The sequence below is a fragment of the Macaca mulatta genome, chromosome 15, assembly GCF_049350105.2.
Source record: "Macaca mulatta isolate MMU2019108-1 chromosome 15, T2T-MMU8v2.0, whole genome shotgun sequence".
Lineage (NCBI taxonomy): Eukaryota > Metazoa > Chordata > Mammalia > Primates > Cercopithecidae > Macaca > Macaca mulatta.
In genome coordinates, this window is record NC_133420.1 from 103,456,446 (window position 1) to 103,528,534 (window position 72,089).

Consider the following 72,089-nt stretch of genomic DNA (forward strand, 5'->3'; position numbering starts at 1 on the left):
TCCTTTGCCTCTTGAGTAGTTTGTGGATTACGAACAATGCACTGATTAGATCTTATGGAGTACTGGTTCTATTTCTAAACATTCTGGCTTTTCTTTTGCTTTCTATTGAAGAACAGGAAATAGTTGAGATCTAGACATAATGTAGGTTCTAATCTTCCAAACTCTCTATTTTCCTTGGCTTCTTTCTTGACCCTGAAGTTAAATGGAAGTTTCAAGATCTCACTATTCATCTCATTAAATTATTTTGTAAACAATAAAATCAAGTTTAGGAGGTTGGTCTATATTTGTCTGCCTAACATTCAAACAGCCCCATGGTGCCAGCATTTTTTCTTATAGAAATCTCTATAATGCCAAGGGGCCTTGGTCATCCTAGCAAAATGTCATTCGTTGCTTTGTAGAAGACAACCTGAGCCTGTGCTTTGGTGGTTGTTCTGGGCTTGGATTCCTGACATTGAAAAGGTTTAACACATACCATCGGTGGCAGTCAATTGGAAAACAGACAGACACAAAGCCATTCTCAAGGATTCTTCCTTTATTTCTGAAATACCTTGTGACCACTGGAAAGGGGGTTGATCCTTTCCTTTTGTTTCTTTTAGTATGTTCACAGTGATGTAGAAAAGGAAAGAGAGACCATTGCCTTCAGAGGGTTTTTTCTTTTCTTTTTCTTTTCTTCCACATGAAAGACTTCATTGTTCTACCTCAAGTTTACTGCAAGCCCTGGGGAAAGTAGCAAAAGATCAAGAAAGAGAGAATGATTACTGATGCACTTGCAGAGTGGCAGGCTCTTGCTACACAGAAATACAACGACCTGTGAAAGTGGATCCCTGTTATATTTTAACAGTCTAATGGGGCTTGCTTTATCATTAGTGCCATTAGGACTGCTTGTACTGATTTAATCAGGAATGGAGCCTTTAAGCTGACTTTATATACCCACAATGCAACAGTTAGTTGGCAGCTGTGATTAGATTTAATTAGTGTAAGTGGAAAATGCAGCACTTTTTTCACCTCTTTTCCTACCCGATCTCCTACCTACAGTTTTATTTCTGGAACTTTTTCTCAGAGAAGTGTTTTTGCTCCCCACTCCCCTTCCTCATTTCTTAGTTCTGGGAAATAAAGATGCAAATAAACACGTGAAGTCAAATGAGACTATGCACTTGGATACTCAGTATTGGTTCTTGCATGTTTTTCTTGTTTTGATTTTCTTTTTTCTTGGTTTTTGTTTTTGTATTCCTAAAGCACATGTAATCTGTGGTGCCTTTGTGGAGTTGTATGTTGACAATATTTCCCAAATTAGGAATTTCAACATGTGAGATTGTGACTATAAATCTGCAAAGAGGCTTAGGAGAAAAAACAAGGTATAATAGAGCCAGGGCTGGTGGTGGTGGTGGTGGTGGTGGTTGTGTAGCGACCAGGAAAAGCTATTAATTAATTTGTTAGTGTGCTATTATGAAGAACAGTGAATTATTAATTTAAGTAAGACTGCACTGTCTTTTTCTTTTTGCCAGAGTCTTGCTCTGTAGCCCAGGCTGAAGTGCAATGGCACGATCTCGACTCACTGCGACGTCTGCCTCCTGGGTTCAAACGATTCTCCTGCCTCAGCCTCCTGAGTAGCTGGGATTACAGGCAACTGCCACCACGCCTGGCTAAATTTTCTATTTTTAGCAGAGACGGGGTTTCACTATGTTGGCCAGGCTGGTCTCGAACTCCTGACCTCAGGTGATCCACACGCCTTGGCCTCCCAAAGTGCTGGGATTACAAGTGTGAGCTACCGCGCGTGGCTGCATTGTCTTAAGACTCTGTAATTACACACTTGATAAAAATCCAAAGTGAATGGTAAAAATCTGGAGCTGTTTTGTGGGAATTTGACATGACTCTCATTTACTGGTGAGAGGCTGTGCTGGATTCATAGATTTGGGAACCCCTAGCAAGTGATAGCAAAAATTCCGAGAGGGAATGAAGTCATGTAGAATAGGTGATGAGGAAGAACAATGGGTCAGGTCTGGAACTCTGTGGGATCCCAATATTTAATGATAAAATGAAGGAAAAATATATGTGAGGGAACAAAATCAAAAAGGGTTGAAAATAAACCAATGGAATATATGGAAATTTTGGAGTAAATATTTACAAGTTCATGTAGATCAATTACCCAAGTGACCCCCAAGGCAGTACCAGTCTGATCCTTCTAGGGTGGGGTGAGGATTTCCAGCAAGAAGGGAGCAGTGATGCTCCTCCTCAGGGGATGTTAGGCACCCACCACTCCTCTTTGGTGGAAGTAATTTTGAAATGTAGGGCTTAAAAGTAGTTCATTATTGGCCAGGAGAGTTGGCTCACGCCTGTAATCCCAGCACTTTAGGAGGCCAAAGTGGGTAATTATGAGGTCAATAGATCGAGACCATCCTGGCCAACATAGTGAAACCCTGTCTCTACTAAAAATACAAAAATTTGCTGGGTGTGGTGGTACATGCCTGTAGTTCCAGCCACTTGGGAGGCTGAGACAGGATAATCGCCTGAACCTGGGAGGTGGAGGTTGCAGTGAGCCGTGATCACACTACTGCACTCCAGTTTGGCGACAGAGCTAGACTGCCTGTCAAAAAAAAAAGTATTTCATTATTGTCAGAAGGCTGAGGCCCAAGTTGAAAGTGGAGTTAATACTTGTACACATTACTGATGCCAAATTAATTTTTTAGTAGATATGTTTCCAGTAGAAAGAAAATAGATAAGAAAAATAAACCAATAGGAGAATATGGAATCTGGTTCTAATTCTCCAGTTCCATTTTTAGACTTTTATTGCATTATATTTTGACCCATTTTTATAAATATACATGAGTACACGCACACAAGCCTTGTACTTTTTGCAAAGTAAATATTACAATTTCTGATCTATTTCTATGGTAGATATTTTTGTTGGTGTTACATGAGAATAGAGTGGTTACCAATGACCTTAGTCATCTTGGCAAAATATCCGGAAAAGTCAGCTGCAAGTTTGGTTTCTTGTTTATTTTTTCGGTCTTTATAGTATTTCAGTCATTTTTTTTCTCTCAAGCTATTTTCTAGTTTCTGACCAATGCCCAAATGTGAGTCCCTATGAATTTAATGGGCCATGTATATAGAAAAAAATTAGTTCTGAGTTTTCATTTTTTGGAAGAGACTTATATAAAGCTAACATTGAAATGAAAAACAAACTAGTCTTTTTTTTTTTTTGCATAAAAACTTCAAAGTAAAACATTTCTAATTTTTTATTTAGGTAATAAAAATGTTAGTCTCAGATGAGAGAAATTCTTCTTTGCACTGCACTTGAAAACAGTCAAGGGAAAAGAGAAAATTAGGTACTTCAAGTCACTTTATCCAGTAGTGGCAGAATGGAATTCGCCAGTGTAGGAAGGAACATTGAACAGAGAGCATGAAATCTGTTCCTTTCCTTACTAATGAAGTAATCTTGGGAAGGTATTCTAACTCTTGGGGTCTACATTTTCTCATTTGTTAAATGATTGGGTTATACTAGCTATTTTTGTTATTGTTCCTTCCAGTTCCTGTGTCGTGCAATTCCAAATAAGATTCATTACTTGGCATCCAATAATCTATACCATAAATGCTCAGTTAATCAACATCCATTTAACCAATCCACTCGGGTAACCCATGCTCTCCATTCTCTCTGTAAAACTTTGACAATGCTTTTTGCAGAAAGCTAGCAGCCAGATGATTATTCTAGTACATTCATCCATTCCTTCCCCTATTGGTTGAGTTTTATGTCTACCAAGAGTCAGCTGAGTTTGTTCCCAAATCTGTTTATCTCAGTTATATTTATTATTGAAATTACATAATTTGTTAAATAGTGTAAAAGCCAAAGTAATATAAGTGTGAGAAAAAAAAAAGAGCTGTTTCTATGAGAAACTAATGCTTTGGATGAGTCTATAAGCATGTAATATAATCAGGTGTGAAGAAGACATCATAAAAAGCTAGAAAATACTGATAAATATCTAGAGAAGTCTATTTTTATATTTCTTCACAGTTGACCTTATTTTCTTATTCCACTTTAAAGAAACTGAAACTGGAGATCAAAGATGATGCTTTTATGCGAGAAAGCAATAGAACTCCAATCAAACTGTAAGAAAGTGTTCTACAACAAAAGATTGATGAACGAATGCAGATAGAAATAATTGATGCCAAAATATATTATTCAGCTATACATGTAAAATTTCCTTACTTTTCTCACGTAAACTTTTTTTGGATTAACCAACTAACTGCCAATCCTGATTGTATTTGATTACAGGGAGTTTAATTTGTCATATTGAAATCAGGGCCAGGCTGACATTTCCTTTGTTCTCTTAATATAGTTTTAACAGGATATAATATACTAATGAATAGTGTGCAAAACAGTTTTTTTAAAACCAGGCATTTAAGGTATAAATATTTCAAAGCTGATTGTATATTATAGGGTAGTAGTATCATTTTCGGGGTCTGAATCTTGCCTTCTGTTCTTACAAATTACTTTGTATCTTCAAGATATGGTTTCTAGCATTGAGACATTACCATAATAATACTAACTCTCGGAGTTAAGAGGATTAACTGTTAATATACATAAAGTGCAGCATCTGGCATATTGTAGAAACTAAAAATATGATATGATACTTATTCTTATCTCTTAAAGAAGGTTTCAAGTGCTTCTACTTTCCAATTGATTTTTAATACAGTGATGGGCTCTGGAATTTGCTGGATAAAAAAGAGTGAACTTTGTGCACCTTTTGAGGGTAGCTTATGCAAACTTGAGAGAACAACAGGACGGCTGAGACCACGTAATTAGATTTCACGGTGGCCAGAGGTCAAAACTGAGCAGCAAGCAGAACCTTCAGTTAAGGGTCAGCGATCAAGCACAGGCAGAGATCAGTATTCAGAGTGGAGCTCCCAAGTGCCCCTATGTGTAAAGCACTGTTGCTGAGGTCAATAAGCTATGCAGCCTGATTACTGCAGGCGTGATCTACACTTGTTCTTCTATAGCTTACTCTCCACTCTCCACACAGCAGCAAGATTGAGCTAATTGGAGACTAAAGTAGCCATGTCACTCCTGTACTCAAAACCATACAAAGTCTTCTCATTTCGCTCAGAGTAAAAACCAAAGTTCTTGCAGTGAATGGCCTGCAAGGCTCTACAATGATCTGGGGCTCTGAGTTACTTCTCTGCTGTCATTTCTTATTATTCACTCTCCTCCAGCCGCACTAGTCTCCTTAATACTTTTTTTTTTTTTTTTTTTTGAGACGGAGTCTTGCTCTGTTGCCCAGGCTGGAGTGCAGTGGCACCCTCTTGGCTCACTGCAACCTCCGTCTCCTGGGTTCAAGTGATTCTCCTGCCTCAGCCTCCCATGTAGCTGGGATTACAGGTGCCTGCCACCATGCTCGGCTAATTTTTTGTATTTTCAGTAGAGATGGGGTTTTACCATGTTGGCCAGGCTGGTCTCTAACTCCTGACCTCGCCCACCTCAGCCTCCCAAAGTGCTGGGATTATAGGTGTGAGCCACTGTGCCTGGCCTTCTTAATATTCTTTAAAAATAAGTCCTGGCTCACGCCTGTAATCTCAGCACTCTGGGAGCCTGAGGCAGGCAAATCACCTGAGGTCAGCAGTTCGAGACCAGCCTGACCAACACAGTGAAACCCCATCTCTACTAAAAATACAAAAATTAGCCGAGCATGGTGGCATACACCTGTAATCCCAGCTACTTGGGAGGCTGAGACAGGAGAATCGCTTGAACCCAGGAGGCAGAGGTGCAGTGAGCCTAGATTGTACCACTGCACTCCAGCCTGGATGACAGTGAGACTGTATATAGCTCTCTTTATGTAAAAATAATAAGAATAAGAATAAATATAAGTCCTGCACTCTCTGGTCCTGTGACCTTGGTTGTTCTTTTTGCCGGAAGTCTCTGTTGCCCACAGCTGCTTGTCTGGCTTCTGTTCCCTCACCCTTTCAGGTCTTTGCTAAAATCTCACTTTCCCTTGACCACAACTTACACCCCCACATTCTCCTGTACTCTGCTCCTTTTCTTTTTATATTATATAGTTTATTTATTAATTATGTTTATTTTTTTCTTATCTGCCTTTCTTTGTAATTTCTATGATGGCAGGGATCTTTATCTGTTTTGTTCACTTATGCATCCCAAGTGCTTAGAACAGTTCTTGGCACGTCATTAAATATTGATTGAATGAAGGAATGAACAAGTGAATGCATTTCAGGCATCGCCTGAAAACAATTCAAGACATTCCTTGCCAGGGGCTTAGCAAATGGCAAAACCATCAATCTCTGGGGATTTATTGAGAAGAAAATGATCTTGTTAGACTGAAATGGCTCTCTGATTTCAATCACAGTTCGAAAATCTCCCTTTTCCCTAAGTCCCATTACTTTCTCAATTTTATAGCCTCAGATTCAGAGGTTTACTCAGGCAAAGAGAATCAGAGAACTGTGAATAAGGCCCAGATGATCCAGATAATAAACATATCTTTGCCTCAATTTTGTGACGTGTGGGCAAATAGCTATTAAAGAGTTTTCCCCCTTTCCTTCATTACTTGTCTCTAGTTTGGTTTAATGATTACCTAATGATTCAGCAGTTTATGACCTTTCATTTTAACTCTTGCAGTTTCTGACCCTCTCATGGTGCATTTATTTTTGGTATTGAAGATTTATTAACTCCCTCCCTTCTCCTTTTTACCTAATTGCAATTTAAATGATTCCAGTTTTCATAGGATGCAATATATAGTTCTCTTTATATATAACATAATAATTATACAATAATATTAGTTATAAAATCATTTAGATCTAATGAGCATGTTACTATCTGCCAAGTTCTGATTTAGGAGCTTCAGACATATTTTCATTAATCTTCAGTCCTGCCTTACAGCGGAGATTTTGAACTCAGAAAATTTACTTTGTTCTTTTCAGTAAGTATGTGGTCTTTTGGCTGGCCCCATCAGAATCCCCGGAAGTGTTTGGTGACAGATCCCTGAATCCCAATCCCAGGAAACCTACAGACAATCAACATTTTAACTTACTTCCAAAGTAAAGCCTGTAAGCACTCAAGTTTGAGAACCACTGGATAAGTATTGAGGTAGACTATATCTTAGAACACACTGACAAGGGAACAATACAGTGTGCCAGTAGCACACTGTAGTCATTACTAGGTAGATTTTTACCTATTACAGGTGAAGTTAACTCTCTTTCTGAAAGCCATATTCTGCTTCTCCTGCACCTGTAGTGTTTGACATATATGTTATCACCTACAAAAACAAACAAGATTCATCTTGAAGTTTCCAGCCAGAAGATATTGGTCAAGGAGACTTTTGTTCTTTCACAGGCCGAATTATGTCTTTAAGTCATTCCTTTGACTCTATGTCAAATTAATTTTGTAAGGAATAAAGGACTAGGCTGGGGGCAGAGGCTCATTCCTGTAATCCCAGCACTTTGGGAGGCCAAGGCAGGTGGATCATCTGAGGTCAGGAGCTCGAGACCAGCCTGATCAACATGGAGAAACCCCATTTCTACTAAAAATACAAAATTAACCGGTCATGGTGGTGCATGCCTGTAATCACAGTTACTCAGGAGACTGAGGGAGGAGAATTGCTTGAACTCGGGAGGCAGAGGTTGTGGTGAGCCGAGAACGTGCCATTGCACTCTAGCCTGGGAAACAAGAGTGAAACTGTCTCAAAAAAGAAAAAGGGCCTGGAGCGGTGGCTCACGCCTGTAATCCCAGCACTTTAGGAGGCCGAGGCGGGCGGATTACAAGGTCAGGAGATTGAGACCATCCTGGCTAACACGGTAAAACCCCGTCTCTACTAAAGAATACAAAAAATTAGCCGGGCGTAGTGGTGGGCGCCTATAGTCCCAGCTACTTGGGAGGCTGAGGCAGGAGAATGGCGTGAACCTGTGAGGCGTAGCTTACAGTGAGCCGAGATTGTGCCACTGCACTCCAGCCTGGGTGACAGAGCGACACTCCGTCTCAAAAAAAAAAAAAAAAAAAGAAAGAAAAAGAAAAAGAAATAAGGGATTGACTCATTTGGTCAATGCATCTGGGGACAGAAAGTAAAGCAAGTGTCTGAAAAAATAAAGTATGAAAATATGCATCAATAAACGGACTAGCTTTTCCAAATTTTCTTACTTATTCAAATAGAAGAAAACAGTATGACTCAAAAGTCAGATAAGTAAAATTTCATAGGCCCATATCACCATAGTCAAATCAGATAGGGGAAGTAAACCAATTGTCTAGATGAGGAATCGGCAAACTCTGGCTCACAAGTCAAATCCTTCTGACTACCTATTTTCATAAATAAAGTTTTATTGAAACACAGCCATGCACATTATCTATGGAATGAATGAATGATGATATTTCTTAGTTGGACTCTCCACAAAGGAAATTAATTCAGAATCCAAAGTCATGGGAAATGTTAAGTAATTGTTAACCTGTAACCCCACTCCCAGAACTACTCCATGGGCCGTAAAACACGCATTCACCTACTCTGCAGGGAGACAGAAGACAGGCTTTTTATGGAGAGACATTCATTTCAAGTGGAGGACATGCTCACCAGGGTGTGAAGAAGACCATTCATTGATGTGTGGAGAAAAGTATTATAATTTATGGCTTTACATTAATATGTAGAGAGAAGAAATTAAGCTTTACTAATATTTAATACACAGATTGGCAGTAGTCTGTGAACCCAACCCCAAAGAATTGGCTATAGAGTTCTCTCTTGCTTGATTTCGTTGTGTTAACACATACTGAAGTTTGCATGTACCTAGTTAAGTGGATTTAGGGATTTCATTACTGACTTCACAGAATAGACAAATGGATATAAAAGATTCCTGCAAAAGTGTCTAACATTGAAGATAATAGTAAATGCACTGCTTGATAATGAAAAAAAGTGGCAGAGTTGAAAGTTCCCTTAATCCTATGGAACTAGTTCTTCAGCAGCCAAAGAGGTAAAAGATGAATGTATACATTCTAATGAAATTTGAAATGATCAAGAGAATTATGAAATATGGATTTATTTCCTCTATCATTGTAGACCTCACCCTACTTGAATACTGTGTCGACTTTAAACAAAAACTTTTGCATAATTGGAGGATTACATTAAAAAATAAGTACCATGATTTCGTAGGCAAGATAATGAGGTCCTTTTTTTTTTTTAAATCACATCCTTGTATCATTAGGAATTAATTTTTTGTTATGACAATCATTAACATTAAGTCCAGAAATAATAAACATAATGCCAGAGTGAATCACAAAGATTTTAAAACATAATTAAGTAATTAAATTATACTGTTTACACATTTTAGCAGTCTTCATGATTTTTAAAAGTGAAAAAAGAAAGATGTCTTTGTAAATTAATAAGATAGAAGTAAAACAAACCACTAGGTGATCTTGACTTCCTCCTTTAAAAATGTCTATTTTGGAACAGAAAACCAAACGCTGCATGTTCTCACTTATAAATGGGAGCTAAGTGATAAAAACTCATGAACACAAAGAAGGAAACAACAGACACTGGGGTCTACTTGAGAGGGAGGGTGGGAGGAAGGAGAGGAGCAGAAAAGACAACTGCTGGGTACTGGACTTAATATCTGGGCGATGAAATAATGTGTACAACAAACCCCCATGGCACGTGTTTATATATGTAACAAGCCTTTATATGTATCCTCAAACCTGAAATAAAAACTTAAAAATTGTCTATTTGTATATTTTTATCTATATTATATGCCAGTCTAATAGTACATGCATATACTATCATATACTAGGACACACATGTATATACTATGTATAGTACGTGTGTGTGTATATATATGTGTGTGTATATTGAAAGTGTACGATTAAATTTTGTTTTACTTATAGGTGGATAGGTCAAAAAATTTAGAAGCCACTGATTTAGACAATGATATATGGATTCAACCTTCCTACTGGGCTATCTTGGATTTATTGCTGCCTGACCTTTCCTTTGACTGAACTCCCCTTGACCCGCTGAAGTCCTGGGCAGAGTGACACAAATCACCATTACTCCTCTACATGCACCTCTGTAGCCGTGCGTATTGCATACTGGCACAAACTTGCTTGTATATTTACATTTTCCACATTCATATTGTTTATCCTTATTTCTGGCTATTTAAATACTAAAGCTATTATTGACTAAATTTGCTTTGTGCGGTATCTTCCATAGCCATCTAGCTAACTAACACTCTTGCTACTGTCTATTTGCTTTTGTTCTGGGGGAAATCATTGTATGCTTACAGATCTCACTGATTGTTATTGATTCTTACACATATAATGGGTGCACTTTGCAGATGCTCGGTATGTTTGGAGAGGGCACAGTTTTCCTGGTGTCGAAGGAGGATTGATGTTAATGATATTGACTTTGTTTACTTTATGTCAGAGCAAGAAGTGAATTCTTTTAAGAAAAAATTCTATTCTGCCCCAACAATGTAAATGTATTTGGTATTTGTCGAGATGCAAAGAGCCTGCTTTCATACTATAAGTTGTGCTAAATGAGACACCTCCTCTATGTCTTTTCTGGCCAAAAGAGATACATAATTTCATGTCTCAAAGGTCACATCCTTTCAAGATTTTTCCTGTCTGGGAACAACCATAGTGTCTAACAGTACCGCTGGCATTGGCCAAAGCTCTCTTCAATTCTTCTTCATTACGTCATAGAATTTCTTCATTAGATCAAGTTCATATCTGATTCTAGTAGTTCTCCTTTTTCTCCGTCAATTTTAGCATACTGCAGACGTTATGCCTTTTGTATTTGTCCATTGAGAAAACCTCAGAGGTTGATGTCTGCTACTAGACTGGCCAGAAAGTCTGGTCTCTCACTAGTTTCCTCCTGCATTCAGGAAGCCAATCTCAAGTGCAAACCTCACAGCTTCTCCGGAGTTCGGCAGATGTCAAAATGCCTCCATTCCCTCCCAGTCCAACCCTTATCCCCAGCAGCAATCTGGTGCCAGTTTTAATTAAAATTCATGAAAACAGACTGGCACTTCAGACATGGATGGAAACAATTTGTAGGGGAGGTAAAAAATAGCAGGGGTATACTTCTCATGTTTACTCTCTACTGTCCTGTAAGGATTTCATTTTTGAGTGAAACCAGTTTGAATTGGACATATGCTCAGTTTGAATAATTTAGGGAGGAATTCACAATAACTGCCTCTGATGTGGACTGAGCTCTGTTCTCATGACTAAAGAAGTTTATTTCTTCTTTAAGAAAAAGTTTAATTACGGCAGTTTCATATTGAAAATGAATAGCTTGGGGGAATTTAGAATGAAAAACTAGAGGAAAATTAACTTTTTGAGATGTACAAGACAGAACAGTTTTATAAATGAGAAATCATTAACTGGTATTGTAGTAAAGTGTTTTTGCATAAGGATGAAGAAGACGTGAGTCTTAAATGTGCGTAACTAGTATAACGTGTGTATGACACTCATACTAGCCAGTAAATCCCAGATAGGAAAAAGTAGCTACACACCCACATTTTCTATTTATATTTCCTTTACCTAAAGGAGTCATTTGTTTATACTTACAACGTGCCAGGCATGTATTGGGCCTTTTATGCGAATCATCTTAGCAGTTCTTAATCTATTTTTTTCACTGTTAGAAGTATGCTACATTCTCATTAGAAGTAGCAGCTCCTAAAGAGTAGTGTAGTGACCCATTCTTTTTGGTTTGGAGGAAGCAGGTTGGCGGGAAACGCGAGAGTCTCTGGGTTGGATAATCTAGAATTTAAACCTAAACCTGGCTTCAGAGCCTATGTTCTAAGCCACTATACTCTAATAGCTCCCAGCTTTCTCATCTTTCACTGCCCAAAGTATCTACCAGGAATATTAAATAAACATGGGTTGAATAAAATTGTGACTGTTTAGCAGTCATAATAAAAAAAGGGTAAAATGAATGGGTTCCAGGAATGTGATAGACCCACAAGTATTTCCTATCAGATCCTTTTCTCTACCTACAAATGTTTGATTCTTCTGTTTTGCTCAAGAGGCCTAGCACTGCAGATCTGGCTGGTTAATTCTGTGGGAGGTACATGAAATTGGGAAGAGATAGAAGAACTAAAGGCAATGAATGGGTTGCTGCCTTGAGTAAGAAATTCCAGTCCCAGCTGAAACTCTTACCTTAATGTGGCACTTGAAATAAATGGGGTCAAAAGTGTTTTGAAGAGCTAGGAAAGATGAGATCGAGATGGTGCCTGTCTAAGGGAAGGGGAATTCACAGATATGCTTCTGGTAGAGATTTGCATTGGCTGGTGGTGTCTTCACTGAAAGACTGGATATGAAAGAAAGAGCAAACTCTTTCCCATGCAGCAAGGTTCAAGTCAAATGTCACCTCTTTAGGAAGCTCCTGCCTGGGTTAGGCCTTCACTATGCTGTGCTGCCACAGCTCACTGTTAATGTCTCACATGCAGAATTTAACTGACTTCATTATGTTAAGTACCTACTCCAGGGTAGGTGGGCCCCAGTAGTTTGTCTGTTTCTCTTTATTAGATACTGACTGAATTAATAATTGATGAAAAAATGCCAATATATTTGTGAAACCCCAATTATGAACATTATGGTTTATATAATAAGTATGAATGCTTAGTATGTTAGAAGCCAAAAAACAAAAAAAAAAAAAAAAGGAAAAAAACCCAGCAACAACTATATAACAAGTAGGAAGTGTTTTGCACTCTGTGATGAACAGCAGGGCATATTTCTTACTTTCAGATTAAAATGGAAATGACTCTAAGCTTTACTTGCAGAATTAAAGAAATTCCATGATCACACTCCTGACCTCCCAACCCCTTCTCCTGGGTTATTTGGACTCCTAGGGACTTGTGCACCCCAACATAGTGTGCCAGGTTCCACTCTCAAGTGACTCGGGGTCCTGGTGAATCCCTGTTCACTGCTGCTTTCACTGTCTGGGCTCTGCTGGATTCATACATTTTCTATTGTACCTCTGGCCCTGTGGCATCAAGGATTAACAACACGTCAACTTATACAGTTTGCTGCTGAGTAGCATGGACTTTGAAGGAGAGTGGCATAAAAGGATAATACAACTTGCTCTCTGACAGTTCAGAACCCTCTGCACAGCCATGCCCCTCTATTGTCATTCACCAAACCAAAGCACGTCCAGGCATCTCCCTTTCTCAGAAAGGACAATCACTATTCTTTTTTTGAATTCTAGAATTCCCTCAAGGTCTGGATTGCTTTCCTTCTTCATCCTTCTAAAATAGAAATGGTACCCTCTGTTCTTTCTTCCCATAGTGAAACTTAAAGGACCATTAAGAAGGGCTTGGGCTTTAGAAACACAAGACTTGGTCCACTGCCCTTTCTTGGGGTTGGCGGTAGAACAGCTTTTATTCCTTCTTCACAAGTTATCCACTCCATGGATAGGAGACTTTTTACTATACAGTAAAAATTCCAATACGAGTTACATTATCACCTGCAGATCACTCCGCTACATCAAAGATGCATAGAATAAGAATTCATGCTATTGTTAATTGCTCTTTTGCAAAGCGTAGAATTTCCTTTCTAGTTATAACCTAAACATAAAGAAAACCTATGTCATAATGTTTAACCTTTATAATTTTTTTTTAGCTCTTCTTTAAAAAAATGTCCTGGTAGACAGTCCAGAGTGGAAACATTGCCAAGTTTGCTGCCAAGGGCCTCACAGAGAGAAAACTGAAGAAGCCAGACTCACAGGGCTTTACAGCCTCCTGATATCCTGTCACTGCAATCGTTTGGCAGTAATTCCTCAGGACCAGTGTGGAGGGGAGGGAGGTAGAGAAATCTCCCCATAGGGTTATACTTGGCTATGATTGCTCCTATCATTTTATCCTGGAACTCAATAAGATTGCTTGTCATATTAACAGGCATAGCTCCTCATCAAAGCATATCCATAGTGCCGGAGAACCTAGGCCAGTTTATCTCAGTTATACTCTGTGTCCAGAACTCTCCTGGGAATTATTTATGTAATGATGGTGAGACAAGACTACTGACTCATTGACCCCATCTCTTACGATGGGTTGGTTCCTCCTTTGGAAGCATATCCTTGGGGCCCTTCCCTGTCCACTGATCTCAGTCAAGACCATTTAAAATGGTGAAACTCATTCGAGTTGGGGTTTGAGCATTTTATTTTCCTAGAGACTCCTTGGTTTCTAGACAAATGTGTTCATTCCCTACTTAGCATCCTTTGAGTTGAAGACACAGAGATAATAGGGGTGTGGGGTACATTGTCAAGCCACAAACATAACCTGCACTGTAATAATACCCTTTTACATTGTTATCTTGCTTTGGCATGGTATGATTCAAGTCTTACTCTTAACCCTAAAATTAAGTGGTTTCACTCTATTAAAGGCATCATCCGCAATTGAAACTCACTAAAGCATATACATGTCATGTGGACTAGCCAAACACAAAACTCTTAATCTGAAGTTGACCTATTTAGTAAACCTATAGCTCAGAATTTGATCTCATCACCTCAGAAAATCAGGGATAAAATCTGTCTCTATATTGTTTCAGGTACTTGGGTAGACATTATTTGTTTATCAAGACCAAACAAAACACTGCTATTTTTTAAATCTTCTCTATGTGTGTGTATGTGTGTGTGTGTTTTACCTTTCACATTGTTCTTTTTTAAACCTTGCTTTGGAAGGAACCCAGTGTGAAACCATGGGTGTGGGCCTCCACATGCCAAAGCCTTAAGGAATTCGCTTACAGTGTATTCAAGGCTCAATTGAGGCCTCTGAATTCCACTCAGTGCAGGTGGTAGTGTGTGCAGAGTACATGTGATCGGCACTGAACAGTAAGAGGTTCAGTCTTGGGTTAGGGAGGGAGGAACAGAGAATATAAACAACCTGGAAACCTGTTTAGATCATGACAGGTGGCTGTTGATTAGGACAGGCACATAACTCACCTGGGTGCCTTAGTGGAAATGTCATGCCTTATTTTAGAAGGAAATTAGTCAGTGATAAGAGATACAACTCTAAGGAATAACTAACATTCTAATAACATATTTAAGTGCATCATTTACCAATAAGATCAGTTTTCAAATTTGCTTTTGACAAAGATTAAAATAAAAATAAAACATGATGCTGAAATGATGGATCTGTGGACAGAGATCTGTTAAAAACACACAAAAACTGATGGGAGATTATGAGACATACTTTTCCATCTACAATTCTATGAAATACTAGTTTTTTAAAAAGATAGTTTTAAAATAACTTGTAGAATTTGATTGAGTGCAGGCAAATCCATAGAGAAGTAAACAGATCAGTTATGACCTGGGGCTGGGGCTGGTAGCAAGGGTTGATCATAAACTGGCACAGGTATTTTTCTGAGGTGATGAACATGTTCTAAAACTGGATTGTGGGGCCGGGCGCAGTGGTTCACGCCTGTAATCTCAGCACTTTGGGAGGCCGAGGTGGGTGAATCACCTGAGGTCAGGAGTTCGAGACCAGACTGGCCAATATAGCAAGACCACATCTCTACTAAAAAATACAAAAAATCAGCCAGGCATGGTGGCACACGCCTGTAGTCCCAGCTCCTTGGGAGGCTGAGGCAGGAGAATCGCTTGAACCCAGGAGGCGGAGGTTGCAGTGAGCCGAGATCGCACCACTGCATTCCAGCCTGGGCGACAGAGGGAATCTCCAACTCAAAAAAAAAAAAAAAAAAAGAAAGAAAGGGGGTTACTATGGTTGGAGGGATGTGAAGGAGGAATGGGGAGTTACTTAATTGGTATAGAGTTTCAATTTTGCAAGATGAATTGTCTTCTGGAGATGGATGTTGGTGATGGTTGTATGTACTTTGTACCACTGAAATGTACACTTAAAAATGGTTAAGATGGCAAATTTTATGATATGTGCATTTTACCACAATTAATATTTTTTTTAAGTTTTTAAGAAAATAACCAGGTGTGCTTGTCTGTTCTAGAAATGAAAACATTAATTTTATCTACTCTGATCTCTAGAATATATAAATCATCAGTAAATAATTGTGGCTTCTTTCCCTGCCACTGAGTCACATGGAGGTGGAGACTCAGGTGCATTCAAGATTTGGTTTCACCCATAATCCACCACCATGACTGTGGAGTGCTGGAGGTATAATGGATGTCAATATTGCTTTACAAGAGGTGCTGAAAACTGCCTCATCCATGGTGGTCTAGCATGTGGAATTCATGAAACTGCCAAAGCCTTAGACAAGTGCCAAGCCCATCTTTATCTGCTTCCATCCAACTGTGATGAGCCTAAGAAACTAGGGAATGCTGGGCACGGTGGCTCACACCTGTAATTCCAGCACTTTGGGAGGCTGAGGCAGGCGGATCATGAGGTCAGTAGATCGAGATCATCCTGGCCAACATGGTGAAACCCCATCTCTACTAAAATACAAAAAATTAACTGGGCGTGGTGGTGCGTGCCTGTAATGCCAGTTACTCAGGAGGCTGAGGCAGGAGAATCACTTGAACCCAGGAGGCAGAGGTTGCAGTGAGCAGAGATTGTGCCACTGTGCTCTGGCCTGGCAACAGAGCAAGACTCCGTCTCAAAAAAAAAAAAAAAGAAAAGAAAGAAAGAAAAAAAAAGAAACTAGGAGAATGGATAGTCCTCTGTAAAACTGACAGAGAGAGGAAGCCCCGTAAAGTGGTTGGTTGCAGTTGTGTAGTAGTTAAGGACTATGGCAAGGAGTCTCAGGCCAAGGATGCCATTGAAGAGTCCTTAAAACGCAAGAAATGAACACATAAAACTTTGGCTCTCACACATACACACACACAAATTGTCGTGGCTATAAAAGCAGCCAGAGTTGTGTTGATAAATTCTAATCTTGTCTCTGTTATTCCTTTGGGTAGTTCAACTGTTTTTATGGAATTAAAGCTTGCCTTTGTGTGGATAATCTCACTAGACCAATTTTACCAATTCTGATCATGCAGTTCTAACTTCTTGCGTGGTGGTTCCACTGGAACATTACCAAATTACCCCAGGCTCATCATGGCTAAATGAAAACTCATGTTCTTTGTCTGTAACCAGTGTCTGCCTCTTGAATTTCCTGTGTCTTTTAGTGGTCATTGTCATTCTCTTAGTTATTGTGGCTTAGATCCATGGGGTCATTTTGGATCCTGTCTATTTGGTAGTGACAATTATTGTTTTGTTTGTTTGTTTTTTGCCTTCATTCTTTTCTATTCCTAAACATACTATACAACATTTGAGATAAATTTAACTTTAAAACATTCAAGCCCCCGGGAGGCGGATGTTGCCCTGAGCCGAGATCACACCATTGCACTCCAGCCTGGGTGGCAGTTGGAGACTCCTTCTCAAAAAAAAAAAAAAAAAATTCAAGCCATTCAGTTAACCCCTAACTTTTCCAAAGTAATCTCCTGCTATAATCAAGATCAATTCTCTTCTTCTCCCAGTGTGGACTACTTAATGTCTGCATTTTCATTTTCCAGTTTTTTTTTACCCTCTTCTTTCCAAAAATAATGGTCTTCTTCCGCGTTTCCACTTAATCCAACGATCTCTTCCCATCAAGCTTCCTTCTCCAGAAACCTTCCCTGGACTCTGCAGCCTGTAGCCATCTTAATCTTCTCTGAATGCCTGCCTTGACACTTACTATCTCCTTTGAGTCACACAGTGGCCCTATCAACTCAGTGTCAGACAGGCATAACAAAAGCAGACCCAGGATGGTCAGGGTAGGAGATGGGGATGGATGAGGATGAGGGGTGTGAAGATGCGGGTGTCAGATGATAGCAGAGTGTTGACAGGAGGCCAAGATCTGAAAGGGGATTGTGGCCAAGGTTAGATAGTGAATTTGCTAAATAGAAGACACAAATGTGAATAAAAGTTGCATGAAAGTCAGTCTCTGGGAAAGCAGGAAGAACAATGGGAACAAATATTGAGTTAAACTGAAATATCCCAACTTCCGATAAGATTTTTAGTCACTGTGCCTTGACTCAGTGCACAGTCTCAGGCCACAGGGCAGATTAGGAGACAGAGCATAGGTGTGGCGTTTGACACATGGTTCCTAATTCCGGTTCTGTCACTTACTATCTGTGTGATCTTGGGCAAATTACTTGAACTTTCTGAGCCCGCTGTTTTCATCTCTAAAATAAGGATAACAAAACCAAGATTATAAAGTCATCGTGATGATGAGATAAAATAAAATAATGTAGATAAAGTTCCTAGCAGATGCTCAGTAATGGTAGCTATCAAACTTTTACTTGGGCTGAGAATAATTACTCTGTAGCTATGAATGAAAACTATCTTTCTTATGACGTATAAAGAAAATATCATTACTACATCACTGTGTAAATAAAGCTTAGTGTTCGTGAATGTCAGCCCATAGCTTAAGTGTGTTAGAAATATTGCCTTCCTTTCTTCCTTTTTTCCTTCCTACCTTCCCCTCTATTTTTTCTTTCTATTTAATTTTGACGCTGATATAGACTGTTGGGAGTTTCAATCTCAATGATTCTTGGGATTCCCCACCTTCTTCAGTTTTAGGCCAAGGGTGAAGAATCTTTGAGGCACAAGGCAAGTCCTGCTACTCATTGGTCTCTGTCTACATCAAGTCCTGCTGAGATGCCCACTATGCTTAGAACTCCTTCTGACATTTTCCACAATTGGACACCAGGGACCTTTGGTCAACCTAGGAATACTAGGTCTAAGTCTAGTGTCTTAGGAAACCACATTGAAATAAGGAAGGAAGAAGGACAGAAGGAAGAAAGGGAGGAAGAAAGGAAGGAAAGAAAGAAGCCATTGGCTCAGGGTCAACTGGGTTTGTTTATTAGGCAACAGATTAACAGGTGAAAAAAGCCATGTAGTCTAGGTAGAAATGAAAATCTCTGGAGGAAAAAATAGAGTGGAAAAGAACAAAAGGAAAAAGGCCATGGAAAAGCCTAAAGCCCAAACTATTGTAGAGATTTGTCATTTGCAATTTGCAAGTTTTCTTCTGATAGAAGAGACATGCAATGTATAAAGGGTATTTCCAGTTGACTCAGAGAAAGAGAATTCATGGGTCATGTGAAGCAGGAAGAACATAATAAATGACTTCATGGTTTGGTCTTACTCTAACTTGATTTCATCTTTGTGGGCACAGGTTTCTTCATCTGTAAAATGTAAAAGTTCTAAACACAAACTCTTAAAAATATATTTGATTTCTAAAATTCTCTAAATCGTGTGAATTGAGAAATATAATTTTATAGGATGGACTTTGCTACGGTTTTCAGAGTCATGACTGTGAAAGAAAAATGAAGTCAGAGGCAAAATAATCTCTTCTTCCTCCCAGGTGTCATTCCTCTTTGACTGTATCTCTGTTACAGCAGGTATAACTTTCAGTTCTGATTTATGGCCTTTCACTGGCAAGTCTAATCTTCTTGTTTACTACCAGAGTTTAAATTTTTTTTTTTTTTTTTTTGAGACGGAGTCTCGCTCTGTCGCCCAGGCTGGAGTGCAGTGGCGCGATCTCGGCTCACTGCAAGCTCCGCCTCCCGGGTTCACGCCATTCTCCTGCCTCAGCCTCCCGAGTAGCTGGGACTACAGGCGCCCACAACGGCGCCCGGCTAATTTTTTGTATTTTTAGTAGAGACGGGGTTTCACCGTGGTCTCGATCTCCTGACCTTGTGATCCGCCCGCCTCGGCCTCCCAAAGCGCTGGGATTACAGGCGTGAGCCACCGCGCCCGGCCCAGAGTTTAAATTCTTTAAGGAACTAATTCAGCTACGCAGACCTATCTTCCTTCTCTTTTCCCTCCCTGCTCATGTATATTCTCCGTGAACCTAGTAAGCACAAACAATTATTTTATGAGCAAATGGAAATGACCAACTTTAAGAACTCAATAATTTCCTCTGAAGGTTATTTATTGACTTCTCTTGGAAAGGTGTTTCTGTGGTTTACATCCCGACAAACTGAAACTGCTTTTGTCCTAACATGTTTATTCTTAAATTTTCACCACTGTGCTTAATGCTTTACAGTAATTTTCTCTTTTAATCTCACAACAACCCTGAAGAGCAGATCTGAATGCCATTTTCAAGATAGGAAAACAAAGGCCCAGAGAGGTTATAGGATTCGCTAAAGATCATTCAGCTACTAAGGAGCAGAAGCAGGACATGATTCCAAGTCTTTCAGATTCCAAAGCCCACCTCCATATAGCAGAGGTGCGTTCTCAATTCTCTAAATACATAAATACATTTAGTAGTAACTACTTCACAATTGGAAAGGCCAACTGATTGGTGGATATGCATAGAATAATAACAATGGTAAATTTGGAAACAAAACGACCTCTCCCCAAATCACTCTGAACAGTCTCTGATTTTTAGCAGCTATTTTGTGATATAACATATAGCATTGAAGTCTAGCCTTGAGTTTGTAATCATGGTGCTTATACAGGGCTATCAGGAGTTTGTAAACACAATTACTCTGCTCTTAAGCAACATAAGTTTTCAGTGAGAGAAAAAGGAAAACATTTTAAATATAAACATTTAGGGAAGAAACTGATAACCCATCCCATTAAAACGATTCAGACGGGAAATAATAGCCCTTACTTTCAGCTTATTCTGAATAAGCAAGTATTTTCAGTGTGTATTCCATAATGACTCCCAATTCTCAGAACACTGAAAAACCTTTCAACAAACTCCAGAGGAAAATAAAGTCTGCTGTTTGTGAGACAGGGAACAAGATACCATCATCGCACAGTGACTGCCCAACTCTACAGTAAACATGTCAGGAAATATCTCTTGTATGTGCATGACACATTCTTAATCCACAATAAATATGTATTTGAACAGTAGATGTATTTTTCTTTCTAAAGAACAATTTTCTGTAGAGATTTATGTCTAATTAAACATCAGAACAGAATCTACTTGCCTGTTCTCAGAAGTCCCTGTTTTACCTTAAACATTCCTTTTTCGTAACCTGATTCAGTAATGGCTTTTTTGATTGAAAACTTCTTTTGGTTTGACAGTTTTTTTTTTTAATGTACGACACAAAAGTTTTAATGTAATATATAATATGGATGCCAACTCACCTATCTTTTCTCATTTATCCCTTTTTTTTTTTTTTTTTTTCAGTGGCATGATCTTAGTTCACTGCAACCTCCGCCTCCTGGGTGCAAAAGATTCTCCTGCTTCAGCCTCCAGAGTAGCTGGGATGACAGGCGCCCGTCATCATGCTCGGCTAATTTTTGTATTATTAGTAGAGATGGGGTTTTACCATGTTGACCAGGCTGGTCTCAAACTCCTGACCTCAGGTGATCCACCTGCCTCGGCCTCTCAAAATGCTGGGATTACAGGCATAAGCTACCACGCCTGGCCTATACCTTTAAATAAATAAATAAATAACTAGGCCGGCCAGGTGCGGTGGCTCACGTCTGTAATCCCAGCACTTTGGAGGCCAAGGCAGGTGGATCACAAGGTCAGGAGTTTGAGACCAGCCTGACCAACATGGTGAAATCCCATCTCTACTAATAACACAAAAATTAGCCAGGCATGGTGGTGGGCACCTGTAATCCCAGCTACTGGGGAGGCTGAGGCAGGAGAATCGCTTGAACCCGGGAGGCGGAAGTTGCAGTGAGCCAGGATTGCACCACTGCACTCCAGCCTGGGCAAAAAGAGCGAGACTCTGTCTCAAAAAAAAAACCAAAACCAAAACCAAAAACAAAAAAAAACAAACTGGACTGGGTGTGGTGGCTTTAACTGGGCTGGGTGTGGTGGCTTACACCTGTAATCCCAGCACTTCCGGAGGCCAAGGCAGGTGGATTGCTTGAGCTCAGCAGTTTGAGACCAGCCTGGGCAATAGAGCAAGATCCTGTCTCTACTAAAATCAAAAACATATTAGCTGGGTTTGATGGCACATGCCTGTAGTTCCAGATACTTATGAGGCTGAGGCGGGAGGATCACTTGAGCCCAGGAGATTGTGGCTGCAGTGAGCTATGATGACACACCCTGGCAACTGTTTGCTGCTGAGTAACTGCTTACCTTACACAGGTGAGGAAAATGACCTCTCTGAGTGTCATTTCTGGCTCTATTACTCAAACTCTCTGACTCTAGCAATTATGAAGAATAAACAACATTTTGGATGAGAAAACATTAATTTTTCACTTTTTGGTGAAATATGTAGATATTTTGGTATATGTATGATTTTTAGTCTTTACATAGAATTTTCTCTATTGGATTTTATATTTTAGTAAATGAAAGAAAAGTCTCATTTAAAAATGTGTGTCCTATATTCTTATTACCATGAGTTTCTATAAATTATAATAAAATCTTTTTACTGGAAAATATCTACAAAATAGTAAATCGATAAAGGAATGAGAGGAATATTTCAAGCTACTTCCAAGGATGATTGAAGTTTGACAAATTCAACTCCCAGAATCCATCATGTTTGAGGCTGACGGTTGTTTGTGTGGGGGCGGGTACGTACACATGTGTGCGCTCATGTGTGCCTATGTGTGCAGAGCTGATACTAAAAACCATGACAAATTGGTGATTATTCTCACAGATGTGTTTTGACCTCCTAGCATAGCGTTTTTCAAAATCAAACTTTTTGCAAACATTTACAAATCAGCAAACGACAAGAAAGCAGAATTCTGTAATCAGAAATGACAGATGTGGCAAAATGGGAAGCATAAACTCTCAATGCAAAGATTGGCTGGAGTTACGGAGAGGCTGCAGAAGTAACTAGTGCTCATAATTTCCAATTATCTCATTCATCCTCATTGCTATGCATTACCTACCTGGCCCCTGTAGATATTTGAGTTTGAGGCCCGTGCTTTGAAGAAAACTCTGTGGGATTTCTCTCTAAAGTGGTCAATGACTCACTGATTTTGTGGATAGTGACTCACAGTAGAGACATATTGGAGGCGTCTCAGGCCAGCCTACCAGCTAGGTGTAAAAGAAGGCTGCTGGTTAAGGAGCTCTAATAGCCCCACTCCTTCAGACTCATGTGGATGAAGAGTCATATTGGAAGAGGCAAGAACAGCTTCACAAATCCTGAGAGAATGTGCCAAACCCAAACTTCCATCCTCCTTGGAAGTAGCTTGAAATTGTACAACTGTTTTACCTTTCACTCATCAATGTACTGTTTTGTTATTTGACAATAAAGGGGTTTTATTATAATTTCTAGAAACTCACTGAATGTAGGCACAAGAAGGACATAGATTTTTAAATTAGGTTTCCATTCATTTATACAAAATCCATGGCCTGGATTGAGAACACAGCCTTTGCTTTCTTTCCTATTCTTACTTCTGGGAAGGAAGTTTCTGACTGTGAATGTTGTCCTCAGAAGACTCTCATTTATTAATACAAGGGCATGTGTATACATAAAAGTGTATGTAAACCAGCAGGCTTGGCTTGGCTTTCATGGAGCAAAACTCAGAGGAGGTCTGGCAATTGTCCTGGTAATTACCTTGATAAAAACAGCAGATCTATTTCTGTTCCATGATGGATATTCTGGCTTTAAATTAGTTCAATTATTATGATGCCTGAATTAATTAACCAGGTAATTTTGCAAACTGGGAAAAGTCTTCTTCAAGATGTAGTGGGTATCTCCTGCTTATACCTCTATTGCTGTGTAGCTTGTAAGTGGATTAATTTTAGAAAGTTCAGCTCACAAAGTTCCTTTTCCCTTACTGACAGTCCTGTAAACTTGACTTTAGATCTGTAACGGATGTCACCACTTCAAAGAACTGTAATCCTGTGTTTGATACACTCCTCCTGCCCCCAGGACAGTATCTGTGTGAGAGAAGGGAAGCCGGGGACCCAGAAATGGTCTGCAGGGAGGTGAGCTGGAATGGCAATAAATGGTACACGGAAGAGCTTTGCGTCTAATGATGATCTTCAGCTTTCCTGCTGCTTTCTGCCTAGATTTTGTTTCTAAGTATCTGGGCTTTGAAGGATGGGGGTGGAGGGATTCAAAGAAGATGTTTAGGAGGAGCCAATCCCACTAGCAGATATTGTTGCTCTAACTCTGCCTGAGGAGCAATTTCTGGCCTTGAGTTATGATCCCAAACAGGAAGTGCTTCTGAGTTGCTCCAAACAAGGTATGTGGATGAGGGGGTGGAGTCTAGCACACAAATACCTAGCTGCCAGCCTTTCATGTTTACCAGGGATCAAGAATAGGTCATTTAAGGTCAAAGATATATCCTTTCTTGTCTCTCCAAGGAATAAATAGTGTTGTCTTACACTCTAGGCGAAATGCTGACTTGAACTCCAGAGATACATTTGCTTTGGAGTTTTTCTTTTAATGCTACCCAAAGGCACTCTGTAATTGTTATGGGCTTCAAAGAATGACATGAATAAAGTGGCTTCAATTTAACTTGTGTTCATGTTTGATCAGTTTTCTAGAGGAAAGTTTAAAGCCAAAACACTGGGGAATTGCGGGGGCAGGCGAGGGTAAAACAACTTGTTTTTTTCTGAGGTGCAACTAATATTTGAGTATAAATTGGTGTTTGAGTAGAATTGTAGAAAAACAAAAACAGGGTTGAAAGATGTTTAAGAGGTCCTGTCCAACTCTCTTCCTGAGGATGCATGAATCACCAGCCCACTCTGATTCATTCTCTCTGAACTGCTTCATCTTTTTTTTTTTTTTTCAGGTTTTTGCTACTTCAGGAAACCGTAGTTGTTGGCTGATAGAAAAATTACAGCAGCATTATACAATAAGAGCTATTTCTGCTCTCTTGTCACTAAAGTATGAACAATGTCTAGTATGTAATAGACCTTGCACTGTAAGGAAACTGTTCTTAGCTGACTAAGGAAATTCCGAAAACAAGGCCCCTACCTGTGATTTTTGAACTGGGAGCCATCAGGTCAGTTTCCTGCATATCTAGGAATACAAATAATGTTACCTTGGGGAATAGACTTGGAAACACAGGAAAACACTTTCTGTACATTATCATTTCCATTAATTTGAGCAAGTGTTGATCAGAATAAATTATTTATGTGAGCACTGGGAGCTGCCTCCCTACGTGCAAGGCAATCTGTTAAAGATTTGCTATCATGCTAGTGAATGGGGGGAATGGAGTAGTACATTTTATGAGTCATAAATGGAGCATTAGTCCTCATGTTTGCATTTGGAAATGAACTCTTGGTGAAATGTGCTGTAAGACAAAAACAAAACAGAACATGGAAAACCAGGTTCGCTAATGGCATAAATCAAAATAATGGAAAAAAGAAACCTCTGGTAATATGCCAAATAGGATGATCACACTGCAGATTAGCCACGATCCGTTAGGGCAGAGAGGGCTTTGAACTGTGGAAGGATCGGCTGACCCATGTTTTCATTTGATTTCTAACAGAATGTGTCTCTTTGCCATAGCTTTTCAGAGGGGACATGTGAGCATCAGTAGAGAAGAGCATGAACAGAGTTTGTGTGATTTTCCTACACTTATTAGAGTCATTGCATTTTGCTATAATGTCTACAGGCAAGGTGTAGCTTCCAGGGATAACCAGGCAGTTCTCCTATAGCAAATAAGTGACAGTAAGAACAATTTTTAGTCTAACTGCTTCACAGACATTACTGTATTTAATGCTTGCAGTAAACCTGTGAAGCAGGTGCACCATCATTAACCCCATTCTGCATTTGCAGAAACTGAGGCACGGTAAAGGTAAGTGCCACACTCAAGGTCACGCAGCTAGCAAGTAGACAAGTCAAGAATCAAACCCAGGCAATAAAGTTATAGGCATTATACTCTAAATCATTGCGCTAAACAATTTTGAAAGATTTTGTTTTGCATTTTACAAAGTTGTCTAAAATTCACCTGCATTGAATTTCTCGGGGGTGCTTCTTAAAATGAAATTTCCCAGCCCAGTACATCAGATACAATCTCTGGAAGCTGGACATAGCTGGAAGATTAACAACTGTCTTTTGTACACTAAACATTTGAGAATCACTGTTCTAGGGTGTGTGGGAGGGAGATGGAAATTCCTTTTGGTTTTCAGGGCCCAAAAGGATGCCTTGCAAAACTCTCTGAATTTTATATGTAAGTTTATGTCATCTGCAAATGGAGATCGTTTTACTTTCTTTCCAATCTGAATGGTTTTTATTTCTTTTTCTTGCCTAACTGCCCTGACTAGACCATCCAGTACACTGTAGAAATGATGAGAGTGAACATCCTTGTCTTGTTCCCGGCTCTCCAGATTTTGAAGGGAAAAATTAAATTGAGTTTTTCTTAATATATTGAGAATTCACTATTGAAGATCTTAGTTTGGTGTCTGCCGTTCCTAACCTGTATTCCATCAGAAGATGCACACACCAGAAATACCAAATATCCTTCTAATTCATTCACAGACTGGAAGTGTGGTCTTCCCATAAGGACACTGGGCAGGAAAGCCAGGCATACATAGATTCTTATAGACCAGTAATGAATATGAATGAAAGTCATCAGCTCTTGCCCTCCAAACTCAGTGTAAGGACTAAGTATGTAAATGATCTCTCCCAATGGAGATTTGTTGAAGTTAAATAATCAACATTTTCAAATTATACATGTCTAAGTCCCATAGAACTGGTGCTGAGCCAGCATGTCTGGGGGCTATGCATTTTTTAAAGTCCTGGGCATTATAATCCACTCCCTAGTTGATATAGTTTGTATATCTGTCCCTATCTGAATCTCAAATCGAAAAGTAATCGCCAGCGTTGGAGGTGGGGCCTGGTGGGAGGTGATTGGATCATAAGGGCAGATTTTCATGAACAGTTTAGTAACGTCCTCTTGGTATTGCCCTCATGATAGTGAGTGAATTCTCCCAAGATCTGGTTGTTTAAAAGTGTGTGGCACCTTGCTGTCTCCCTGTCTTGCTCCTGCTTTTGCCATGTGATATGTCTGCACCCCCTTTGACTTCTGCCATGATTGGAAGCTTCCTGAGGCCTCCCCAGAAGCAGATGTCACCATGCTTCCTGTACAGCCCACTAAATCATGAGCCAATTAAACCTCTTTTCTTATAAATTGCCCAGTCTTAGGTATTTCTCTACAGCAATGCAAGAACAGCCTAACACACTAGTTAAGAAACACTGCAGTGTAGAAGCCTCCCTGAATAAAGCCATCATCTTTAATAACCCTGAGATCTGGAGGAAGGGCTCTGTAGCACTACTGCAGTTGCTACAAGAACCCATCAGATCCTCCCTCCAGGAACTTGAATGTAAATCTATCAAAGGGAAGTCAACCCTTGAAGATGGACAGAAGGGAAAAGACACACAGAAAATAAGCCAGGAAGCAGAAGCTCTGGCAAGCAGGAATTAAGAAACAGAGAAAAGGAAAGTAGAGAAATATGAATGCATGTGAACAATAGCAGTAAAAGCAAGGCAAAGAGTAGTTAGTGCTCGTAACAGCAGAGGACTGAAGCAGGCAGACAGATACCTGCATTTAAGGAGTATCTGCCAGAGCAAAAGAAGTAGAATGGGTATAAATCCACCTTATGTGCCTGCAGTGTTTAGTGCTTGGTGAGGTTTGGTCATGTTACTGCTGACATCTGCTAACCCCTGTGTATCCTTAAAATCAATCCTTATTATCTGACATAATCATGAGCTTCTCTTTCATTCTTCATGACTTAAAATACCCTCACCCACCAACTGTGCTATTAATGAGTTGTGTGGCCTGGGACAGGTCACTTCCCTTGTCTACCTCGGTTTTCTTGGTGACAAGATGAGGGTTTGACCAGGTGATATCTAAGTTCACTTCCAGCTCCAGTGCATATTATTTTGAACTTTAGCATGAAAGGGTTTAGTTACAGTTCTATTGCAAAATCCTGGAAATTTCACCACCTTCTTTATTTCCAGCCACAGAGTGCTTTAAACTTGAGACTCATCTCATAAGGAACCCAAATGCACTGCCAGTGTACAAATTAGCTGTACAGCATCCCAGGGGCACCCCAAGCAGTCTTGCCCAGCCTCATGCAATACTTTCTGTCGAGCTAGCAGGAGAGTGTGTGCTCTGGCCCCATCTTCTCTCCTTTCTCAAGATACCTTCCCCCCACCCCACCCTCCACCCCCACTAGAAAGAGATGAAAACAAACTATGGGAAATTGCAAACATGTTGATGGGAATTGAGGTAAAATGCAGAAAGGTTGCTGGGTTTAGTGTGGTTGGAGGTGACTATACCACTGTCCAGGAAGGAAATCTGGAAGGGATGATTTTACAGGTTTTATTTAAAATTTCATTTCTGGCTGGGCGTGGTGGCTCACGCCTGTAATCTTAGCATTTTGGGAGACCAAGGCAGGAAGATCACTTGAGGTCAGGAGTTCAAGACCAGCCTGGCCAACATGGTGAAAACCCGTCTCTACTAAAAATACAAACATTATCCAGGACTGGCAGTGCGCGCCTGTGGTCCTAGCTACTCAGGAGGCTGAGGCAGGAGAATCACTTGAACCTGGGAGGCAGAGGTTGTAGTGAGCTGAGATTGTGCTACTACACTCCAGCCTGGGCAACAGGGTGAGACCCTGTTTCAGTAATATTAATAATTATAAATTTCCTCCCAAGAAGGATTTATAACAGAATAATCCAGCCTTTGCATTTATAAGACATGAGCCCACAGGACTCTTGTGTTAACCTCTGCCCTCTCACACACTTTCATCTGCTCCTTCCCTGCATGAGTTTGGGTTTAAAGGAAACCATAGGCAGAGCTCCAGGCAGAACATTTGGAGACCTGGAAATGGTCTTGGATGCAAGACCAGCTGATTGGGTGACTGTAGGCAAAAACTTCTTGGGGTTCTCAGTTTTTCCAATTGCATATTAAAGATGATATTGTCTGTTTCTTCTTATGTCAATAGAATTCTATGCCAGTTAATGAGACATTGGCCTCTGTTGTCCCCAGTTTCTCAGTCAGTCCCTTGCACTAAGCCAAATATTCAGAGAGGGATGTAGGTTAACTCTTTCAGGCCTTCAGGGAATTGCTTTATGTACCACGAGTGCATTGAACTAAATAGCATTCTTGCATGGTGCGCTTAGTGCAGTACCAGAATGCACTGAATGGTATGAATAGTACTGGGCTTGAAAGAGTTAATGGGTCTGCCTCTGGGAGGGCTGACTGGATGCCAAGACATGACATAAGATGCAAGAAAGAGGGGGCTAAAAATTCTTTACATGGGGGAAAAATGTAGTGATCCATTAGTAACCACTGGATTGCACTTTCTTCTCACCCTGCCCCTTTCCCAATCTCTCTCTCTCTCTCTCTCTCTCTCTCTCTCACACACACACACACACACACACACACACACACACACACCCCTTGATATCATGTTACTGACCAGACTGGGAAAACTAAACTGAGCTGAAGGCAGAAAATGTGCCTTGAGTTCTTGGAAAAAGAAATAAATACACATTACCCTGGACTGCCCCTTTGTATTCATTGGACGGGGGATTTTTTCCCCCTCTTTTTTTCCCCTCCTATTCACAGAAACACCATTACTAACCTGAGAGTTATGGTTGGTTTACTTCAAATCTGGGAGCCAATGAATAAATACCCCTCTGTGAGTCTACTCAGAAACTTCGAGTAACATGTAGTAAAACTCTGCTGATTGCTCATTAGCCAGAATATAATGTCAAAATTTCTAAGCTTGAAATTCAAGGAACTTCCCTGTCTGATTTTGACCTACATTTTCTACCACTAGAATGGAAGCTTCTTAGGAGCAATGACTGCTCGTATTGTTCAGTATGGCATTATGTGTCTGTCATTTTGACCCTGAGGATGTTGTGAGCCCAAGGGCAGTCTGATGTCCTGGTGTATTCGGGAACTTTTCTGTTAATATGCCAGAACAGCTACAGCCTCTTTCTCTATGTCCCTTTGGGTTTTTTTTTTTTTTTTTTCCTGTGTCCTCATTCTTTGTGCTCACTCTTCTATTACCGCCACCTCCTTAAATTGGCTGAATGAAGATTTTTGGGTTTTTCTGGCTCATGTTCATGGAATTCACTGATCTTACCATGTTCCCCATCATCCTGAAGCAGCTGGATTGATAGAACAGTGGAATGGCCTTTTGAAGTCACAATTGCAATGCCCACTAGGTGACAATACTTTGCTGGGGCAATGTTCTCCAGAAGGCCATGTATGCTCTGAATTAGTGTTCAATATATGGTACTGTTTCTCCCATAGCCAGGATTCACAGGTCCAGGAATCAGGGGATGGAAGTGGAAGTGGCACCACTCAACATCACCCCTAGTTATCCACCAGCAAAATTTTTACTACGTGTTCCCATGACATTATGTTCTGCTGGCCTAGAGGTCTTAGTTCCAGAGGAAGGAATGCTGCCACCAGGAGACACAGCAACGATTCCATTAAACCGGAAGTTAAGATTCCCACCTGGACACTTTGGGCTCCTCCTACCTTTAAGTCAAAAGGCTAAGAAGGGAGTTACAGCGTTGGCTGGGGTGATTGATCCTTACTACCAGGATGAAATCAGTCTACTACTCCACAATGGAGGTAAAGAAGAGCACGCATGGAATACAGAAGATCCATTAGGGCATCTCTTAGTATTGCTATGCTTTGTGATTAACGTCAATGAGAAACTACAATAGCCCAATCCAGGCAGGACTACAAATGACCCAGACCCCACAGGAATGAAGGTTCGGGTCACTACACCAGGAAAAAAAGCCACTACCTGCTGAGGTGCTTGCTGAAGGCAAAGAGAATACAGAATGGGTAGTAGAAGAAGGTAGGCATCAATACTAGCTATGACCATGTGACCAGCTGCAGAAACGAGGACAGTGACTGTCATGAGTATTTCCTCCTTCTTTTGTTAAAAACATGTTTGTGCATGTACACACTTGTACTAAGAAAATATCTTCATTTTATTTCCTTTTCCTTTATCATGGACTTAAGACTTACTGACTTCATATCAGCATTTAAGTATTGTTAACTTTATGTAATAGTATTTTGATTTGGGGATTGGCACGTTTCTGGTTGTACAAAGGATAGTTGTATTATGTTAGGCGTAATTATGAGGTCACTCATTATTGTCTTTATTTGAAGATTATGTATGATCTCAGGATATTTGTATAGGTTCAAGTTGAGAAGCGGTAGACTTGTGTTGTTTAATACTAAGTGTCAACTTGATTGAAGGATACAAAGTATTGATCCTGGGTGTGTCTCTGAGGGTGTTGCCAAAATAGATTAACATTTGAGTCAGTGAGCTGGGCAAGGCAGACCCATCCTTAGTCTGGTGGGCACAATCTAATCAGCTGCTAGTGAATATAAAGCAGGCAGAAAAATGTGAAAAGGAGAGAGGGGTCTAGCTTCCCAGTGTGCATCTTTCTCCTGTGCTGGATGCTCCCTGCCCCGGAACACTGAACTCCAAGTTCTTCAGTTTTGGGACTGGGACTGGCTCTCCTTGCTCCTCAGCCTGCAGACAGTCTATTGTGAGACCTTGTGATCATGTAAATTAATACTTAATAAACTCCTCTTTATATATATATATCTCACATATATATTTATGTATCTATATCTACATCCTATTAGTTCTGTCTCTCTAAGAGAATCCTGACTACTACAGTTAACCATTTTTATTTTTTAGCAAAACAATAAAAAATCAACATTCTTTGTTTTGTCTGTCCCTCCCATTCTTCCTTTTCCGAAAAACTATTGGTCCACGAGATCCAAAATATTCAGATCTATTCAACTAAATGTTATGGTTTCTAGGAGCATGGCCCATGCTTTAATGTTTCTTTTAAGCCTATAATATTATATAAACAGCTGCTCAAAATGTTCTGATAAAATACTTGTTTCAATTTATTGTCCCAGTTTCCTCTAAGCCTGTTGGTATACCTGCATGGCTAAATGCAATATGCCTCTGTAGTGACATGAATAACATATTTACGCATATATATTTACTTAATACCATTTGGTAAGTGTTAATTAAATATCAACTCTCTCAAAATTTAAAATTTCCACTGTAAATTTTTTTTTTTCAAAATATTTGCTTTAACAAATGATCAAGAGTAATGCTATATAACAACAAAAATGCAAACTGGGGAAAAATCTCCCCTGAGGCTCAGACAATCTGCTGTCTTTTGGTATAATTCACTTAGGGATAAGAAGATCTTAGGAAAATGCGTGATAAAGAACAGACAACAAACACTCAGCAAATACTCTGGTTGAGTTTAATTAGCAGTGATCTTCAAGATAATAAAGTGATTGTTTTTTAAACATCTCTGTCCCTGACAATGAGCCACATAGGTGAAGAAGGCAGCAGTAACTGTCTAAAAGGTAAGCACTGTGGCTTCAAGACAATACAGCAGAAGCTAAGAAAGGTGCTTTCAGCAGCATTTAGGCTGTTCTAGATAAAAGTATGGGAGCGTGGAAATGGAAAGGTAGAAACAAAGGAATCAGAGGTATAAGTGTAGAAAAGCACCTTTGGAGAGAAAGAGGATATTGCCTTCTCCTTTTCCACTTTTTTAATCCTCAGGGTTTTTTTTGTTGTTGTTGTAGTTGTTGTTTTTTGAGATGGAATCTCGCTCTGTCACCCAGGCTGGAGTGCAGTGGCACAATCTCAGCTCACTGCAACCTCCACCTCCTGGGTTCAAGCGATTCTCCTGCCTCAGCCTCCCATGTAGCTGGGATTACAAGCGCGTGCCACCACGCGTGGCTAATTTTTGTATTTTTGGTAGAGGCAGGGTTTCACCATGTTGGTCAGGCTGGTCTCAAACTCCTGATCTTGTGATCTGCCTGCCTCAGCCTCCCAAAGTGCTGGAATTACAGGCGTGAGCCGCTGCACTTGGCTTTTTTTTTTTTTTTTTTTTTTTAATGCCTGTATTCTATGCAAAATCTACATCCGAAATTCCTTTAGGCTATATTTTTTTTTCAAGGTTGAAGTAAAGGAGTAATCCTAATTTCTTTCACAGATTTCAATTTCAGCCACTCTATGAATCACAGGATGGGCAGATTAGAAATTTATGAGGAATAATCCAGATTAGAAAATTATGAGGCAGAATCTTGAGAATAATTTTTATTTGAAGCACAGAGCTTTTTCTTTTACATTTTCCTTATATGAGTTTTAAATTTCTTGAGTAAGGTAGTGAAAGGAAGTGTGGGGAAAATGGGGACACTGTTTCTGAGATTTTATTAGGATAGCAGAGAGGCACAGGTGCATAGCATAATTATTCTATCTACACTCAATTTCATTGCCAAGTGGGGCCATTTGGTGTTTCTAAGGATTCCTCTTGACTGACAGATCACAGAAACTTGACCGCTGAGGCATGAGGCATGACAGGGTGACTACTCTTATTTCCAAAATTTGAAGGAAGCCCTAAAATTTCAAGGGGAGCAACTGAATTAACATTACTAGGGAGGTACAAAACTTCCTAATGAAAGTGTTTTCAAGGCTCCTCTTCAACTGACATATGTCACAGCCTGACAGGTTCTTTTTGCCTGCTTCCCAGAAATACCAATGTGCTAAGCACGGCAGGTATTGCAGCAAAGAGAGTTTAATAATTGCAGGGCCAGCCAAGTGGAAGGACAGGAGGTATTTCTCAAATGTGCTTCCCTGAGAATTCAGAAGCTAGTTTTTTTTTTTTTTTTTTTTTTTTTCAGAGTCTATCTCTATTGCCCAGGCTGCAGTACAGTGGTGTGATCTTGGCTCACTGAAACCCCCACCTTCTTGGTTCAAGTGATTCTCTTGCCTGAGCCTCCAATGTAGCTGGGATTACAGGCACCTGCCACCATGCCTGGCTAATTTTTAAATTGTTTTTAGTAGAGGCAGGGTTTCACCATGTTGGCCAGGCTGGTCTTGAACTCCAGACCTCAAGTGATCCACCCACCTTGGCCTCCCAAAGTGCTGGGATTATAGGCATGAGCCACCGCGCTCAGCCTAGGTTAGGGTTTTTTTTTAAGGGTACTTTAGTAGGCAGGGGGCTGGAAAATGGAAATAATTGATTGTCTGGAAGAAATCACAGGGGTGTCTACAACTGCCTTTGTGTGGCTGAGTTAGTTCCCAAGAGGGGGTCTGAGGACCACAGGGCATCTCCTGGTCTACCAAAACGCTAAATTTGAAAAATATCTCAAAGACTATTTCTTCAGGTTTTGCAATATTGACATTATCTATAGGAGTAGTTGGGGAAAGTATAAGTCTTACAATCCCTGGTTACATGACTCTGGAGTGGTAAACAACTGACAGAAAAGCAATGGCAGGTCATTGTTTATGCCTATTCTTCAGCAAAGTTCAAGTCCTTCCCGTCATTCTAAACGTGTCTTACAAATGCAGCTTCAATCTGTGAACAAGGAGATATTCAGTTTCCTATGCCTCTAAGTTTAACTATAAACTACATTTATCTTGGCTTCAGTGCTAGAATAAGCAAAAAAACCAAAAAACAAAAAAACAAGCAAAAAAAGATTAGTCTGTGAGGTTACAAATAAAATAAGATGCAGTCACTCGTAGAAGCAAGATGGAGTCAGTCATGTTAGATCTCTCTCATTACTTATAATTCTTCAAAAATGATTTCACTTCAACTTCAGGACCTGCACCATGATCCATAAACATTATCATTCTATCAATAAGCTTTACCTATATTTCATCTTAAAAATAAGAAAGTTGAAAAAGATGATTATGGCAACTTTGGCAATAGTTCACTATGAAAGCTACTTTTCAGGAAGAGAAAATAACACTGCTTCATACCAGAATTACTCTTGTTTACATGGTGCAAATATGGTGCAAGATGTGTGGATTTCAATCAAATGCATCTTTGTGTGTGCTTTCTACCCTCCCTTAATTTTATATTAGTTGGAATTGGGAAGGTAATATTCACCTGACCTTGGGTGAATATCTGGGCTATTCCCATGTCTTTTCTGTTTAGTCAGGTAAAAAGCAGTCCTACAATCATTTTAAGTCACAGACACAGACCTAATTCAGTCTTAACACTGTCCAGCTCTGTGCAAGGTCAGAACTCCAAATACAACTTGGTATCAAATCTAATCTCCGCCTAGCTATGTCCTGTTTTAGTCTGAAGCCTGCAGTAGAAAAAGAGGTGAATTTGTCTCTTCTTCCTCCTTCTCGCTTCCTGCTCACCACTTTCCTAAGCTCAAAAGCAGGGCTGGCAGAGAGGAGAAATAAAGGGATAGAACCATTGTCACTTGGTGAGGTAACTTTGGCTCTCTGACCTGGCAGATGGTTAAAGACAGCTCCCCTTAGAGATCCTGGCTGCAAAGACATGGAAGAAAAATGGACTCTCTCCTATGCGGCAGTTTCAGGGACTCTTCCTTTGCTGGACTTCTCTCTCTCCCATAGTTCATTTTTACCTCCAGAGATGGATCTGTAAACCAGGTGTTCACTAGTACCTCTGTGTACAGACCTTGGTTATCTGGGTTAGGAACCCAGCCTCTTTCTTTCTTATTTTCGTTCTTCCTTTCTCCCTTCCCTTCCCTTCCCTTCCCTCCTCTGCCCCCCTTTCCTTTCCTTTCTCCTTCCTTCCTTCCTTCCTTCCTTCCTTCCTTCCTTCCTTCCTTCCTTCCTTCCTCCCTCCCTCCCTCCCTCCCTCCCTCCCTCCCTCCCTTCCTTCCTTTCTCTCTCTCTCTCTCTCTCTTTCTCTCTCTCTCTTTCTCTCTTTCTTTCATGGAGTCTCACTCTGTCGCCCAGGCTGGAGTGCAGTGGCATGAACTAGGCTCACTGGAACCTCCACTTCCTGGGTTCAAGCAATTTTCCTGCCTCAGCCTCCTGAGTAGCTGGGATTACAGGCGCAAGCCACCACGCCCAGCTAATTTTTGTATTTTTAGTAGAGAAGGGTTTCACCAGGTTGGTCAGGCTGGTCTCGAACTCCTGACCTTGTGATCCGCCCACCTCAGCCTCCCACAGTGCTAGGATTACAGGCATGAGCCGCTGTGCCCGGCTGCAACCCAGTCTCTTTCTACTGAGGTCACCTCACACCTCCATGTGGCCCAAATTGATAGGGCACAGAAGTAGCAACAGAGGCCAATCTCTCTCTCAGGTAGCTCACTCTAATCAACAGGAAACATCCCATATCTCTTGTGCAGGCAAATTTGAAGTGAGTAATGCAGTTCCAATACAGTAGCTTCCTTAGATCCACCACCGAAGTGACTACTCATGCCATCTCCTACTTCCATATTTCCCCAGGTGGACCATCCACTCTCTACCTTAGATGCCTCTAGTGGGAGTCAGGCAACAGTCCTGTGTTACTCCCAACTACAGAAAACAGATTTGGAATTATGCTCACCTCTCTAGGCTTGAGGTGAGAAAAATACGGGAGAGATGGACACGTGGGGGTTGGCGACTTTGAGCATGCCAGCACCTGTCTCCTCTTAACCCTGATGTTTTTTAAAAAATCATTTGTCTGCTCGAGAAACCCAACTGGCGTGCAACAGGTTCTCAGAGGTCATTTCTCTATAAAATTTCAACATTGTCTTTGTATTTGGGGCAGGGTGTGTCTCATGCTTACTTTTTTGACTACAATATTAGCATCCTAAGAAACAAAGGCAGGAAGAATCCAGTTCTACCATCTTGTTGCCAATGTTTTATGGTTCACAAGGTTTACAATCCCATTGTTTCAGTTGTTTCTTACTGTATCAGGAAATAAGCCCCAACAGACAGATTTGCCACTCCCTTTTTTTGCTGGTGAGTTTGAAAAGGTTAAATGACCTGCCCACATTCACATGGCTTTCATGGAAACTACGTATTTGATTTCTGAACTCCTTAAAGGACCTTGTTATATTCATATTTCTATCCATCGCACTTAGCACATAGTAGACAATGAATAACATTTATTTATGTAATCAATGCATCCAGGACTCCTAATGCTGAGGCAAGTCCTTTCTTCAGTGTAGACAAATTTGCTCCCAGAAAGCTGGTCTGACTTCTGACCTTCACAGCAACACAACCTCTGTAATCCCCTTACATTCCAGGCCCATTTCAATTTAAGGTTAATCCTGGATCCATGGATTTGGCTCTGAGTAAATCAAAGATGTCCAAAGCAGATTAGCTCTCTGAGGGTTATTATGGTCCATTCTACCCTTAGTTTGTAACAATCAACATTTATTGAGTGCCTTTTATGTGACAGGCACTGTGTGAACTATGAGAGAGAGAAATATAAGTAAGACCAATTTCCATGTCTTGCAATCCACCTCAGAAAGTACCTGAAAGAAAACTGTGGAATTTAAGACACCTTGTATAAATACATGAAGTTCCAGATAGTTTTATTTGAGGCTTTTATGAGATATAGTAATTTATGAGATTACCTGAGTGGTAAAGCTGCATGTCTATAGGGTCTGGCAGGTAACAGACATGACTAAAGTGGATCAACTCAAAATTGTGGTGAACTAGAGAACAGCTGTCTTATTTACGGGTAGCAAGAGGTACTCAACTGTAGCTGAAGTGAGCATAGGAATTTAAAGAGTCTGTTTTATTTATTTATTTATTTATTTATTTATTTATTTATTTATTTGAGACAGAGTCTCATTCTGTCACCCAGACTGGAGTGCAATGGCACAATCTCGGCTCACTGCAACCTCCGCCTCCCGGGTTCAAGCATTTCTCTTTCCTTAGCCTCCTGAGTAGCTAGGATTACAGGCGTCCGCTACAGCACCCAGCTAATTTTTGTGTTTTTGATAGAGATGGGATTTCGCCATATTGGCCAAGTTGGTCTCGAACTCTTGACCTCAGGTCATCCACCCACTCTGGCCTCGCAAAGTGCTGGGATTACAGGGGTAAGCCACTGCGCCTGGTCAGAAATCTGGATTTATTTCAATGTAAATTTTCTCCATCTGAAAACACAGGTTGGCCAAATAATATATCTCTGAGTTGCCACGATCAACCTTTGCCCTAGAGTGATTCTGGACCTATTTTTTTCTCCTCATCCCACCCCTACTTTCTCTTTCTTTGGGATGTGGCTTAAGACTGAAATATACTGGAGATAAGGAAGGGAGAGTAGGGATTGCTGTTCAGCCTCTTTCCCTTTCATTGATCTTTATCAAAAGAAGAGAGCTGTATGCATTTCACAACCCTCAGAGAATAGAGAGAACTTGTGTCTAGAATTATGTTTAGCTTTTATTCAATTGAAAAATAAAATTCTTCCTTTAAGCAAACGTGCAAAGGACTTTATACCACAGTCTTATGTTTACCATATATGTATATCCATTAAGTGCATACAAATCTGAAGGTATGTTCTGAGTGAGCAACTGCTACCTGGTTGCCATGCTAATGACTGTTAAATAATGACATGTTATAAGCCATGATGATAAGCAATTTACACACAGTTTTTTTTTTTTTTTTTCTTTTAGGAGCCATTGTCCTCTGTTTTAGATTCCCCTTCCCACATTGATCTTAAGGATGTCAGTGGCTCTGGACTTGTATTTACTCCTGCAGATAGTGTGATTCTTCTACTTAACCAGTTGCTTGTTTTAGAGCTATCTTGGGTCTGGATGCAAATATTTAGTACCCTTAAGTACTAACAACCTGTGTTTAATCTTTTAGCTTGCTTTGGGGGAAGGGAAGTTGTTTTTTTTTTTTTTCCTTTTTTTTTGAGACGAAGTCTGGCTCTGTTGCCAGGCTAGAGTGCAGTGGCTCGATCTTGGCTCGCTGCAAACTCGGCCTTCCGGGTTCAAGTGATTCTCCTGCCTCAGCCTCCCGAGTGGTTGGGACTATAGGCATGCGCCACCATGCCCAGCTAATTTGGGAAGTTTTAATTTTCTACTTGGTACTAGGTGAGAAGGTATACATTTTCCGGAACACTGAGCCATAATTAATTGTGTGTGTGTGTGTGTTCATGTGTGTGTGATTAAATTATTTGAGCTATAGCTTCAAGATTCCAAGAAATTTTGATATCAGATATTAACAATAAACAAATTGCAAGCCAGGTTTTTTAGTGACATTGTGGTTGTTACATGTTTAAATTAATTTGATATATATGACGGCTTAAGTTACTTATTTGGTATGAATAGACACAAGCATACACATATCTTTGTTATAAAATTTTAAAATGACACTCCAAAGGATCAACATTAACTGGGTAATGCAGTCCATAGATTGTAAAGGAATGAAGCTTTCATTAACTGCTTGCATTTACAATTCAGTTGGTACTGAGAGGTTTTAATTTCTGACCTAGATATTTCAAGTAGCTTGCTTCTGGGAAAAATAATAGGTAGTTAGACAACAACCAGCCCTTGTCCTAATTAAAACCCCTTAATGTTTCATTTTCATATCCATTGTCTTGAAATTGTATCACTAGGTTAAGAAAATAGTTTTCTGGGTTAAATCAGAATTTAATTGCGTAGTTAGGAAATGCTCGGCATAAATTCATTGCATTTCACATCAACCAAAATATTTCAGATTCCATTGCAACCCTAATAAATTGGGGTCCCAAAGGTTTCAGTTTGGCATTCAAGAAGCACAGTGCAATAGCCAATCTTGTTTATTCCCCTAAATTAAAAGAGAAATGTGTTCTTTACTTGTATCTCTCAAAGGACATTAGCAGGGATCCAAATCATAACCATCATATCCTTTTCTCCCCTTTCCCCAATACTTCCACACTCCTTTTTTTTTTTTTTTTTTTTTGAGTCTCACTCTGTCACCCAGGCTGGAGTGCAGTGGCACAATATTGGCTCACTGCAACTTCCACCTCCCGGGTTCAAGTGATTCTCCTGCCTCAGCCTCCCGAGTAGCTGAGACTACTACAGGCATCTGCCACCACACCCGGCTAATTTTTGCGTTTTTAGTAGAGACGGGATTTCACCATATTGGCCAGGCTGGTCAAAAACTCCTGACTTCAGGTGGTCCACCTGCCTCGGCCTCCCAAAGCGCTGGGATTACAGTGGTGAGCCACTGTGCCCAGCTTCCATACTTTCTTACGCACAACTGTCCCCTACCTCATACCAATCCACTCACCTCCCAAACCCTCCCTCCCCTAAACCTGTGTGGCTTCTACTTTCTCTCTTTCCTCCTCCCTCTCTCACAGCTCTTTATGAGTCACTTTAACTCTTTTCATTTGATTTTCCCCCCTCTTTTTGTGTCAATCTGAGAGATGAAAGGGAGAAGTGAGTTGGCCTTGGAATTACAGAATGGTAGCCTTAGGGGGATTATGTAACTATTTTAACTTTCATAATTTTTATCTTGTTGCCTGTGGCATCAAAGAGTTTTAAATCTGACTTGCTTCAATTATATTTTGATTAAAATACAAAGTAATTGGTGTATAACTGTTTATAACTGAATGTTCCAGAGAGAGTAAGGTTGGGCATTTTATCACGAACATGGTGTTATTCCTGGAAGTGGTGTCAGTACTACCAAGCTACTCCATGCTGTGCCCATTAGGGTAATGAGGCTGTTCAGGCTTTGCGTCTCCATATTTTTTCAACCTTTACGAATGCCGACAGAAGGATTTATCAGTGGCGATTAGGGTGGTGCCCAGCCTTCAAACTGCTCCACAATCTGGCACTAGTTTCAGTTTCCTGCCTTGTCTCTGCCATGTTCCACATCCCAGTACATTATTTATTTCTCTATTAATAGAGAAAATTGCCTTGAATTATGGATATTCATGTACACACTCTGTCTGACTTAATGGATGAGCAGCTCTGCAGTGCTTTACACATAGTGTAGGCTGAATAAATGACTGTCGGATTTACTTGAACTGCTTACTGTGTTATAGACTCTCAATCTTCAGGTACATGTACGGTGCGAGTTTGTTTTGTTCGATGGCTGGCAGAATAGCTGAACTGGATACATATATTTGAATGAGAAACAGAGCAGAAGTGCAGCTAGTATTGTCAGAATTTGGGGAATCTGCTCTCTGCTCAACTCAGCAAATATTTCCTGAACAACAATGACGTAAAAGACACTGAAGAAGGCACAGTGAGAACGACAAATTTAAGAATGACTCAGCCATCATCTTTGGGAATCGTATTGTCTTTGTACAGTTTGATTTGTATGGAATATAAAAAGAAACTGAGAAAAACCATCATTTGCTGGCCTGTTAATGTCTATGAGTATAAATGCATATGTATATGTGGAGTGTTTTCCACTCATTCACCGCTTAGTTCTTCACTGGCAATATTTCTTAATTGTTGTCTGGGTATTACCATAAAATTGATAAACAAAAGTATATAATTAATGCTTGGAAGAGAAATAAAAGGTAAACATTCCTTAGGTTCTCCTATTGAGGAAAACCAGACCAGCCACTCAAGTGATGAACCTCTCATGACATCTAACCAAAACTGCCGCTGAGTCTTTCGTTCCAGAATGTTTGAGCTCTATGGCCAGGAAAAGTCACTTACCGGTAACCATTTACAGATTGAAACTCCTCTTGGGTAAGTTGTCTTAGTTTTTCCATCCTCCTGGCCTAACTTCTTTATAGTTGGGCATTTCCTTCTTGACCAAAACTCCTGTATCCTGAAATAATCTCCAATGGTGATCTAAATTGTGTTCCATGAACTAACTCTCTGGCTGAACCTGCATTCAATCTTGGTAGAAACTCTGAGCTTCGGATGGGCGTGGTGGCTCACGCCTATAATCCCAGCACTTTGGGAGGCCGAGGTGGGTGGTTCACCTGAGGTCAGGAGTTGGAGACCAGCCTGACCAACATGGTGAAACCCCGTTTCTACCAAAAATACAAAAAATTAGCTGGATGTGGTGGCGGGTGCCTGTAGTCCCAGCTACTCGGGAGGCCAAGGCAGGATAATCACTTGAACCTGAGAGGCAGAGGTTGCAGTGAGCCATTGCACTCCAGCCTGGGCAAGAAGAACGAAACTCTGTTTTAACAAAAATGAATAAATAAATACATAAATAAATATTTTAAAAATAATAAAAGAAATAAAAAAGAAACTCCGAGCTTCATGGTGCCAACCGTATACAATCTCTTTTGTAGAAAGACAGGAAATTGCAACTTGAAGGAACTTTATGGAAGTATTGGTAATAGAAAGAGGATGAGTAGTAGTAGTAACTGTAGTAGAGTACAATGGCAGTAGTGAGATAGTAGTGCTAGTAAAGTGTAGTAGAAATCAGTGTTATGGGTTCCATTATTTCCTCCCAAAATTAATATGTTAAAGCCCTAATGCCTCAGTATATAATTGTATTTGGAGAAAAGGCCTTTAAGGGTGACTAAGTTAAAATGAGGCCATTAGTGTGGGCCCTAATCCAATCTGACTGGTGTCTTTATAAAAAGAGAAAAATTGGCTGGGGGCAGTGGCTCACGCCTATAGTCCCAGCACTTTGGGAGGCCGAGGCCAGCAGATCACAAGGTCAGGAGTTCCAGGCCAGCCTGGCCAACATGGTGAAACCCCATCTCTACTAAAAATACAAAAGCTGGGCATGGTGGTGGGCACCTGTAATCCCAGCTACTCAGGAGGCTGAGGCAGGAGAATCTCTTGAAAACGGAAGGCAGAGGTTGCAGTGAGCTGAGATCGAGTCACTGCACTCCAGCCTGGATGAAAGAGCAAAACTCTATCTCAAAAAAAAAAAAAAACAAAAAAAAAGAGTAAAAGAAAATTTGGACACACAGAGAGACACCAGGATGCATGTGGACAGAGGAAAGACCATGTGTGATGGCTAATTTTATGAGTCAATTTGGCCAAGTCATGATGCCCAGGGTGTTTCTGTGAGAATATTTTTAGATGAGATTTACATTTAAATGGGTGAATTTTGAGTTAAGCAGATTACCCTCCATAACATGAGTAGGCCTCATTCAGTCAGTTGAAGGCCTGAATAGAACAAAATGCTGGCTGGGCACAGTGGCTCACACCTGTAATCTATCCCACCACTTTGGGAGGCTGAAGCAGGTGGGTCACCTGAGGTCGGGAGTTTGAGACCAGCCTGGTCAACATGGCAAAACCCCTTCTCTACTAAAAATACAAACGTTAGCCCACTGTGGTGGCACATGCCTGTAATCCCAGCTACTTGGGAGGCAGAGGCAGAAGACTCGTGTGAACCCAGGAGGCGGAGGTTGCAGTCAGCTGAGATTGTGCCACTGCACTCTAGCCTGGGCGATGGAGCCAGACTCGGTCTCAAAAAAAAAAAAAAAAAAAAAAAAAGGAGAAAAGAGCTGACTTTTCCCAAGCAAGAAGAAATTCTGCCAGCCAGCTGCCTTTGGATTTCAACTGCAACATTAACTCTTCTTGGTTCATCAGCAGACTGCCTTTGGACTAGAAATGCAACTCTTTCCTGAGTCTTCAGGCTGCTGGCCTTCACCATTAGATTTTGGACTTGCCAAGGCTCCACAACTGCATGAGCCAATTCCTTTAAATAAATTTCTTTCTGTATATATACTCATCCTATTGGCTCTATTTCTCTGTAGGATCCTGACCAAGTAAGGACACAGTGAGAAGACAACCATCATCAAGCCAAGAAGATGGGAGAAGAAACCAAACCTGCTTATACCTTGATCTCAGGCTTCCAGCCTCCAGAACTGTGAGAAAACAAGCTTCTGTTTTTTAAGCCACCCAGTCTGTGATATTTGTTATGGCAGCCCTGGAGAACTAATACATATTTTGCATAATACAGTGGTTACAGTAGGTAGCACTGTAGCTATCGTCATAGTATATTAAGGTAGTAATGTAGTAAGGTAGCGGTGGAAGTCTAGTAAAACAGTAATAAAGATATAGTGAGGTAGTAGCAGTGTGGTATGGTCATAGTAGTGTTATAGGATAATAGCAATAGGGTAGTTAGGTAGTAGTAGAAGTATATTAAGAATAGTAAAAATGGGCTGGGCTCGGTGGCTCACGCCTGTAATCCCAGCCGAGGTGGGTGGATTGCTTGAGGTCAGGAGTTCAAGACCAGCCTGGTCAACATGGTGAAACCCCGTCTCTGCTAAAAACATGAAAATTAGCCGGCGTGGTGGAGGGCATCTCTAATCCCAGCTACTTGGGAGGCTGAGGCAGGAGAATCGCTTGAACCCGGGAGGTGGAAGTTGCCAAAATCATGCTACTGCACTCCAGCCTGGGTGACAAAGGGAGACTCTGTCTCAAAAAAAAAAGGTAAAAATGTAGCATGGAAGTAGTCATGTGGTATGATAGTAGTGTGATAAGGAAGTAATAGTCCTGAAGTAAGCTAGTAGAAGCATAGTAAGGGAGTATTAGTGTAGTAAGGTAGTAGTAGTGGGCATGACAGTAGTTGTGTCATAAGATAATAGTAGTGGTATAGTAGGTAGTAGTGTAAGTATAGTAAGAGTAGTAGAGGTGTAGTAAGGTAGCAGTAGTGTAGTATGGTAATATTAGTGTGAGAAGGTGGTAGTAGTGAAGTAAGGTAGGAGTAGAAGTGTAGTAAGGTAGCAGTAGTGTTGTGGGAGTAGGAATGGTAATTATCTTGCTGATTCTTTTTTTTTTTTTTTTTTTTTTGAGACACAGTCTCTCTGTGTTGTCCAGGCTGGAGTGCAATGGTGCGATCTCAGCTCACTGCAACCTCAGCCTCCTGGTTCAAGCGATTCTGCTTCCTCAGCTTCCCGAGTAACTGGGACTACAGGCACCTGCTACCACGCCCAGCTAATTTTTGTGTTTTTCGCAGAGATGGGGTTTCACCTTGCTGGCCAGGCTGGTTTTGAAATCCCGATCTCAGGTGATCCGCCCACCTCGGCCTCCCAAAGTTTTGGGATTACAGGAGTGAACCACTGCACCTGGCCTATCTTGCTGATTCTGAGCCTGGCGCTATACTAATCACCATATGTAGATTTATAATGCTTAATGCTTACAATAATGATTTCTTTCTTTCTTTCTTTCTTTCTTTCTTTCTTTCTTTCTTTCTTTCTTTCTTTCTTTCTTTCTTCTTTCCTTTTCTTTCTCTTTCTCTCTTTCTTTTCTTTCTCTTTCTCTCTCTCTCTCCCTTCCTTCCTTCCTTCCTTCCTTCCTTCCTTCCTTCCTTCCTTCCTTCCTTCCTTCCTTCCTTCCTTCCTCCCTCCCTCCCTCCCTCCCTCCCTCCCTCCCTTCCTTCTTTCCCTCCCTCTCTCTCTCTCTTTCTTTCTTTCTTTCGAGACAGTTTCACTCTTGTTGCCCATGCTGGAGTGCAGCGGCACGATCTCGGCTTACTACAACCTCTGTCTCCTGGTTCAAGCAATTCTTCTGCCTCAGCCTCCCAAGTAGCTGGGATTATCGGCATGTGCCACCATGCCCGGATAAATTTTTGTATTTTTGGTAGAGATGGGGTTTTGCCATGTTGGCCAGGTTGGTCTCGAACTTCTGACCTCAGATGATCCACCCACCTTGGCCTCCCAAAGTGCTGGGATTACAGGTTTGAGCCACCGTGCCCAGCCAATAATACCATTCTTGTTGAAAGATACTTTGAAGAGGGTGCTTTAATTTTTGTCCCTACGATACATATCAGTAAAATAAGACTCAGGGAGGTTAAATAACTCATCCAAGAATATCCGACTAACAAGTGACAGAACCAGGACTAGGACCCAGATCTGTCTGACTCCACAGCTAAACATCTTTACTATTCTGTTATTTTAATGCCTTCTTACAGAGAGGAGGAAACTGAGGCTCAGAGAAGTAAACAAGATCATTTATAGTCTCCCAGCTATGTCAGACTTGATATTAACTAAGCATCATCCGACTTCATCCCAGGAGCTCTTCATAACTCTACCCCCTTAACAGAGTACCCATAAACTTTGAGATGTTATTTCTGACTGCGAAATAGTCACATCCCTTCTTGCTGACAGCAAAATTAGACTTCAAGTATAGAAACACTACTCTCTTCAACAAAAAACAAGAGGTTGATTCTTTCTCCAGACAGGGAAAACTGGGACAAGTGATTGGGAAGTACCCATTGCACCTGTTATGGCTGTGGCTTTTGCTTTGCTGATGGAAAGGTGAGGAGAGTCCTTTTACTTTTGGTTAGACTTTGTGTTACAAATCAGGCCTTGTCTGTGGTGTTTACCCTCTCATCATCTTAGGGATGTAGCTTCTTAGGCTACTAGCACCTGCTTATCCTTTCTTTTTTTTTTTTTGAGATGGAGTCTCACTCTGTCACCCAGTCTGGAGTACAGTGACACGATCTTGATCTCGGCTCACTGCAATCTCTGCCTCCTGGGTTCAAGCAATTCTCGTGCCTCAACTTCCTGAGTAGCTGCGACCACAGGTGCATGCCACCAGGCCCTGCTAAGTTTTGTACTTTTAGTTGAGACGTGGTTAAACCATGTGGGCCAGTCTGGTCTCCAACTCTTGACCTCAAGTGATCCGCCAGCTTTGGCCTCCCAAAGTTGTGGGATTACAGGCATGAGTCACTGTACCTGGCCTATCACATCTTAATTTATCCAGATGGAATTGTTCTTTTGTTTGTTTCACTCGGTATACAGTATGTGCACCACCATGTGTATGTATCCTAAAAACTGAGCAGAAACCTCCATTAAAAATATCAAATATTTCAGCTGGGTGCGGCGGCTCATGCCTGTAATCCAAGCACTTTGGGAGTCTGAGGCGGATGGATTACGAGGTCAGGATGGTGAAACCCCGTCCCTACTAAAAATACAAAAGTTAGCGGGGGGCGGTAGCGGGCGCCTGTAATCCCAGCTACTTGGGAGGCTTAGGCAGGAGAATCGCTTGAACTGGGGAGGCAGAGGTTGCAGTGAGCTGAGATTGCACTATGCCACTCTAGCCTGGGCAACAGAGCAAGACTCCATCTCAAAAAAATAAAAAAAAATTAATCATCCCTCACTTTAGTCAACACCTTGGTAAACATGAATTCAGGGTGAACCCGAGTCCAAGAGAAGAGCCAATTTCCCTACTTCTCTGAGTGGTTGTTTCTCTAATGTCAATCATCAATATGATTAATAATATGTATTTTAAAATTGAGCTCTGATTTTGCATGGCAGTTTTTAGAAATTATGTGATTAAGCCTGTGGTCATTACTGATAGTAATTTAATTAGTTATTCCTTCTCTTTGAAGAAACTTGTTTTTTTTTTTTTCTTGGAACTTGGAAATAACAAATTAGTATCAAATATGTACCTGAGGTGTTGAGAACATGCTTGCTAAGTCCATGAATGAATAAATAGAAGGCTCCTGGGAACATATTTTGTATTTGACAAATATGCATAGACCTCTTTTCTGCCCTTGGGTAACTAAGCACCTAATGTGACAGATTTAATTTTTTAAATTTTTTCCTGCTTGTAATAATCAGAGAAAAACAGCATGGAAGGAATCTACGTAAACCACATCTAGCAGTGCACTATTTTCCACTCTCATTCTCAGTGGCCTGCCTTCCCCAGTGCTTTTTTGTAATTTAACTACCCAAATTTATGCACAAAAAAGTCTATAAGTAGTCAACACTTCTATGTTGCCCAGAAACTGTGCAGGATACTGTTTGTCTGAACAAACCTATAAGAAACATTTTAGGCTGGGCGCGGTGGCTCAAGCCTGTAATCCCAGCACTTTGGGAGGCCGAGACAGGCGGATCACGAGGTCAGGAGATCGAGACCATCCTGGCTAACACTGTGAAACCCCATCTCTACTAAGAAATACAAAAAACTAGCCGGGTGAGGTGGCGGGTGCCTGTAGTCCCAGCTACTCCGGAGGCTGAGGCGGGAGAACGGCGTAAACCCGGGAGGCGGAGCTTGCAGTGAGCTGAGATCCGGCCACTGCACTCCAGCCTGGGCGACAGAGCCAGACTCCGCCTCAAAAAAAAAAAAAAAAAAAAAAAAAAAGAAACATTTTAAGGGAACTCTACATCCAAGACACTGTTCTCAGCATAGGAGGTTGCCTATAGGCCTGTTTTAAATTTTCTTCCTTTGAAATACCGTGGTAGATACCCACTTGTTGTTATGTTCCTATGCACATAGAAGTACTTGAGAAATTGAGGTATTTCTCAAGTGTGAGACTGTGAGTAAAATGCCCAGTTACTTATGATCTGTGGCCACTTGGCATCAGCTGAGATCAGACATCCTGAGGTGGCCTTGTGGGGCCGTGTGCAGGAGTGGGGAGAGGGTGAAGCTGGGCAGCACTATTTTGTCCTGTGGTCCTAGTGTATGAGTGATCAAGGAAGAAATGGAATAGCCTGAATCATGTGGGTATGGGCTAATCCATGACTGGAGCAAAAAGTCAAAGAGGGAACCCAAGATTTGATGTAGCACCCCAAAAGTTCAACAAGGCTATATGTACCTGTGAAGAAATCAGAGGGGACAAGAGCTCCATGTTTTGCATACAGAAAAAGTGGAGAAGTGGGTGGAGGAAGCAGACCTTCGACTGAGGAAGAGCTGTATACCCGAAAAGTCCCCTCTCACCTACTGCTGCCACAGCACCTCCTTGCCAGCACCTTTACAAACCCTCTCTGGACATGTTTTAAAGTGATATTGAATAAACTGGCATTACTGAGTTGATGTATGTTTAATCAAATAGCTTAACATTAATAAACTCGGTTCTATTCCCAGGGTGCTTATTGAATGAAAGATACCTAGCATTTGTCTTGCTGGTGTGTTTTGTTCTTGCTTGTATAGTGACTTTGGGTTTTGAGTTGTAGGCACTCTCCTTGGATGCTGCACATGGTCAGAAATCAACCCTGCTTCTGGCTTTATCAGTGAATCTGTTAGAAGCCTTTTCTAAGCCCTACGTCCCCAACCTTACCAACTTGCCTTTTCACTGGGTCCCCATAATACTCTGCTTATCCTCATCATAATCTGAATATATTATATTAAAGTCATTTGTTTACTTATTTATTTCCTACACTGGACTGAGTTCTTTGAAAGTAGAAATGATGTTACTGTATCCTCTAGTTTCAAGCACAGGGTATGGCAGCAATTAGTGCTTCATAAATGTTTGCTGACATTAAATTGGGTCTAAGTATAAATGGGGGAATCTTAAAAATCTAGGAATTTTGTTTAGTTTTGAGTGATCAAAATTTTTCTCCTATCAGGTATCTCTCCAGCCAAGGAAGTAACATCAGATGACATTGATATTTTTATGAGTTTGAACCCAAAGAGACTAGACTTCCCATAAAGTATGTCAACATTTGCAGAAGTACTGCTAACTCTTTCTTTCTTTTAAGACATTGCTATACCTGAAATCTGTAGGAAATTAATACATTCTGAGGGAATTGTCCCCCTGAAGTATCCCTTAAAGTATAGGTTAATGAATACAAAGGGTAGATTTTACTTTATTCACTTCCCGTGCTGTATCATACAACTGTATATTTCTTTTTCTTCTATTTTTTTTTTTTTTTGACAGAGTCTGGCTCTTGCCCAGGCTGGAGTGCAGTGGTGCAATCTTGGTTCAGTGCAACCTCCATGTCTTGTGTTCAAGCGATCCTCCCACCTCAGCCTCCTGAGTAGCTGGGACTACAGGTGCATGCCATCACGGCCAGATAATTTTTGTGTATTTTCTTTTTTTGAGATGGGGTTTCACCATGCTACTTGCTGGTTTCAAACTTCTGAGCTCAGGTGATCCACCTGCCTTGGACTTCCAAAGTGCTGGGGTTGCAGGTGTGTGCCTGGCCTTAAATTTCTTGATATATGTTTATTTGTAATTGTAATGATTCCCCCCCCAATATTATGTGAAGAGTGTTCTGATGACATATTAGCTTGCTAGGGTTGTCATAACAAAGTACCATAAATGAGGTGGCTTAAACAACAGAAATTTATTATCCTCACAGTTCTGGAGGCTATAAATTCAAAATCAAGGTATTGGAGGGTTGGTTTGTTCTGAGGACTGTGATGAAAAACCTGTCATGGGCCTCTTTTTTTGGCTTGTAGATGGTTATTTCTCCCTGTGATTCTTCACGTTGTCTTACCTCTCTCTCTGTGGATCTTTGAGCCCAAACTTCCCCCTTTTGTAAGGATACTAGTGATACTGGATTAGGGCCCACCCTAGTGACCTCACTTTAACTTGATTACCTCTGTGAAGACCCTGTCATCAAATAAGGTCATGTTCTGAATTACTAGGGGTTAGAACTTCAATATATAAATTTTGAGGCGGCCACAATTCAACCCATACTCAGTTTAACCATAACTTACTATACGTTAAGGTAGAATCATGATGAAACTAGAGGGGAAATTGATGTCTCACAGGAGATCCTGTACTTGGAGAAAAAGTGCATGAAGTAATAGCAATTTAGATAATCTCCTTTTGAGGAAGTGATGAGTGAGCATTCAGTAAAGGAGTTCCATTGTGTTCTATGGGGGCATTTTAGAAAAAGGCACATACATGGAAAAAACCTGTAGGGGTAGCACAAGGGGATGGGAGATCCTAGTTATTTAAGGAGATATGGCCACTCAGGAGCCTTCAGTTCAGTCCTAGGCATACTCCTCAGTTTCATTTGGGACTCCACCCATTCCTCAACCTCATATCATTTGATTGACGCTGCATAATTTCCTCAATCCCAAACTTAAGGTATGACATGTGGCCAACGCTAAGCCAGTTGTGTTTTATTTCTCTGAACACCAAGTGAAGTGACTTGTGGACAAAACAGTGACAATGGTTGATGGTCATTTATTTATTCCAGTAGCAGCAGCCTGAAAAGAAGGTCAAGTAACTCCGGTGGCCTTCGATTCTGCCTTGTTTTGGTTCTGAGTTTGGTTCTCCAGCCTACCTGTAGATTCTGTGTACTATCTGACGTCTTCATAACAAACCCCATCCCATATATATATATATTTTTTAAGATGGAGTTTAGTTCTTGTCACCCAGACTGGAGTGCAATGGCGCTTTCTTGGCTCACTACAGCCTCCGCCTCCCCAGTTCAAGTGATTCTCCCTCCTCAGCCTCCTGAGTAGCTGGGATTACAGGCACACACCACCACGCCCAGCTAATTTCTGTATTTTTAGTAGAGATGGGGTTTTGCTATGTTGGCCAGGCTGGTCTCAAACTCCTGACCTTAGGGGATCCACCCACCTCAGGCTCCCAAAGTGTTGGGATTACAGGCGTAAGTCACCGTGCCCAGCCAACAAAACCCCTTTTGCTTAGCCAGGGCTGATTCCTGATGCTTTGGGTGGAAAAAATCTTAATTGCTATAGTGTTTTCTGAGGGATAATACTTGGTCTCTTCCATAGTTATAGACGTTGTCTATACATGTTTATGAGCCTTGAGATAAAAATGAATAGTAACAAATAGATTCCCCAAATAGGCCCTTTTAAGATTTCTTTTGGAAAGTATATATATATATACACACACACACGCATACATATGTATATAGATGTATGCAGACATATGCTATATAAAGATATATTATGTAATATATAAATACATGTTAAATATATTTTATATGTAATGTATTATAAATATTTAAATATATAATACAGTCGTTTTCTTTTTTTAATCTTAATTTAAAGCAAACCTATTTGGATGAGAATTGTTTTGTAGAAAATAATGAAAAATAATGAAATTATTAAAACAATTTGTAGAAAAATAATGAAGAAAAATTTGCCATTCTAGCAAATAACACAGAAAACCACACATATCTGTTTCTAGTTTTCTCCACCCTTTCACATACACACACACACACACACACACACACACACACACACACACACACACACAGAGGTTCATTATCAAGTTATAGTGATTGGTAAGTTAAAGACTCAGTTTAATGCTTTGGTTGGAAATAGAATTGCAAACATAACCTTTATTTTGTGAATCTACCAAAGAATAATTGTGTCTATGTGCAAATTAGGATCAACAATGGAGTTTTGTTCAGAGTCCTGTTGAGATCCATATTGACTAGTCAGCCTAAGTTAGAAACTATGATGCAGGTATCTGTCAAGTGCTTAACAACAAATCAAACATGTACTGAACGTTTATTATGCTCAAGGCACTGAGCTTATCTGCAATGATATAAGGGCAAATAAGAACTGGGCTTAGGCTTTAAGGAGTTCATGAAATGCAAAAACATATGAAATCTGAACATATTTGTGGAATTACCAACATATTTTTATTGACGCTGAAGCACTAGTACCATCAATAAAGTTAAGAGTTTTTACCTTGACTCAGACTGACAGGTCTGAAGCATAGACTCCAAGAACAATTTCTTGGGCTACTAACTTTTGTTGCTCTGAATATTAATTGATATTTGAGTTTTAGTTGTGAGATATGTATGATATTTTATGTAAAGGCTTATGTGCAATCTTTATAGAGATCAAAGTGGGTACTTCTATCCAGGGCAACAGGCAACTATCTAGAGAATTCTCTAAATTCTCTCTTCTATTTTGCTTATTGTTTTTCAACTTATGCTTCATAAGAGAAACATAAATGCTGAGTATGTTGAAAACATGCTAGATGGAAAGTCACATAAGAACTAGTTGGAAAGAGGCAAAGTAGTATAGTCAAAGTAGGCAAACCAGCCCCTCCACTTACTAGCTGATTTGGGGCCATCATCTGGCCCTGGGAGGCACAATTTTCTCCATTGTGTAACAGAAATAGTAGCAATTCCTTCTTTATCTTTCTCATTGGGCTGTGCAAGTCTCAAATAAGAAAATACTGTAATCTCTGAAGTACTACACAAATGTGAGTCATTACAGTTAAATGATGTCACAGGTTAGATTAATTATACTGGAAGATTTTCAAAGCTATTACTGTTACTCTGTAAAAGTCTGAGTAGACAAAGACAGCATTCACATTCACATAGTTTTATCTTTCAGAAGAGTGTGGGAGGGAGGTGGGACAGAGGAGCTAGAGGAGAGTCCAAGTTGAAAATATGAAATTTATAACACAATAAAATGCAGTGAACTGAAGGACTTGGAACAAAGTAGCTGCATTTTCTTTATCGTCTTCATGATCTGCTTGCAATGGATTTTCCAAAATTACCCCCAAAGCAAGAAAAGACACTGAATGATCCAGGTAGATTTGAAAACTAAGTTCTAAAAAAATAAGAAATGCATTAATGGCTTGTCCCTTGTAAGGAAATTAAATAAAACAATCAAAGTGTATCTTCCACTGCCTAAAATAGAGAGAATTCAACCATTTTATAATTGTGACCTTCACTGTAATCTTAGCTGATAAGTAGATTTGAGGAGAAACTAAACTAAGAGGTACTGCTCTCCTTTCCATTCCTCTGACAAGAACAGAAAGTCTGAGTCATAAAATAGAGGCCTTAGCCACTAGTTAGAATTTCAGATTTGTCATTTCTGTGGAGTCATTTTAAGAACTGATATATTTTTTTAAAACCCTAGACATTTAATGCCTGATGTTTTTGAGGAATATGTGTGTGTGTGCATTTGTGGATTCTTACATGGGTTGACTCTGTGTTTTTGGTGGTTCATACTCTTCAAACACTTTAGTCTGAAGCAAATTCACCCCCTGTAACATATCCTGGCCTCATTAAGAAAGGCAAAATCACTGAATAAATTATTTTTGTTTTTCTGTGTCCTGTCTCAGTGCTCAAGTTTTCTACTTAATTAGTCAGTGGCTGGATTTTATTTATCTGGCAAGGAAAAGTCAAACATCACAAACATTTAATTAAAAGTTTATCTTAGCAGATACTTATATTTTGAATTCTAATGTACATGTGACCCTTTTGCAAACTATGGCCATCTGAGTACTTGACCTTATGTGTGAAATAGTTAAGCTTTCCTATGCATAACCACAAATTTATATTTACTTGCAGAGTCAGAGACATGCTTTTAATACATAGAAGGTCAACCAATAAAGCTGCCTGTTTATCTGTTTTTGCTATTGTCCCTCCCTTTTTTCTAGTAAAAAATTTTTCTTCATCAAAATGTTTGAGTAGGTTTAAAAAAAAAAAAAAAACAGAGTTACAGAGTTGCCAATTACCAATTATCTTTCCTCAGAGCATTAAAAAGCTAACACTAGTGAATAGATGCTCTCCACTTCGTATTTAGAACTTCACAAATTCTTCCCTGATAATAATGCAGTTATTTATTTAGTATAAATGATCCAATTAGCCTGTAGAAAAGGAAAAAAATAAGATAACAATAAATAACAGATTATTTGGAACTATATAAACAGTAGGTCCTGATGTACAAACTTAGGATACAAATATGTTCATATATTTTTTAAAAAAATTATTTGAATTGACCATTCTAGCCCCCATAAGACTTACTAGCAAGAATCTGGTATTTCTCCTTGTGATTCCACTCCTCCAAATAGTGTAAAAATCTCAGTTCAAAGATAGTGATGGGGATGGTGGTGTTAGGTCTGAGCTGTTGCTTCTTGCTACTACTTGATATCATAAATGAAGATTGGTCCCATGCAGTCTACACTGCTACTAGAATGGTCTGGTTGGCCTGGGTCCTTGACCAGGCCTTGGGTTGGGTCCCAGGGGAACAACACATTTTGGCTTACACTTTTATTTATTTTTATTTATTTATTTGTTTATTCATTTATTTGAGACAGAGTTTCACTCTGTTGCCTAGGCTGGAGTACAGTGGTGGGATCTCAGCTTACTGCAACTTCTGCCTGTCCTTGGGTTCAAGTGATTCTCATGCCTCAGCCTCCCGAGTAACTGAGACCACAGGTGCATGCCACCACACCTGGCTAATTTTTGAATGTTTAGTAGAGATGAGATTTCACCATGTTGGCCAGCTGGTCTCGAACTCCTGACTTCAGGTGATCTGCCCACCTCAGCCTCCCAAAGTGTTGGAATTACAGGCATGAGCCACCGTGCTAGTCTTAGTTTACACTTTTGTGCTGTCAAATCCATCTACTATGTTAAGGTGCCTAGGTTGGGGGAACTTCCAGCATTAGTCACTGCTCAAACAAGCCCTCTCTCATAAACATTTAAACCCAGGTGGTAGCCTTGCATCACCTGTCCTCAAAGACCCTGCCAATTTTGTACTTTATTTTCCATGATTAGCATTTTTCATTTTGAATATTGTCCAGAGTTCAGGGACTGGGATCTTTATGCAGATTGGGCCACCTGCATCCCAAGAAAAACCTCTGCTTATCAGCATATGGGCAGATTTACTCAGCTCCTGGAAAAAAACCAAAGGCCTATGCTCTTCTCTCAGGACACTGGGTGAATACTTGCTCTACCTTTTTCCTTAACTTAAATAAACAAACAAACAAAACCCTTAACTGTTCTACCCCCAACAACTATAATATTTGGAAGCATTTACAGCAGAAAGATAAATACACATGTACTTTGAGCAAATGGCCTTCTATTGCTCTTGTGTGTCATTTTGATCTGACCTATAATGTCAAAGCGTAACCACACAAAATAAATGGTTTAGTAAATTCAATTACTGTGGATACCCAAACTGTATAATGAATAATATTTCAGATACATTTGCTAGAAAATTGCTTTAGTGCTTTTTTCCATTTGGTCATCTGAAATATCTGACCTTTATCCCAATACTTTGTCCAAAGAGGAGCTATTGTAACATTGGAAGACCAGAGAATTCAAAGTGGAGGGATTAAAAAACCTCTTTTTGCATGGGTGTGGTGGCTCATGCCTGTAATTCCAGCATTTTGGGAGGCCAAGGCGGGCATATCACTTGAGGCCAGGAGTTTGAGACCAGCCTGGCCATCATGGAAAAACCCCATCTCTACTAAAAATACCAGGAAAAAAAAAAAAAAAAAAAAGCCGGGCCTGTAATCTCAGCTACTCAGGAGGCTGAGACATGAAAATTGCTTGAACTCAGGAGGAGGAGGCTATCATGAGCCGAGATCATGCCATTGCACTCCAGCCTGGGTGACAGAGCAAGACACTGTCTCAAAAACAAAAACAAAACAAAACCCAAAAACCCAAACACCAAAAAACAAAACCCATAAATAAATAAATAAACAAATAACAAACTTCTTTCTAATTTGGGTAACTGCATATACTCTACTATATTCACTCTATTGACATAAAAATTCAGCAAGCTATATTTATCTTCAGTGAAGTCTCATTGACATAACCAGGATTAAAATTAGCCCTTGAATTTAAAATCTCAGTTTGTAGAGTAGGTTACATCACAGTTAATAGTTACATGTGGCACAGTGGCAGAAGGAAAATTGCTCAAACCAGAGCCATTCATCAAAAGAAGGAGGTTCCTGTAACAACCACATCAATAAAATTTTCCAATGTTAAGAGAAGAGGAGAATTATGTTTCACTAGATAGAGAAAACCAAAGGCATGTGGTTTCATGACTTTCTCGCCATTTAATTTCACAGTGAATGTCTAATTCAAATTCTGGACCTTTTGATGGGAATAATCTTTAGCAAAGCTACAAATGCTAATAATTAACATATTTCTTACAATGGTAATTGCTGTTGTGAAGGAAATCACCTCTGATTCAAGGCTGAATTTTGGATAGTTTGGTGGCATAGAGTTAGGTGGCATAGAGGTAGATGATACTCCACTTCCCTAGGAGTCTATCTTTGTAATTACTGATCTTAAGAGGATATTGAGAAACTTCCTGAAAGAAAAAATGAACCACTTAAGGGTAGTTCACAACTGGGGTTCAGATGCACACAGGTATGTCTGGTGGATTCGGGGCTGGGGTGTGTATGTTTTGGAGGCGGGAGCACAAGCTGACCAATTTCATGAAGTCTTGGAGGGAGTACCTGATAACAGAATTCACCACGAGGACAACGTGCCGCTGGACAAGTCAGACTCCAGTATAGGCCAAAGGACAGAGGGTCTGTGAGTGAAAGAAATATTAAAGTGTGGCAGCTAATACCTGAAATTAGCCCTGATAAATTCACCCTGTATGTCACTCCAAGGAGAAAGAAAAAAACGTGTTTTTCACTGCCTTTGTAATCCTACATCCCAGGCCCCTGATTTTTTTTTTTTTTCCATTCTTCTCACTGCTGTCCACCATTTCTGAGAATCCCCAAGGACAGCATAACACACAGAGCAGATTCTTTCACTTGTCTCTCTCTGTGAACATTATTAGCTGGAAACAATCTTGGGAGGGCAAAAACCAACCAACCAAACAGAAACAAACAAAATAAAAGACAAAAGCGAGGTAGGAGCATGGTCTGCATAGTTCTGGCACTGTTCACAGCAGCACCAATGTAGGTGGCAGTGTGTGATGACCAGGAATGATTTGTAAGACATTCCTTAGTGATTCTGCCATACTGGGCAACTCAGGGGAGAAAGGATCTGAAAGGATCTGGAATCCTTCAAGAGCAAGTCCAAATTTATTTTTATTTTATTTTTTATTTTTTTTTTAAGATGGGGTCTGGCTCTGTGGCCCAGGCTGAAGCACAGTGGCACAATCTTGGATCACTGCAACCTCTGCCTCCCAGGTTCAAGCAATTCTCTTGCCTCAGCCTCCCAAGTAGCTGGGACCACAGGTGTACACTGCCGTGCCCGGCTAATTTTTTTTTTTTTTTTTTAGTAAGATGGGGTTTCAGCATCTCTCAAACTCCTGACATCAGGGAATCTGCCTGCCTCGGCTTCCCAAAGTGCTGGGATTATAGGTGTGAGACACTGTGCCCAGTCACAAGTCCAAATTTAACTGAAAATTTGACATTATTTGTATCCACAAACTAATGAAGTTACTAGACATTTGGGTGAATATTCATTATCATTTTATTGCTAGTTTTGTGATAACCTTTGTGGGACAGATCTTGATTCATGACTGAAACAGAACTTTAGCTCACTCTTCCATTCCAAGTTATGTAATAATAGCTGTATTCAAACATACACGCACATACGTACTTAATAATTTTAAAATTTTGGACAGTTTTACTTCTTAAGAAGTGAGCTGACTGGGCGCGATGGCTCACACCTGTAATCCCAGCACTTTGGGAGGCTAAGGTGGATGGCTAAGGTGGATGGATCATTTGAGGTCAGGAGTTTGAGACCAGCCTGGCCAACATGGTGAAACCTCGTCTCTACTAAAAATACAAAAATTAGCTGGGCATGGTGGCAGGCACCTGTAATCCCAGCTACTCAGGAGGCTGAGGCACGAGAATCGCTTGAACCTGGGAGGTGGAGGTTGCAGTGAGCCAAGATCATGCCACTGCACTCCAGACTGAGCAATAGAGTGAGACGGTCTCAAAAAAAAAAAAAAAAAAAAAAAAAAAAGAAGTGAGCTTAACTGTTTCCACAGATTGTGTTCTTTTGCTAGCTATTATAATGCTGTACAATGAAGCCAGTTGAATATACCCATTAGAAAAGCAAAAAGTTTTGATATGAGAGAAGGTGGAACAGAGGGAAAATATATATAGATATTGTAGGGAGATAAAAATGATAACTATTGAAATACACAGATTTTTTTCTTTTTTTTTTTTTGAGATGGTGTCTCACTCTGTCACCCAGGCTGGAGTGCAGTGGTGAGATCTTGGCTCACTGCAACCTCCGCATCCCAAGTTCAAGTGATTCTTCTGCCTCTGCCTCCTAAGTAGCTGGGATTATAGGGGCCCGCCACCATGCCTGGCTAATTTTTGTATTTTTAGTAGAAACTGGGTTTCACCATGTTGGTCAGGCTGGTCTCGAACTCCTGACCTTGTGATCTGCCCGCCTCAGCCTCCCAAAGGGCTGGGATTACAGGCATGAGTCACCACACCCGGCCGAGATGATTTTCAAATGTACGTTTTATGTCTACATAAGATTCAACATCAATACAAAACTTAAGTTTTATCAAACCTCTATGACATGTCTGAAACTGTGCTAGAACCTGAGATGCAAAGATAACTAAGTCACAGATTCTGGCATGATGAATTGTCCAACTTAAAAGGGAATTAAGTGGGTAATAAGTGTAATAAATAATGTAAAAGGAATACTGTCTGACACAGAGGAAAGAGTGTAGTAGCTTTTGGGAAAGTGGTTCGAGATGGCTTCACAGAAGACTCTCTTAGCCTTGGTTTTGAGGGTGGAATAGGTAAAGAAGGTTGTTTCAGTTAGGAAAAACTGCATGTAAAAAAGGAAGCATAAACCAGATTTTTACTCTCTGGATGAAAATCCTTGCAGTTTTCCCCATGGTCTATTTGGAGAACCACTACATACTAGAAAGCTAGTATGAGAAAAATTCAGGGAGTATTTTGGAGAGTGCTAGGGAATGAAGTTGGAGAGATGAATTCCATTCAGGTCATTGAGACTATGGTAAGGGACTGGATTTTATAATGTGGGCGATGAGAAACCATTGAGGTGTTTTAAGTAAATATATTTAGTCATGAGCTGAAAAAGAAATAGCACTACCAGGCATCCATACAAATGACCTTCTTTCCTACCTCTGTCCCACTTGTCTGTAGAACCCTTTCTCATATGCACATTTGCACGGTGCATAATCATCTTTTCTAAAATTCGTGCTCATCTTAGCCCTTTGATGTTATAGGTATTGATTGTTGAATAATAGATTTCATTTCAGTAGTCCATTCTTTTATGATGTTATGATTTTTGCCAAGATAAAAATGTTTTCAAGTTGAGAAACAGTGTATGGGTTCTCTATTTTATTATTATTATTATTTGAGATGGAGTTTTGCTCTGTCACTTAGGCTGGAGTGCAGTGGCGCGACTTCAGCTCACTGCAACCTCTGCATCCTGGATTCAGGCGTTTCTCCCGCCTCTGCCTCCTGAGTAGCTGGGATTACAGATGCGCACCACTACGCCTGGCTAATTTTTGTATTTCTACTAGAAACGGGGTTTCATCATGTTGGCCAGGCTGGTCTCAAACTCCTGACTCCAAGTGATCTGCCTCCCAAAATGCTAGGATTACAGGTGTGAGTCACCGAGCCTGGTCTAGGTTCTCTATTGTTAAGATCATTTTATTAAGTATCATTGTGGAAAATGGCTTGTCAGTAGAATCAGGTGCATCAGTATTTATATTGATAAAATGTGACCTCTTAAACTTTCAAACATAGTGAAGAGTATTTAAAGGAGAGAGTTTTACAGTTTTGCACTGCAGGAAGAAGATTCTAGGTTCGAATGAGTTAACTGTGACATGCGGGAATCCATAGCCCATTTTGGTTTTTCATATATTTTTAAACACGCTAAATTCAGAAAACAATGTTAAAGACTATGTTTTTGAAGAAGACATAGCTTGCTTTAAATTTAAAACACTGAATAGCAGAAATAAATGGGTACTTGAAGTAAATTAGCCTAGAATCACAAATTCTTACCCTAATTCAAAATGTTTCCGATTTAGAGAGAAATAAGCATACGAAGTGAGTTTTCATGGACTACCGTTTTTATACTGACTACAGTTTGAATAGTTATTTAGGAATTTCTGCCAATATTGTGCACAAATTAAGACTTCAAAATATCTGCTGTGCAGTGCCTACATATAGTGTGCATTCAATGAACATTTGTTGAATTATGACAGTTTTCACTGTAATAAATTGATTTCTTAAGCTGGATCCTTTTATTTAACACTCACAATTGTCACATGACCTTTGGAACTTTGGGATGATGGGGGAGTAGTGTGGAGAGTTAATGTTTACTATTGTAAAGAAGAAATCCATATTTTCTTAACAAACTTTTCACAAATGCTGTTCATGTCCATAATTAGACCCCCTTAGTGCTTCTAGATCTCATTTGATCTCACATTTAGTTCCACAGACATTTCCCTAGCACCTACGGCACTGGTTTTATTGTTCTGATGTGTGGGTTTCAGTTGTTTAACATGTGTGTTTAGAGTCTTCCATTATTTCAGGGCAGAGCTCATGTTTTTCTTATCCTCCTTCTTCTTTTTATCATTTTGTCTCTGTACCATCTTTTAACAGATCATAGGATATGGAATTCCAATTCCATATCAGCAAATTGCAAGTCACTTTTATTGAGAACACTTAGAAAAAAAGAAGTAACTGGGAGTTAGGAAAAGGGACGTAAGGAAAGGTGAATGGTGGCCCAGCTTGGTGCCTAAGGGCTCTGGCCAGGGTGTCAAAAGTGGGTTCCAATCCTCCCCTGATCACTCATTAACTGTGTGACCTCAGGCAAGGTGCTAAACTTATGCAAACCTCCATTTCCTCATCCATAAAAGGAGGATGACACTAACAACTATAAGGTGGTTTTAAAATAGGCTGGGTGCACTGGCTCACGCCTGTAATTTCAGCACTCTGGGAGGTTGAGGCAGGCAGATCACAAGGTCAGGTGTTCGAGACCAGCCTGACCAACATGGTGAAACCCCGTCTCTACTAAAAATACAAAAATTAGCTGGGTGTGGTGGTGTGTGCCTGTAATCCCAGCTACTCAGGAGGCAGAGACAGGAGAATAGCTTGAACCTGGGAGGCGGAGGTTGCAGTGAGCTGAGATCATGCCATTGCACCCCAGCCTCGGTGACAGAGCGAGACTCTGTCTCTAAACGAATAAATAAATAAATAAATGGAATAATACTTACAAAACCTAGCATGTAGTTATCACCAGATAGATGTCATGATTGGTATATAAATATGAATAAGTGAGAAGGTTTTTCCAGTAAAACATTGGGAGAGGTAAAGAGAGCTGAGGAAGCAACTACTGCCTTGGTATTACATTCTTTTCTTTATTAGAATGAGAACTCCGATGTGCTTCGGATGTCCTTTAGCCAGAATAACTTCTGGAAAGAGCCCAAGATATATTAACACATGTACTACAGAAAAGGTTTGAAAAGTAGCCCCTCACTTGTGCAAAGTAGGCCAGCATTCCAGAGAGCCTTTTGTACATTCACTTTTAAATTTCTGTGCCCCTAAAACCATGGTGTAAACTGAAATAACAGGACTTAGAGCTCTAAGTTATAAAAATCAGAAAAGACCAGACACATTTAAACAATGCCTCAGCATGCAAGCCATTTGTGATAAAGCAAATTAATTTCTAATTTTCTTATTGTAACTTAGGGGAAGTGATCTTTTGAAAAATTCATATTAAGCAAGGGATGAAAACAGGAAATGGATTTTGCAGTCTTCAGTCTTAATTTAAGATGCCAAATGGCACTGACAATTGCATGTGCTGCCTTTGTTTTAGTGATGGTAAAAATAAAAAACTGGCTGGGTGCGGTAGCTCATGCCTGTAATCCCAGCACTTTGGGAGGCTGAGGTGGGTGGATCACTTGAGGTCAGGAGTTCAAGACCAGCCTGGCCAGCATGGTGAAACCCCATCTCTACTAAAAACACAAACATTAGCCAATCGGTAGTGGCATATGCTTGTAATCCCAGCTACTCGTGAGACTGAGGCAGGAGAATCGCTTGAACCCAGGAGGCGGAGGTTGCGGTGAGCTGAGATCACACCACTGTACTCCAGTCTGGGTGACAGAGTGAGACCCTGTCCCCCCAAAAATAAAAAAAAAATTAAAATTAAAAAATAAAAAAACAATTGGGAGTCTGAGGCGGGCGGATCACCTGAGGTCAGGAGTTGAAGACCAGCCTGGCCAACATGGTGAAACCCTGTCTCTATTAGCCAGGCATGATGGCAGGTACCTGTAATCCCAGCTACTCAGGAGGCTGGGGCAGGAGAATCGCTTGAACCCGGGAGGCAAAGGCTGCAGTGACCCACGACAGTGCCACTGCATTCTAGCCTGGGTGACAGAGTGAGACTCTGCCTCAAAAAATAAAAATAAAATAAAACAATAAAAATTAAAAACAAACGAAAACCAAGCAAATAACAACAACAAAAGGCAAAAATAAAAATGCCTGTGAGAGATTTCTTACAGTCACTCATGATTAGTTTATGCTCCCAGAAGAGATATTTCTTCAATCAAGTCCCAATTTCCTCCTCTTTTATTGCATTGTTTTGTGAAGAAAGCTTAAAGAAATTAATTGTTGTCCTTGGATGTGAGGGAGGACTATACTATGCTTTCTCTAGAAGGCACTACTGTGTGTTTGACTACATTTCTCAAATAATTAGTAGGTGTGAGTGGCTCTGCCAATAGACATGCCACATTTATTTTCAATGATCAGTTGAAAAACATACCTATAAGCTTATAATCGCTGACATTAACAAACAACAGGTATGAAGATGCTGTTCACAAAAAGTGCATGTAGTTCCATGTGTTTTATTTAATCTGTTTGAAATGAAGTTTGGCGTATCTATAGCACACAGCATGAAACATGTCATTTTGAATTTAACATTGTGCATAATGTATTCATAAGAATTATATTTATTTTTTAGCATTTATCTTCAAATCAAAGGTTAAAAGTTTCAAGATGCACAAAAGTGGTTAACCTTCTGTGAGAACTCTGAGAAATTACTGAAGACGTGAAAATGACAGGCTGGAGGAAGAAGTAAAGAACCTAGAAGGCCAAAATGGAATTCTAAGATGACATGGATCTTCATAGAAAAGAGAAAGGATTGATTGAAAAAATGAAAGGAAAAAAAAAAAGGAATTATTAAACGGAAGCATTAGTTCAAGTAACGCCAAAACAATCAGCAAAGTAGATGTTAACAGCATTTCAAGTACATGTTACGAGTATGAGAAGTGCAATTCTAAATATTAGGCCCTTATGTTTTAATATATCAGCAAATACAGTATTTTGTTTCTAATTTAACAGATTTTTAAGAATGTTTTGTTAGTTCTGACATATTTCCAATAAATAATTATGTTTCAGAAGGACACTGGGTACAATAAAGTGGGTCTGACAATTAACTTACCTTTGAAACCTGAGCCCTTCGTTAGTCAATAGACTGGAACATGATTCTCCTCTCCCGCTTGGAGAATCCACAAGTTGTGTTTCCTTTAGGAACATTGGAAATTATTTTAGCCAAATGAAGAGTGTGCATTTCTTTGGCCAGGAGTTACCAGGCTGATAATCCTGATGCAGCGGTTCTCAAAGTGTCCTCAGAAGACCCGCAGTAGCACCAGCAGCACCAAAGGACTTGTTGGAAACACCAGTTTTCTAGGCCGGGCACAGTGGCTCATGCGTGTAATCCCAGCACTTTGAGAGGCCGAACTCCTGAGGTCAGGAGTTCGAGACCAGCCTGGCCAACATGGCAAAAACCCGCCTCTACTAAAAATACAAAAATTAGCCGGGTGTAGTGGCAGGCACCTGAAATCACAGTTAGTTGGGAGGCTGAGGCAGGAGAATTGCTTGGGAGGTAGAGGTTGCAGTGAGCCAAGATTATACCATTGCACTCCAGCCTGGGTGACAAGAGCAAAAACTCTGATTTAAAAAAAAAAAAAAAAAAAAAAAAGGCTAGGCGCACAGTGGCTCACGCCTATAACCCCAGCACTTTGGGAGGTTGAGGTGGGCGGACACTTGAGGTCAGGAGTTCAAGACCTGCCAACATGGTGAAACCCCGTCTCTACAAAAGCATGATGGCGCGCGCCTGTAATCCCATCTACTCAGAGGCTGAGGCGGGAGAATCGCTTGAACCCGGAAGGCGGAGGTTGCAGTGAGCTGAAATCGCGCCATTGCGCTCCAGCCTGGGTGACGTCACGAAAGAAAAAAGAAACACCAGTTTTCTGATTCCACCGAAGACTTCCAGCCTCAGATACCATGAGGGCAGAACCCAGCAATTTGTGCTTTCACAAACCCTCCAGGAGTTGCTGAAATTTAAGAATCACTGCCCCCAAAAGTGGCCCTCATAACGAGATATCAGGTAAGGAAAGACGACATTATTACCTATGTGTAGTGTGTTAACACTCTTTATAAAACATGCGTGAAGACGTAAATCAAAGACTTTCTCCATGAGATATTCCCTAATCACATTAGTGAAGTAACACTATATTTCCTCTACTTTTCTACTGCTACAGAAATCTCCCCCGGTTAGGATAACCCCAGTTTCCTATTTATCTTTGTTTTTCCTGCAGTGCACAGCATGTCGCCCAGTAATTGATATGTTTAAATGTTAAAATTAAATGGAATGAATTCCTAAAATAAACAAATGTGGGACAATTTATTGCACTCTGTTCAAATTCCCATTTTGAGGTGGAATTCAAACAAACATGACAGTAAAGGCGGACAGTGAGCACAGGGACAAGAGAAAAGGAGAAAGGGAAGAAATACAGAGAACTAGATAGGAGGAAGTGTCAGACTGATGGGCGTAAGCCACCTCTACCTCTGGATATTGGTTTTCCTTTGAATTGTCGTATGTGCTCATATTGCTTATTAGTCATATCATAGAGCTGTCGGAAGATTCTTTTCAATTAAAATTTCAAATGTAATATTAAAATTGTTTGGATTCCTTCCTACTGAGCGCAGGACACTGTCTGTGGAGCTGGTGGAACAGGACTGAATAGGGCCCTACTTGAAAGGAACTCAGCCTAGTGCAGTTTCTCAACCTCAGCACTATTGGCCTTTGGGGCCCGATAATCCTTTTGTGTGAGGGGCTGTCCTGTGCACTGTAGGATGTTTAGCAGCATCCTTGGCTTCTACTCAGTAGATGCCAGAATCAACCCCCTCCCCAAGAAGTGATAATTAAAAATGTCTCCAGACTTAGCCAAATGTCCCCTGAGGAGCAAAATTGTCTCCAGTTGAAAACCACTGGGTTGGCCAGGCGCAGTGGCTCAAGCCTGTAATCCCAGCACTTTGGGAGGCCGAGACGGGCGGATCACGAGGTCAGGAGATCGAGACCATCCTGGCTAACACGGTAAAACCCCGTCTCTACTAAAAAATACAAAAAACTAGCCGGGCGAGGTGGCGGGCGCCTGTAGTCCCAGCTACTCGGGAGGCTGAGGCAGGAGAATGGCGTGAACCCGGGAGGCGGAGCTTGCAGTGAGCGGAGATCCGGCCACTGCACTCCAGCCTGGGCGACAGAGCGAGAGACTGTCTCAAAAAAAAAAAAAAAAAAAAAAAAAAAGAAAAGAAAACCACTGGGTTAGCAGGAGAAACAGATAAAGAGATAGAAGTTTTCCATACACGATGATAATGCCATGATGCCATAGGGCTGGCAGGAGTGAAGGGAAGAGCTTCTCACAAAGACTCGGGTGGATGCAGGGAGGAGGAAAATTAGGAAATGAGGTGGGCAGAGTTTCAGTTAGCCTGTGGGGAAAATGAAGGAGAAGGGATAAAGAAGAAGAGGAGGAAGGAGGGAGGAAGAGTGACGAGTAATAGGAAATTATAGTTGACCTTGAACAACTTGGGGGTTAGGGATGCTGACCCCTGCACAGTCAAAAATCTGAGCTTAACTTTTGACTACCTTCAAACTTTCCTAACAGCCTACTGTTGACCAGATGCTTTACCAATAACATAAACAGTCTATTAACACATATTTTGTATGTTTTATGTATTATACACTGTATTCTTACAATAAAGTAAGCTAGAGAAAAGAAAATGTTATTAAGAAAATTGTAGGCTGGGTGTGGTGGCTTGTAATCCCAGCACTTTGGGAGGCCGAGGCAGGCGGATCACGAGGTCAGGAGATCGAGACCATGGTGAAACCCCGTCTCTACTAAAAATACAAAATATTAGCTGGGCATGGTGGCGGGCACCTGTAGTCTCAGCAACTTGGAGAGGATGAGGCGGGAGAATGGCATGAACCCGGGAGGCGGAGCTTGCAGTGAGCCGAGATCGCACCACTGCACTTCAGCCTGGGTGACACAGTGAGGCTCTGTCTCAAAAAAAAAAAAAAAAAAAAATTGTAAGGAAGAAAAACTGTATTTACTGTTCATTAAGGGAAAGTAGATCATCATAAAGATCTTCATCCTTGTCATCTTCACGTTAAGTAGGCTGAAGGAGGAGGGGGAGAGAGAGAAGAGATTGGCCTTGCTGTCTTAGGGGTGGCAGGGGTGGTAGAGGTGCAGGAGGTGGAAGGGGAGGCAGGGAAAGGCAGGCACACTCGGTGTAGCTTTCACTGAAAGAAATCTGCGTATGAGTGGACCCATGCAGTTCAAACCTGACTTGTTCAGAGTCAACTGTACTTGTTCCAGGCTAAGAACAGAGAATAAAAAAATGCACAGAGGCCTGAGACAGCATATTATATTAAAAGAACTCAAAGGTGGTAAATGCTTTACTACTGAAGCATAAAGTGAGAAAGGGGAATCATGGGCTCTGAAATTGCAGCCACAAGTCTACAGAACACATTTTTCATAGCCCAAGGTCAGTCTTCTATTACCCTTTGCAGTGAGGTTATCATCATCCATTTTTCACTCGTCAGTGCTAGGGAGCCCATTAAATACTTGCCACTATACTTGGTCCCAATAGTTAATAGACTGCAGCATCTTTTATTTCTTCACCTAGCCTGAAATCAGTTGAGCTTTTGAAGAATCTTAGATATGTGGTTTTCTTCTTCACATTTAGAATGGGGCACTTAAAAAGATGCATAGTACTTGAAAATAGAGAAAGAAAATAGCATGTAGCAATTTGTGCCTTTATTCTGTCCAAACATCTCAAAAAGGAAAAAATAATTTTAAGGGTAAATATTGTTATCAATTTATCTGAGCTCTTTTGACTTCCTGTGAGCCTGAAAAAACAGGATCATGTCTTTTTAATATTTACCATAGTGCCTGATATGTAGGTGTTTGGCCAATGTTTATTAGATACATGTTCACTTTTATTATTAGTACTACTAACCACATTTTAATAGAGACTAATAATACCTGATAAACTTCTCAAGGATGTGATCTCATTTGATCACTATAACAACCCGATGAGGTAAGTGAGGAATAGTTGTTAACTCGAATACATGTTATATCTTATCCTTGACCCAGTATTACCCCAGTCATGCCTTCTTCTCCCTGCAATGAAAGAAAACAGATAAACACAAAATGTTGCATCCCATATAAGTGCTCATTCTTATGGTAGATAAGTAAATGGAAAAGATAGGTATGCATTTTCAATTTTTTTAAGTCCTAGAATTATAAAACAATAAAGAAGTGAGAAGGGAGAGAAATCTTAAGGGACCAACCTCTTGATTTTACAGGTGAAAAAACTAAGGCCACATAGCCATTTAGTGCAGAGCCAGGATTATAAACCAGATGTTTGGACTCCTCTGTGGTGGTGGACCTGAGGATATAACTAATTAGCGTCCTTACCGGAAAATTCCATGTATCTCTAAGGAGCAGATCACCACACACGTGCACAGCCCAAGCCTGGATTGTGGAGGTTTTTCGGGTAGACTTTGTCTTTAGTAGATAGATATGGTCCAGAAGAAGGCCAGCTTCAAGTATGTAAGAAAGGGCATATTCAAAACAAATACATGGCCGGGCACGGTGGCTCATGCCTGTAATCCCAGCACTTTGGGAGGCCGAGGCAGGTGGATCACGAGGTCAGGAGATCAAGACCATCCTGGCTAACAAGGTGAAACCCATCTCTACTAAAAAGTACAAAAAAAAAAAAAATTATAAGGGTGTGGTGGCAGGCACCTGTAGTCCCAGCTACTTGGGAGGCTGAGGCAGGAGAATGGCGTGAACCTGGGACGCGGAGTTTGCAGTGAGCCGAGATAGCGCCACTGCGCTCCAGCCTGGGCGACAGAGCGAGACTCTGTCTCAAAAAAGAGAAAACAAATACGTGTATGCCTATTCTTTTAAACCAGTACTTAACAATGGTATCCAGGTGTCCGAATATAATAGCTTATCTGTTTTATTTTTTCCAGAAAAGGAAACAAGGTCTTAGAGGTTACATTTTACATAGGATTTTGTTAGCCAAGTCAGCATCTGTTTGCATCTTAAAAATGAGTCATACCTATTCCTTGTAAGTAGGACAGGAGGGCAGCTGGAATTCCCCAGCTCACTCCTTGTCACTGCTTCCTGCCTCTGTTGCTCTTTGTCCTCCACAGCACGCTTCACTGGCTAAAAAGTGAACCAGATACTTTGTTACCTCAGGGCAGTTGTAAGTACTGAGTCAGACGCCTTAGGCTTGTGTGATGGGAAGTTTAGGGCGAGACCAATGTCTTACTTTAACAACAGTGTGAATAAGTTAATCTCTTTTGAGATTTTATTACTCAATATTCCACCCAGAAAGAAACACAGATGACACTCATCCTATCAAAGGCCATCTGGGACTGACAAATGCAGAGCTTGTTGTAGATGACAAGGATCAGTGGATGGATCATCACTGAAAGAAAGGGAAACATTTTGAACTGTTGTGTCTCTCTCCTTGCTCACATGAAAAACAAAAAAATCCGGCCGGGCGCGGTGGCTCAAGCCTGTAATCCCAGCACTTTGGGAGGCCGAGACGGGTGGATCACGAGGTCAGGAGATCGAGACTATCCTGGCTAACACGGTGAAACCCCGTCTCTACTAAAAAATACAAAAAACTAGCCGGGCAAGGTGGCGGGCGCCTGTAGTCCCAGCTACTCGGGAGGCTGAGGCAGGAGAATGGCGTGAACCCGGGAGGCGGAGCTTGCAGTGAGCTGAGATCCGGCCACTGCACTCCAGCCTGGGCGACAGAGCGAGACTCCGTCTCAAAAAAAAAAAAAAAAAAAAAAAAGAAAAACAAAAAAATCCTTGGCCCGGCGCGGTGGCTCATGCCTGTAATCTCAGCACTTTGAGAGGCCTAGGCGGGCAGATCATTTGAGGTCAGAAGTTCGAGACCAGCGTGGCCAACATGACGAAACCCCGTCTCTACTAAAAATACAAAAACTAGCTGGGTGTGTTGGCGGGCACCTGTAATCCCAGCTACTTGGGAGGCTGAGGCAGGAGAATTGCTTGAACCTGGGAGGTGGAGGTTGCAGTGAGCTGAGGTCGTGCCACTGCACTCCAGCCTGGACCACAGAGTGAGACTCCATCTCAACAAACAAACAAACAACAAAAAATCCTTAACCACAGACTAAGTAAGCATTATTACACAGAGTGTCATTCGCTAATCTTGCTTGTGCCTGAACTTTGAAAGCACCAGGCCCTTGCTTTGGGAGTCGGGGGTGTGGGGTGTAAGTGTGTGTGTCCTCTAGAAGGAGACAACACTGAGAACAGAAGGAGAGGATCTTGGAGATTTGTTAATTTCCTATTGCAGTTAGCCTTGTCTTGGGCTTTCACTTTGGCACTTAAAATAACATACATACTCCCTTGCACAGCTGTTATTTTTTTCTCTTCATGTGTACAACTTGAATTATCCAATGGCCTTGCTTTGAGGATATTCATCCTATCTTATTGATTCTCTCACTGTGTAGGACAATGGAGAACACAGTAAGAAAACCCTCAATGGATACTACTTACACTAAATTAACTATGAATTCAAAGTTTTAAGATGCTACTTAATCACATAAGCCTGGTTCTCCAAAACTTCATCTGCCATGGGAAAAATCAAAGCTTGTAAAATGATTAAACTTGTAAAGGAATTAAACTGTAGGATTCACTCATTTTATAATTGGTATTTTCACCCTAAGAGCTTTGTTTTCCTCTCTGGTGCTTAAAAACAAAGTAAAACAGACAAAACAAGATTAACTAAATTAAAACTCCCGTGACTTAAAAAAAAATAGCCAAGAATAATGTGCAAGCGTCTAGTTAGGCCAACAGATGTGCTTAACATGTGTGAACTGGGAACACCAATGAACATGAAGGCTGAGGAAGAGCACCACCGCCTGCTTCTTTTCCTGCTTGTGTTCTTGCAGAGGGTCAGGCTTAGAGACCACATATGATCAGCTCAACACATGAGTCCACCAAGCAGCCCATGAGGAACTCTTCCTTCCAGAGTTGTGCACACCATGCAGCGTGGTCCCCCGCAGAAGCACAGAACAGGTGCTGCCTTGGCCAGAGGTCCATTCAGGTCATGGAATTGGTCTCAATGCCATTTGGGCATGAATCCAGGGTCCTGGGTACCAGACGCATGTTCTAGGTAGGGAGTGTTATGTACTAGGTGAGCATGGGGTTCCATTGGGCATGTTCCCTTGTCTTGTAGGATGTTAGCTCTGAGGGGCGTGGCTGCAAGAAGGCTAGCCTTGAGCTCTCTAAAAGGCAGGGCTCAGGACAAAGCTCCCAGTTGCTCAGGCCTGTGGGTAGTACTACTTAAAAATGCCCTTGAGAACTTCTTTAAAATGTAAATGTCTCGATCCTTTTGTGGTTCAAAAGCATGATGATTGGGTGTTCACAGGCATGTGTGAGACGTGCCACCCTCTGAACCTCCTTATGACCCGGTACATTACCTCTCTGACCTGAAAAAAAAAATGCAAATTTCTGGATTCTACCCGCCTCCCCGCACTCTGACACGATGATATAGCAGCTCTGTGGTAGGACCCAGGAATCTGCCTGTGTAATCACAGGTTGATATTCTGGTGTTTCCTGGTTTTGCTCTGCTGATTTGGGGGATGTTTACCAGCAGGAGAGCGGCCTCTTTCCTCTGCCCTCCCCCAGACCCCAGTGACTCAGGCTCCTACTGCTCCTCCTGCTCCGTCTGTTGCTGGCCTGTCTGTTGTGGTTGCCAGCGCTACTTTGCAGACGCTGCCTGCTCCCTGCACGCCAACACAGACTCTGCTTCCCTGCTACCGCTGCTGCTGTTGTTTGTTCCGTCCCTGGCTTATTGTAGGAGAACTCATTGTTCTGTTGCCACTGCTACCAAGCTGCAAACACCAGGCTCACGGTGCAAGGGGAAAGGGTTTCTCCTCTGGGTGTTCTGCCTCTATCGCCTAGGCTCTCAGGCTTTGTTGTCAATGGCACTGCGAGACCCTAAACTGTGGCCTTGTGATTCCCACATCTCCATTTAGTTCTTTCTTTTGTTCTCTGAGATCTGAGAAGGAACCCATGTCTTTCAGTATTCCTGTTTTCTTTCAATACTTCCCCCCTCCCCCACTCCAGAATTTAGGGCAACCTTCTGCTATGGTCTGAATGTTTATATTCCCCCCAACTCACCAAATTCATATGTTGAAATCTTAACCCCTAAGGTGGTGGTATTAGACACTGAAGCCTCTGGGAGGTAATTAAGTTATAAGGACAAAGCCCTCATGAATGGAATTACTGCCCTTATAAAAAAAGGCCCTAGAGAGCCCGCTAGCTCCTTCCACTACGTGAGGACAGAATTTGAAGGTGCTGTCTACGAGGAACGGTCCCTTGCCAGACACCAATCATCTGGCACCTTGATCCTGAACTTCCTATCCTCCAGAATTGTAAACAAATAAATTTCTCTTGTTTATAAACCATAAGTTCATGATTTTTTTTAGACGGAGTTTCGCTCTTGTTGCCCAGGCTGGAGTGCAATGGTGCTATCTTGGCTCACCACAAACTCTGCCTCCTGTATTCAAGTGATTCTCCTGCCTCAGCTTCCCAAGTAGGTGGGATTACAGGCATGTACCACCATGCCCGGCTAATGTTGTATTTTTAGTAGAGACGGGGTTTCTGCATGTTGGTCAGGCTGGTCTCGAACTCCTGACCTCAGGTGATCCACCCACCTCGACCTCCCAAAGTGCTAGGATTATAGACGAGAGCCACCGCCTCTGTCCAAGTTCATGGTTTTTGTAATTAGCATCCCAAATGAACTAAAACCCCCACCATCCTGAAGGTTCTGAATCTGAGGACCCAAGACTTGGCTCTTAGCCTTAGTGTCCTGCTCCCACTATTTTCAGAGGGCCCAATATAAATTTCCTCAGTTTCTGAGGTAGGTGGACTCGCAGAGTGACCTTTAGTATGAC

General features: G+C 40.8%; 1 long non-coding RNA gene, 1 other non-coding gene and 1 pseudogene across 3 annotated transcripts; all 3 read left to right on the top strand.

Moving 5' to 3' along the window:
* Positions 1–16,725, top strand: part of LOC106993796 (small ribosomal subunit protein eS12-like) — a 20,833-nt pseudogene extending 4,108 nt beyond the window's left edge.
* Positions 16,726–21,727: 5,002 nt separating this feature from the next.
* LOC144334724 (uncharacterized) lies at positions 21,728–44,608 on the top strand. 2 transcript variants are annotated; one of them, XR_013404880.1, is made up of 5 exons: positions 21,728–21,961; positions 23,632–23,755; positions 24,568–24,662; positions 41,034–41,193; positions 43,176–44,608. It is a non-coding gene; the product is annotated as an uncharacterized LOC144334724 (long non-coding RNA). The 2 variants fall into 2 exon arrangements; XR_013404881.1 differs by lacking the exon at positions 23,632–23,755.
* A 25,908-nt stretch (positions 44,609–70,516) lies between these two features.
* LOC114672925 (small nucleolar RNA U13) lies at positions 70,517–70,620 on the top strand. Its single transcript, XR_003723450.1, has one exon. It is a non-coding gene; the product is annotated as a small nucleolar RNA U13 (small nucleolar RNA).
* The last annotated feature ends 1,469 nt before the right edge of the window (positions 70,621–72,089 follow it).